The following is a 72,089-nucleotide window of genomic DNA, read 5'->3' on the forward strand; positions in this document are numbered from 1 at the left end:
TGCCTAAGGGCAGGTCCATATTCACCGCGCGGGTCGACGCGGTGAGTTCGACTTCTCGGAGTTCAAACTATCGCGTCTAATCAAGACGCGATAGTTCGAACTCCCCGCGCGCTCCAGTCGACTCCGGAACTCCACCACCGCGAACGGCGGTGGCGGAGTCGACCTTGGAGCCGCGGAGTTCGACCCCGTCGCGTCTGGACGGGTAAGTCAGTCGAACTAGGGTACTTTGAGTTCAGCTACGCTATTCGCGTAGCTGAACTTGCGTACCCTAGTTTGACCCCCGCCCTTAGTGTAGACCAGGCCTTAGAGTGCGGTGTGGAGAGGTAGCAGAAGTCTCTAGGAAGAATTCCAGTTGACTCTACCTCCCCCTGGGGGATTATTATATCACAGTGGCTGTTTTGCCACTGTGTCAAACAATGCAGCAAACTGTCCCCTCTGTACCCTGCTGGCTGGTGTGAGTAGGGATAATGCCATGCCCTCTCCTTACCTTTCCAACACCCAGGGAAGTACCAACAGGGAGTAGAGCCTGTGCTCCCCAGCAGGACTGTGTGTAGGGGAGAACAAGGGTAGTACTAGTCGAGAGGTGTGTTCAGGTCAGCCAGGAGACAAACTAATTTAGTGGATCCCCTGAGCAATATACAGTGCACTGAAGGGGTTCTTATGGAGCACTCTGTGGAAATGTATGAAGACAGCCCTTGACGGCTCCACTACCTATGCTGAATCCCTCTCATACCCTTCTCCCACTGGGATGTATTAAGCCAGGCTGGCAAAGAGATAAGTGGGAATCTGGTCCACTAAAGTGGATTGATATGAAGTGTTTACATGCAAAGGGAATTTCATACCAGAATGTGGATTGTTATCCTCTTAAAGAGTTTAGGTATATCCAGTGTATTTTGCAGAATTTAAGCTCTTATTTATGAAATTAAGTTGCTAACCCTTCTGGAAAATATGTCCTTGTAAATGAAAGCTGATGGAGTGCTAGGCTTCCTGGCACTGAGAAGAGGGACTGAAACAATAACAATAATAAAAGTGTAGACTGCTCCATTGGTCCAAATTCAAGGGCCATATTTCTAAAATGGGACATGCAACAGCCGTATGCTAGAATTCACACACACTTACTTCCTTAATTGTGGGTGCAATTACTGCCACTGAATAAGCAAATGAGGGGATTACACATGGACATTTATGTTTAGCTGCATAATTACCCATTTTCTCAGGACGGATATTATCTTTGGACCTCTGATTTTTAAAAATATGGCCCTAAAATGGCAACAGTGGTAACTATTTCTCTGCTGACTGCTTTAGTAAAAGCATCTAGCTAAAACACTTATCTAGAATGAATGGATTACAGTTGAAAGGCTGATCCATAGGAATAAAATTTTAAGACACAAATTATAGGATATTCTATCAAATATTTGGTTTTTTTTCTTCACTATAGGAATCTGGGAGAGAGAAGAGAATGTTTAGGTTGACTGGTAGATCTCTGGCCACAAGGGATCTCCGGGGAAGATTTCAAGGGAGGGAAGGAGGAATTTTATATCAATATAGGTACTGTAGAAAATAATTTACCATAAAGCTTCTTAGTATTTTCTGCAGTACGAAAGCTGATAAGTTAAACAGAGTTGTTGGGGTAACAGTATTCTTTAGTATTGTCTAAAAATAGTTAGTAAAGTTTCTGAAATTATTCGGTTTTTACATAATTTGACTAAATTACCTTTTTCTTCTTTTTGTGCAGCCATTTTCTCATATTTCATAATTAACCGAGCCATATTCAGCCAGGCTTTAAATGAAACTTGGAAAAAAAAAATTCCATTTGCCAATGTTTGTTCATCATGATGTTTGAAATTCATCCAAAGGTAGAGAAGGCTGTGCACAAGACCCTCCACATTACTTAAGCCCCAGGCTCGGTGAGCAAAGCAAATGAACAGTGGGCCTTTGTATGCTGCTCCAAATAAGCTGAGGTCAGAGTCCCTTGTGGGCGGGCTGGGAGACAGGGTGATGGGATTCAATCTTAATCAGATGCAGTGATCCTGAAACTCTCTCTAGGTCAGTAAAGTAGCCATGGAGGGACTTCACTGCAGCACTGTGGACTACCTGAAGGTTCAAGTGGGAGTGAGTTCAAGCCATCTTCTCAACCCTTGTGCGTTGCCCCTTGCCCTATTATTTGTTATGTGTGCAGGAAGGGTGAATTTGTTTTAGGAGATTATGTCCTGAATGAGGAAAGTATTTCTGTTCAGGAAAGAAAGTTCAGCTCATAGATAAAATAAATGGGACTTAAGTGTGTGCTTAAAGTTCAGCATCAGCTTAAGTTCTTTCCTGAGCAAGGGCCCTAATAGGGACTTATACCATAGGAATGAAAAGCAACTGATTGGCTGAATACTGCAAAACAGTGTATTCAAATATAGGGCTGTGGAAAGACGAGATCATATTTTTGGTAAATGGAGTGTTTTGTTCAAAGGGAAAGTGAAAATTATGTTTATTTATTATTTGTAAGAAATAATGCTGCATAATCAGACACTACACCCATTTGGAATCCTGTGACCAAACCACCTTGACCTATGCTTACCCAACTGTACTGAAGAAATTTGCATATGGAAGAGGTGGCTTGATTGGTGTCTGAGCTTGACTGGTGTCTAGGTTATCCAAACAATACTCTGTGCAGCTTGTGGAAATACACTTACTCAGAATATGTGGAGAATGTAAGCTTTTTGGGGCTGGGACTATTTTTCTTTCTTGTATGGCACATAGCTCAATTGCGCTTAGGTACTACCACAATACAATACAATACAATTCAATACTACTACTAACAATAATAATAATAGTGAATAAGTTGCTTACTTAAGTATTGTAATATCTGTGTCTTGGTTGTGGAAGGCTAATGTTTACTTATTATGTATGGATGCCCTCAACACACATTTCCTCCCTTTTGGAGTGACTTCAAGATCAGACCACTGGGGAGCAAATAAAAGTTACCACATGATGCTCACAAGCATCCAAGGGACAGGTCTGTCAGCATGCCTCTCATGGGTCCTGCCTTTTGAAGGCTATTACTCATTTAGTCCCTACATTATTCTACACAAATTCAGCATCTCTTCACTTTTATTGTTGAGCATTATTTATATCAGAAATAACGAATCATGGCCCATGTTATTGTCGCAATCCGATACGAAGTTATGGCTTTGAATGGCCAATTGTCGGTCCATGGCCATCTTGTCCTGTTAAAAGGACAAGGCAGCCTCCATCTTGGACCAGGTTCTTGTATATAGGAGAGGGCAGAGACTCAATCCTGCCCAGCAACACTGGCTGTGTATGCTCTCCTGGGTTTTTGTTTTTTTTCTCTCTCCTGCTGGGCCATCTAAAGGTCAGGCTAGTTCTGTGTGTGAAGGCCTGATTCTGCCCGACAACCTGTTTTTTTTGGGTCGGTCGTCTGGAGGTCAGGTTAATTCTGCCCAGCGACTCACTTTCCCGCTCTTTTTGGACCCAGTCATCTAAGGGTCAAGCTTGTTTACTTGTCAACTCCAGTGTGCCATGTGCAAATCCTGCTGACGTGGGGTGGCAACGGCTCGGAGCCTGGAGGGAGGAGGGACCAGGGAGCCAATCAGATACTGACACGAGGGAGTGAGACCTCTCAATAAAACTAGGTTTCCCCCCAAAATTTGTGTGGAGCATCCGTGTGTTAGCTGAAGGACCTGATCAACCTTTCGGCCAGGGTGTCCTCCCGGTATAGCTAGCTCGTGTCGTATTGTTTGGATTCGTTGTCGTTTGGAACCGATCCCTGTCAGCTCGTCATGCTTCTGGTGTCTGTTCTGCTGGTCAGCTGCGCCTGGAGTGCGGTATTTGCTTTTTAATATCTGACAGTTAGCTTATCTAGCCTCTTATTTTCCCCTCCCTAACTCGGTACCAAGTATCTACTCAGGATATCAGGATTGTATTAATGAGCTCAGAATTACACAATTGCTTAGCTAGTTTGTATAACTGTTCTATTTGTTAGTGAATTGTTAATTGAATTGTTAATTGCAAACTGTTTTATGTGTGTGAATCACTGCTCTGTCTTTGTCCGGAGTGAATGAATCTGGTAGCTGTCTCCACCTGGAGATTAGCTGACCAAGGGGTTCCCGTCCCCGTGGTCTGAGTGAGTGGAATCTGCCCAGCTGCAGCCGCACCACACTCTGGGTTACCCTTAGTGTGAAAGCAAGGGTGGCTGAAGCAGTGGCCCGTGGGTCTCTGTTCTGTGTTGCACCGGGTACCGCCCTGACGAACCCGATTCCTATCTTGTGTGATTGGTGTGTCTGCCTATTTGGTGTGGTGTGGTGTGGTGAGCAGTATAAAGTGTATTATTACTGTGTTTTGGGGTGTGTTTGTACTTTTGATACCATCCCAGCCAAAGTTGCCTGCTCCCCCGGCCCAAGTTGTAATTATCCCCCAAATAAACGCAGCCACTTCGCTTTTCACTGTTACTCTGGTCCCGCCTGTTTTTCCTCACTCAATACCAAGCTTTAATGGACCGCAATCTATTTCGGACAGTTATTTGTACTAAAAGAATGAATCTCACAGTATTTTTGGTTTCCTGTTTGAGTAATTATTTTGTGTCGCACATTTTGGATTTTTATTTGGGCCTTGGCAAGTGGAGAGATATGTTTGTCAAGAACCTTAATTCTGTGAACACTAGGCACTTCATTGTGCAGTAAACAAAGTGGGGAAAAAACCCACAGAAGCATTGCAAAAAAAACCCTTTGTTGGTTTGGGTTACAGATCTTAAAAACTTTTCAGCAGCTTTGAGCCATTGGAAAATTGCAATTTATCTGACAGTTTCTATAAGTGTGTCAGCTTGGTGTGATTTGAAAAAGCTGAAAAATTAACTTCCGAATGAGAGGATTATAATAATAAAAGCAACATAAGCATATCTTGTACTAGCAGCTCCTCTCTAGTTAACATCCTTATCTTTGTTTAGCTAGCTGATGGAAAAGATAACATTTTATTTGAAAATAATTCTCTCTATCTCTCTTCTCTTTATTCTCAGTGTTTGTGGTTTGCTCTTCATTTTCCTGCATTGCTAAAACTAAAAATGTCTGTTATGATCAGTGGCAAGCTTTACAATAATCTCGCTCCACTGGTCTAGATGAAAATTCAAAATGCTCCACAAGGCAGGAACCCATAGAGTTTGTAATATTTAAGGTAACGTTCAGAATAGGATCACTGCTTCACATATGTATGTATAGCATTGTTCTTCATACTGAGAATGCTTGTATGAAAAACATGTCTCTTAAGAGTTCATCTGGTCATCAACATGACTCTTTATTCCTCACCTGAATTGATCAACTGACTTTAGGACATCATCATCACTTCCACTGCAATCCAGTCGCCACAGCAAAATAAACAAAGGTTCTGTTTTCTGGCAAATATTTTTAAGTATTAAGAAAACTAGAAGAGAAATAAATAAGAGATGGAACAGAAGCAGCATTGTTTTTTCAGATAAAGTTTTGCAAAGTTTGCTCTGAGATGTCGGCAGCTCTTTAATTTTCAGAAGCCCTTCCTGACATTAGGAACTAAGTGCAATTTACACAGCAAACTTGTTCAAACTTTTCTTTAATATGATTTTATTATTCAATTATTTATTGAAAATAATGATATTTCCAAGGTCAGTAGATACAATAGAGCAAGTAGTCCCATAATAATAATAACAACAACAACACCACACATATTCATTTATTCAATTGTTATAAACACAAATTTGCATGCAGGTATGTTACTACATTTATTTAAAATAATTGCATAACTTTTTTTCATGTCTCTGTTTTTTAAAATGCCAAATAACTTACCTTTTAGCCTTTGCCTATGATTTATAGGTTCTACAGTACTTCTCATAAGCCCATTAGAGTGGAAGTATATGAATTGCTGTGAACATGTAAATGATACACTATTATGAACGTTAATAATGATATTCACTGGAAATAGGAGTCAGTGGTTGGAAGCAATATGAATAACAAGGTTCACAAAAGAGTTCAGTGAATTTTACAGCTAGAGTGTCAGACTTAAGTATTGTCCCTTTAGGTTTCCACAGATGGCAATGTGGATTAAGGAATAGCAGCCTATTTCTGGAAATCCTATTCCTTGCCATTTCTCTTTTCAAATATTCATGTAGCTGATGAATGTAGTATTACTCTCAGTCTTAGGGCTATTGTCAGATAAAAAGTAGAGGCAAAGAATATGCTAAAACAATGACTATGGGACTCAATGTAGTGGGATTTTCAGAGAGCTAAGCCTTCAACGAGGCTTATGAAAATAAAATGAAGTCTAAACTTTGATGATCCAGCACTTACATCTAATCACTGTAACATGAAGAAGTAGAAATAAAAGCTTATTTAGTCTCCTGCTCTGCTAATGTAGTTCTCAAACACAGTGCTAAAATGAAAGTTTATTGGAGAGTGTGAAACAGTCCCCTTCCCCCACCTCCTCCAAAGAGCAAACAAACTATTGGAGTGAGCAAACAACCTTAAATCTTGTCACTTTATTCTCAGCATTTGTGGTTTGCTCTTCATTGTCCTGCATTGCTAAAACTAAAAATGTCTGTTATGGTCAGTGGCAAGCTTCACAATAATATTTCTCCACTGGTCTAGCTGAAAATTCAAAATGCTCCACAAGGCAGGAACCCATAGAGTTTGTAATATTTACGGTAACATTCAGAATAGGATCACTGCTTCACATAATTGTTCTGAGAGTTCATCTGAGCCTGTGAATGGAGATTTTATTGGAAAGACAGCAAGAAAGAGGACAAGGCATAGGCTGAACACCAACTTGTTTATTTTGAATTATATTTTTGCCTACAGACATGGGTATGAGGACATGGAAAGCAAACTGAAAACATTACCTTAAACCATTTTAAATATTTTTTCTTTATTTCGAACACCTGAGATTGAGGGATGATTAGGGAGGATATGGACTGTGCGGAGTATTTTATATGACTATGTAGCACGTGTGAGTAATAGGTCACCCTCCACTTTGAAGGACAGATACAGCCACATTTTTCTGGTGCTTCAATTCTGAAAAGTGCTGAGCACTCTGGCTCAAATTCAGCAAAGTACAAAACCACATGCTTAACTTTAAGCATCTGAATAGTCCCATTGTGTTAAAATTGAGCATGCACTTAAGTGTTTTGCTAGAACAAACCACTTAGTGTCAGAGTGCTCAGCACCTCACAAGATTGAGTCAATGAGATGAAGGCGGCAGCTTAGTAGTAAACTTTGGTTTCCGATTATGTTTCCTGTTTGCATCTTAAAAATAAAAAAGCAGCTGTTAAATACAAAGACTCCTTGCTTCTTTGAGAAGATTAATACCTGGATGGAGGCACAAAACTGCACTTTAGTAAAGAACAAGATACCCACCTCATTTGGCTGTATGCAAATCCCCCCTTTCCCAACTAATCCCTTAATGACCTGTTAGCACACAGAACATTCAGGGTCTGTTTATTTGGCAATCAGAAGTCTTGTCTTTAAGAGTTGGCCTTTGCAGCTGGCTGAGTCAGTCATATTCTGCTCTGAGATGGAAAGTAATTAGATGAAGTTCCAGAGAAGGCTTGGGCTCATACCCAATGCTGGCACTATAGTACAAGTATTAAGAAGAATGTTTCCCTGTTAGAAATGCCTTCCTGTGACATATCTAAGGTTTCGTCTGCTCTTTTCTGGTAGTGGGACTGGGTAGAAGTTAAGGTCTACACTTTGAGAAGGCTGGCCTTCCTTTTGTGGATGCATTTTGTGTCAGATAAAAAAGATTTCTAGCCACAAATTGTGAGCAAATGTTAGCATTTGGATGGTTAGCTACTTGACATGCTTTATATCTAGGAAAAAAATGATGTTTAAAATGGAAACCGTGAGAGTGAAGAAGGGCTAGTTACAGTATTTTGACCACCCAGCTTGCCTAACTATGTCTGTGCAATTCTTGGTTCAGAAACATTAGAAACTACTATTTCTTAAACATGCACCGCACAATCTCCCTACTCTCACCATCCCCAAAAGATTCTAAAAGAAAAATTCTAAATCTAGCACCTAAACACAGTTAAGGAATGATAATAGGCTATTGTGTGACTAAATCAGAAACTAAAAGGCAGTTTAAGTGCTTTCTAATCTTGTTGTTTCCTACCTAGCTTTTAAGGGAGTTTGAAGGAGGTTGATGACAGTGGCAAAGCTGGTAAACTTTTTGAAAAGGAAATGGGGAAAAAAGGAAAAACAAACTGGACAAAACGGAAAGTCACCCCATGTAGTTTTTCCCTAAGCTTTAAGTGAGGTTGAAACAAACTACTTCTGGTGTTTAAGAAATCTCAGTATACTTTCAATTTAATTATTTTAATTATATATCTGTTCTTTTGGTGACATACTGAAGTACTATGAAATATGCAGTTCTAACTGGAAGTAGAAAGTGTTAGAAATCTTATGTGAAAACCTTTTCCTGCAAGATGTCTAATTATCCAGTCCCATCTTGCAGATGTAAGAGAGTCATATGAGTGCCTAAACCTTTAGTACGTATCCAAACATTCCAGAGGTTTGTTCATCAATAAAAAGAAGTTTGTTCACAAAAAACACATCCAGTTTTGCATGACTATAAGACTGCAGGAGCCCACCCCAAGTTAAAAATACATCCACTTCTATATCTAACCATCAAGTTGTGAAAAGAAATCTCAAATTATAAAAACAAAAGTTGCTGATTTTTTTTAGTCTATTTCTTTTTAAAAGCTGTGAAATGTCAAAGTCAACTGTAATAAAACCTAATGAACAGAATCAATTCTTTGTGTAACTTCATCATACACATACACTAGAGATAGGAAGTATGGTCTCATGGTTAAGGCACTAGACATATACTCAGGAAGCTTGGGTTCAGTCCCTAGCTGTGCCACAGACTGTAAGCAAGTCATTTAATCTTTCTGTGCCTCAGCTCTTCATCTGTAAAATGTGAATAATAATATTCCTTTTTTCCGTTGTCTGTCTTGTCTATTTAGATTGCAAAGGATTTTCTCTTCAAATGAACCTATACATTGCCTAGCACACATGGACCCTGATCTTGGTTAGGGCCTCTAGGTGCCACTATAACACAAATAAATAATAATGATAATTTGGGCCCCTTCAACCTAGAGAGTGGGTAAAGTTCTTAAAATATTAGTGCAACAGAAGGTTATTTCAGAGATAAGTCCTCAAAGAATTTATTAACAGAGTTTGGATGATCACTTGCGCATTTTATGCCTTCATATCTGGTTACTCAATGCTTAGTAATTGTGTGAACAATATAGTATGTCTGATATTTAAAACAATTCAGTGGCTGTCAAGCTCCTGAGATAAAGGTATAGTTGATCTGTATAAGATTTTTTTAAGTCAAATAAAGATGGAATTAGTAAACTGATTCTGATTAACTTGATCTGATTGCATGGGGGAAGTTATTTTAGAACATTTCCTTTATTTTTCTTACAAGGGGAGGCATAAAGGATCTTTTACAGGGATCTTTTTCTCTTTCTGTTTTTGCTTAGCTATCATCTGCTGCCAAAGGTGTTCACACAAGACTGAACTATGAGTTGTGGCACTATGGTAAACTACCTTATTTTGAAGATTTTTAGCAGCACTTCTTTGAAGATTTGGCCTTTAGCCTATGAGGGTCAAAATACATTTGGGAGCTTCTATTATTTGTCACCAGGGACAGTCTAGGGTAAACTTAGAAGCACATTTCACTTCAAAATCCACATGATTAAAATTAAAATAGCATGCCCATTATTTATACAGAAAAAAAATCATCTGGGTTTTCTTATGCATCTTGAAGCAGATATAGTAGGCAATAGTATGATTATCCATTTCTGAAACAATATACCATGTATGTATATCATATGTATATACAAGACTTCTGTGTCAGTATATAGCAGCCTAAATATGTCAGCATTATAGAACTCAGCAGTATACAGTTTGTTGACCTAGTTTAAATCACCTTCCAATTGTTCCTGGAACATGTGTAGTGAGGACAAATGCAGTAACATGAAATATTCTTATCACAGGATATTGTCATCAAACTGGAAATGAAATTCAGCACAGGTGGATATGAAAAAATGCACATGCATATTTGGATCTAAACTTTCCAAAGTTTCAGCAATTTGCTCTTCTGGTGGTTGGTTGAAGGAAATGCCTGATAACCAAGCAGAGGAAGATTGGGCTGGGAGATGATCTAGAGGATATTTTCCTTGTCTTCCTCCAAAGATGGAGAACCACTGCTCTATACCAATTCACAATTTTCAGCTTGCCTGCCAGTTAGTCTGTTTGGAAACTGCTCCCACAGCAATTACTTCTGTGGGATATTCAAATTCTTGAGAATGTTTAAATCCTCAAATACGAACATCCCTGTATCTCCTGGGAAATCACACAGTTCAAGATTATGCAGTATATTTAAACTTAGATTTCCATAGCATGAGGAAATCCCCAGGTGGCAAAGAATTGGTACTACCCCCAGGGTACAATGCATTCCTGGGTCACCACAGCACTTTTTGCACTCTGGCAATTCAGAGCATAGGGCCTGATTCTCCTCTACCTTGTACCGTGTGTACCATACACCAGTGAAAAAGTGAGTGCAAAGTGGGTGTAAAATTCTGCTAAATCAGATTAGTAGTGTTTTACATGCTCTTTGCTCAGGAATAAATGACTGTACAGAGCAGTTAATAAGTTGCTAGACTGGGACTCAGGAGGCCTTAGTTCTGTTCCTGGCTGTGCTACTAATCTGCCATGTACCTTTGAGGAAGTCACTTCAGGTTATGTACCTCTAATTCCCCCTCCTTTTGTCTGTCTTGTCTATTTAGAATATAAGCTCTTCAATTCTCTTACTATCTGTTTATTCAGTGCGTAGCATAAGGTCCTGATCTTGGTCGGGGCCTCAGAACACCCTTTAATATAAATAATAAAATAATAATAATAATAATAATAATAATAATTAATACACAGGTGGAAAAGCAGTGGAGAATCATTCCTGTTAACTTTCATGGAGTTACTCCTGATTTACACAGGTATGAGTCAGAGGAGAATAAAGTCTTTTATTTTCAAGTACTTTTGATAGTAGAGGTAAGAAACTGTATCTTAACAAGTAAACTTTTGTATAGCTGAATTAAACAAAAGTAGTCATGTTCTTTCATCTTTTTAAAAAAAAATCTGCTTTTTTTTTTAAAGTAGTACAAATAGTGATGTGGTTACACAGGGCAGAGACATAACTTACTCTGAGATTTGCAGAATGAATGACATTTTTGCCAGAGAAATTCCATAGTATCGACAAATTTGATGTAACATGGAGAATAAAAATGTAACATTTACTAACAATCAGCTTAATAAACTGATCACTGGAAATAGTTTTTCTTACAGAAAATAACAGAAACTGTAATATTGTCCACCACCACCCCTCTGTCTTTCTCCTCTCAGAGAAAGCAAGTCACAATTATACCTCTGGGAAAAAGGTCTAGTGTTCACACTTCATCAAAAGAGGATCAAACACTTTTAAGCTGTTCTTTTTTTAACTTAATAGTTTCCAGACCATCATTAGTCATTTCTTATTTTTAAGTGTGAAAAGTCAAGGTACTTAAAATTAAGGCCATATCCCAAGATCGTAACTACTAAAGAGAAACAACATAAACTTAAAGTTTGATCTGAAATATTTGATCTACATCCTACACTGGGGTTTAAAATTTCCTGATGAATGCAAACATTGGTATATTTGCTTCCTTTTGTATTCAAGACAAAGTTCTGTGATGCTTCTGTTGTTGTATTGCTATTACAGCCCATACTATGACGTAATATCTAGTGTGATATTTTTCTGTGCCTCAGTGTAGCTCAGTTGATTAGTGTCGCCCAGTCAGATTTTAAGAGACTATTGTACAGAGTTGTAAATGTGAGCAATTGAATGCTTAAGATTTATTGAGAAGTGGAGTCTTTTTATGGGTTTCTTCTATTCCATGATGTTGCCAAGGTGACCATACAGAGTTAAACCAGTTTAAAATATAAATAATGATACCCTGAACATTTCAAACTCAGAATCTCTACTAAGTAACATCTGAACTGTCAAGGTTTTACAAGTAATCCTACTTGAAAGATCCTACAGCTTTTAGTTACATATCTTTTTAAGGTTACAGCCTCACAGAAGACCATTCATTGAATTATATATTTCCTCCCATAAATTGTAATGCAGCAGTATGCTGCCATAAGAAGGGAACTGCTAAGGGAAAGCAAATTCCAGACAAGATGCAGCACTCCTGTAATATCACTTTCTGATCACAGATTCTGCCATGTTAGTGTCTAATCATTCTTAGAACATTTTGAAAACATTAAACATACAGTTTTCAGACAACTTCATCTGACCTTTGGAAACTAAACTAACTTGAAACATTGACTTTAGGACATTTTTAGCCAACTTTTCCATTTTGCAAATATAAAGCGTATCAAACCAAAATGCTTCTCAGACATATAGAAAAGATTTTAATCAGTCTATGGGAGTCAGACAGATTTCAGGGCTGGAAAGGGCATCCTAAATCATCTAATCCAGCCCTTCACATATTGTACTGTAAGTGCAGGAAGGAATACCTTGAATCTCGTATTTCAGTCAGTTGAAACAGAGAGTTTAGGCTTTCACAGAAAGGAGAGAATGTGCAGTTTTCAGAACGAAATTACTGTAGAACCTTTCTTAAAAGTTTTAGATATTTCATAATATTAGAACATAAATATTTTGGGTAAAATTTTCAGAAGTGCCTAAGGGCCAGATTGTTAATGGCATTTAGGTGTCTAATCAGACCGATAGATGCCTAATGGGATTTTCAAAAATGCCTAGTGGACTAACTCCAATTGGGAGTTAGGCACCTATCTGCATCTTTAGTACCTAAATACCTATAAAAATCAGAGCCTACATGACTTGGGAACCTAAGCCCTATTTTCAAAAGTGACTTAGATACTTAGAAGTCTAAGTCACATTGACTTTCAATAACTTAGGGTCCTAAATCCTTTCTGAAAATGGACCTTACATTCTAAATCATTTAGGCACTTTTGAAAATTTTACCCTAATTGTTCAGTTGTATTGTTTAGGTATAATCTAATCAGGAGGCAAGTACACAGCTACGTCACCCCAGGGAACCTTGAGATGAATTCCATTTAGTTTCCCAGCACACTGGCAGAATGCAGCATGCGCCATGATGAATTCCCAGCCAGCTCTGCTGGACAGTGTGTAGAAGACAGGGTCCTGGTCCTGCATCCATACCACTAAATATCCTTTGGGGATGTCTTGCAGACATCAGTCAACACAAGGAGTACAATAGTGTCCAATGCAGAGGCATAAGGAGGACTCCTTGCACCTTCCCACATTGTGCACCCACAGAGCAAAAGGGTACATTCTGTCCTTAAATCAGGGAATTCAAATAAAAATGCAATAAAAACCTATTTAAGTTTCCCTTCTGCACCATAAAAACAAGGAAAAGAAACTCCTCTTAGCTCTATAAACTGAGCAGATTTCCTAGTATTGGATTCCTTAGACATGTTCCTTGGGCTTTCCCTTTTCAGTGTCCTCTCTCCTACTGCTTCTTGGGTCACATCCTCCTTTCACACCCAATGCTTCCACAGTTCCACTTTTCTTCTTCTGTTTCCAGGATCGTTCTTCCTCAAGCCTGTGCACGCATGCACACAGAGTCCAGTCAGGCAACATACTTGTTAACCTCCATTTGAGCTATGCTGACACTGGCTTTTGGGCAGCCAGAAGTGTGAAGTGTAACTAGTGTGTACCATGCCCACACAAGAAGTGACAGTTGGTGATGAAAGCCATGGAAGCAAAGAAGTGGTATAGGAGTCTCTTATTAAACAACCCCATGCTGCGTTCACCTACTGTCTATATCACATAGCTGTCATCTGTTCTAACCACTGGAACCAATCCTTTCACAAGCCAGCCTTGGTGAGTAATATGATGGGGGCGGGTGAAGTCTATTCCCAGGGATAAATTAGGGGGAAGGAGAGGTGAGATGGGAATGAATGCCATGCCATTTCATAATATGGATATTTTAGAGCAGAAATTCACACCAAGAAGGTGCCTCAGCTGTACAGCAGTGGTCAAACTAACATTTTCATTCCACAGATTAGGTGTAAATAGCTGCAGATTCATTGAAGTCAATGTTGCTGCACCTACTGGGTCTGAATTTAGCTCACAGTAGGGCTTGTGTATTACGCTACTGATCGCTACGGCAACATACTGTTTTTCTGCATGACCTAGATGCATTCTCCACTCACACAAAGGAATGTTACAGCACTGAAACAATGTTGTTCTGATCTTGTTCACCAGGGAAACAGATGAACTTCAGAGGTGCCTAAGGCAGCTCTAGATTATACCTTTGGGGGGGTGGTTTTTTACTCGTGCATGGAAGGAGCACACAGTGCTCCCATTTTTGTTTGGCTTGCCTCCTTGCTGCTTATGCTCCTAAAGAGCACATTACTTGCAATGTGCTGCCCACCCTGTTCTAAGCAATGAGGCAGCATCATAATATGTGGGACATTTTTTAAAACTGTTGTTGCCCGTGGATACAGTTGCTGTTGTTTCATTATTTTTTTTCTACTGAAGTTTCAATTGAGATGAAAACTTTTTCATTGGTAAGATTTTGCAGAAAATGTTATGAAATGTAAAGCCCACTGAAATCAACCAGAGTTTTTCCATTTAAGTTCAATGGGTTTGGCGCATTGTGCACATAGGAACTGCAGAGCATAAAAGCAGTTCTCCTGCCCAAGAGTAACCAGCCAGCTAGCCCACCCCTTTTGCATATAGCTGGGATCTAGTCAGTCAATTCCTCTTGAATGGAAAGCCAAAGGGAAATCAAATGTCAGCCATGGGAGATAAGAATCCCCCTAGACAAACTTCTTTGGTCGAATAAAGATGGTTGAGGTAAAGCACACATAATAGGAAACCTACTTATGTGACTGTAGAGTTTTATCTGGATATAGAGGCCTTCGAATTATTTATTTATACAAAGCAATATCAAACACAATTTCCACTCTAGGGGGAACTCTTAAATAATCAAACAAAAGGTTGTAGCTTCCTTGCCAAGTTATTTGAGGCTTCAAAGTTTAAAAAAAGGAAAAAGAAGCTACAACATGAAGTAATTTGATACACTTTGGCTCTGTTCCTATGAATCTGTTTCTCTCCACCTTCCACACAACATATTGTTTAAGTCTTGGCTATTTTTTCTCGCCCTTCTGCCCTGATAAGAATAGAAAGAAAAACATAAAAGTGGACTTAAATTGTGCTTAACCTTTTTCAAAATGTATGTACAGTACAGGGGTAAGGGGGGGTGTATAACAGTCATCAGCACAGCCAACCCTTTCTTTAGTCCCATGCACACTGCAACACCTCAGAGGAACTTTGTCGAATCTCTCTTTAATACAGACCACCAGAAAAGGGTTCACATAGAATAAAAATAAAGCTAATCTAATAAATACAATCATACAATGGGAGAAAATAATCTCAACACAAAATTGAATAAAAGCTGCATCAAAAAGACAATGAAGTCATTTTTCTGTCTGATTAGTTAAGTAAACAGCTGACTAGAATTAATGTAGGTTACAGACAGATTACACAGTGGGTTAAATTCACCAGATTTTCAGCTCTGCTGATGTGAGTTCAAATTGTGGACAAAACCCTGGGGTTAATGATCTTCTCCTAGTCCCCATGTGTGCGTACCCTTAAACCACTTATAGTTTGGCAGCCTCTGCACAGGAAAGGGCCAGGACAGGGTAGCAAGACGTTTGCATGGGAGAAATAGGGCCACATATAAAAATAAAACCCTCACTACTAGCAAAACTAATGAAAAACCCATGGCCAGATGCAATACTGGGCCTCTTAGTTGGAAGATCACAAAATGCAGTTCAGGAAAGGAAGGCAGAAATGGCTTTATGCCATCTTTGTGTTCTGCTATTTCTGCTTGTCCAAGGGGCCAGAATGACCCTCAATATATGTTGATATATATTAGAATAGGCCCAGACGCTGCTCTGATTTATTGCAACCTTACACAGCTACTGAGGTTTGTTCTGTAGCCCAGAACAGCCAAAGCACAGGGTGCTTCAGTCACTCATCCTTTTTCCCACCCCAGCCCCACCTCAGCCTATTCCTATGCCGGGGACTACACAGGAGAGTAGTTCAGGGCTGCTTATGGCAGCCCTATACCACCACCATGCTTGGGGATGTAGGTGCTGGAACTAGGGGTGCTAGAGGTATGGCAGTGCCCCCAGCATGAAGTGATTTCCAACATACACAGGGTTTACAGTTTGGTTCAGAGTAGCAGCCATGTTAGTCTGTATTCGCAAAAAGAACAGGAGTACTTGTGGCACCTTAGAGACTAACAAATTTATTGTAGCATAAGCTTTCGTGGGCTACAGCGCCATACACATGCATCTGATGAAGTGGGCTGTAGCCCACGAAAGCTTATGCTACGATAAATTTGTTCTTTTTTTAGTTTGGTTCAATGACTCTTAGTGCTCCCACTATGCAAATTATTCCAGAGCCCCTGCGTGGGGATACAGATTTTCAGAAAAAGAAGTTTCTCTTCTGCATTCCAATATTGAGAAATTTGTTTTCATTCTGAATCAGAACAAGAAGTCTCAAAATTTCTCACAGAATGAAAATTCCAATAAATAAATAAATAAATAATTTGAGACCATTGAAATATTTTGTTTTGATAAGGTCTAATTGTTTCATTTTGATAAGTTAAAAAAGTTGCATTCTGACTTTATCATTCTGAGTTATTTGATTTTGTTTTCTATGTAATATTAAATGTATTAATACAATATAATACTAACATTAATATTTAATATGAAACAAGTCAAAACGAAACAGTCAAAATGATTTGTGTCAGCTTTTTCCCATAGAAAATTTTGTTGAAATCATAATATTCCTGCTAAATGTTTTGATTTAGAAGAAAGTACACTTTTTGACAGAAGAGTGTTGCATGGCAAAATTTTCCACCAGCACTACAACTTGGGGATTCCCTAGGGAACAATGTAAAGGGACCACAGCAGGTTTTTACCAATTTCACACAAAATTTTTACATTTTTAAAGTGAAAATGGGCCATGTTAAATTGAAGCAAGGCATGATTTTCAATATTGTATGTGTAAAATTTACATATGGCTCACATGTGAAAATGCCACCCATCACACATGCTGTCTCCACAAATTCAGATATATTTGAAGTTTTCTGCTTTGGATTTTAGAATTACTGGTAGTTTTGCATCTTCAAGGCAGAGTGGCATCAGCAGAGCTGTACTATTAGTTCCTCACTTGGTCCTCCTGCCTTAGTGCAGGAGGCTGGACTAGATGATTTTTTGAGGTCCCTTCCAGCTCTACATTTCTATGATTCTATGATGCTCTCATGTAATCAGGGATATGCTAAGATTTGGAGCACTGAAGACTCCACTGAGCAGGAATAACAAATGGGAAAGTAGGCTCCCAACATCCATCAGTGAGACAACTGGGTTCTGAATTCATCTTCATGGTAAAGAAGAGATACCTAAAGCTAGGTCTACATAGCCCATGGCTGGGAGGCCGAGTCGACAGAGAGCTGGGCTCATGCTAGAGCTCTAAAAATAACTGTAGGTAGAGCTTTAAAGTTGCGACTTGGGCTCTGAATACATTCTACCACCACCACCCCTCCTGGTCTCTGTAGGAGGGAAAGGGGTTGCAGCCAGGACTGGGAGACAGACCACTGGGTAAGTGAACTTTCACCTGCTGATCACATCCAGCAAAATTGAACTGGGGCAAAACACCAGTTTCTGTGTAAATTATTAGGACTTATTTTCACTATACCAGAAACAATAACACTGTGTGCTTCCTTTCTTACATAGCCAGACAGTTTCCTACTGCACTTGGTTTGCTTCATGGTATTGATGGTACTGAGAGAGCACAAAGCCCTCACACAGTGTAGACTCTCTCTCTCTCTCTCTCTCTCTCTCTCCTCAGGTTCATTGTATTTCTTTGTGTGATTTTTCCACTCTAAGTCAGGGGAAACTATTAGGAGAGAGACAGATTTCTCTAATGAGCCTAGAGGTAATGCAAAATTCATGTTCTTTCACCTCAGTTGGGTAAGGCATGATACAAAAATAGAAAAAGGGAGCCGCTGCTCTCTCTCTCTCTCTCTCTTTTTTTTTTTCAGAAGCAGGTACCCTAGTTGCTACTGGGCATCATGACCCACTTGTTCATTTTTAGGAAGAAGAGGATACTTTCAATGGGAGAAGCTCAAGCATTAGATTTGCTCCTTGGAGCATTAATAAAAGGGCTCAGTTAGCTTCATCTCATTATTTTACTATGAGTATTGACTTTGGCCTAGAGTCATGTATAGATAAAATGGTGCAAGGTCTTGTCCTAAGTGATTACTCAGAATTACAAATCATTTCACGTGTAACTGAATACTGCAGCCTAGCTGGCAACCTGCCCCTTGCTTTCCCCACCTCCAGCCCCCCTTCGCCTCTAATAAGAGTGTGAATCCAGCTTTGGCTGAAGAGGCAATTAATCTTATTCACTGAGATCTGAATTTTAATTCACCAGCATGAGAAGAACATACTTGCCTATCACATGGCATTATGCCAACAAAGATTTCAGAAAAATGGTTAATAAGTGCCTCAGTAGCAGGCAAGCAACAAGCAGCATATAGCTGTATATATGTCCTTTCTCTAACAGTGTAAATTCTATTAGACAGGACTGTTTTTTAGCGTTTGTAATTGGCTGATCACATCTGATCATGTATAAAGGTTACCCACTAAATGTATGTGTTTTAAAAGAAATGAGCAAGAAAGTGAGAAAAATAAATTTTAGTAGCACTGGGATTCTAAAAGCCCATTATTTTTAAGAGTACAGAGAGGATCAATAAAATAAAGGGACACATAAAAGCACTAGGTACTCTTGGTACATCCAAATAAAATAAAATTGAAAGCGTAAGGTTCAACTTGTAAAGCACTGGACAGGAGATGAACACATAGTCTGTTAGGGATATACCAGGTTTCCTGAGTGCATCTCCTGTGCTATATTTTAGCAATTTCCCCCTGAGCAAGACCCTAGCATTTTGTCCGAGGCTTCTTTCAAATCTAGACTTGGTGGGAAGGAAAAATAAAAATCTTGAAGCAGTTTCTTTGTGCAAGTACCTATGAGCAAGTATATGATTTAAGATATGTCCCTGCTTAGTCAGATATCAAATTCCTGTAAGGTCACAAAACAGATTTTCCCCTCTAGTTTAGTACTTCCCTAAACAGTATAAAATGCTTTCAGTCAGCCACTATACCAAGCCATCAAAGACATAAAAGTGCCTGCTCACAAATGAATCTTAGATTCAATAATAAAAAATATATAATATTTTATTTACTAAATATGATAAGATCTTTTATGGGAATATGGCATTGGCAACACTTTCGGATACAACCATTATTCCTACATTTTTAAAAAATGGATCAAAATATAGAAAGCAGTATGGTATTTACAGCAGTTATTTCATTTCTTTTGTAAAGATGATATTAGTATCTTAAAATAATACAATGTCATTTCATTGTTTAGAATATAACAGACTAAACAATATGGCCCCAATTCTGCAAGCAATTTAAGGACAGGGCTAGTCCACTGAAATCAGTGAGGCCTTGACCTTGCCAAATGGGGGCCTAAATTATTAACTATGAACTTTAGCGATATGTAATGGATCTAGCATTGCAATAATTGCTTTGTAGGAGCATATGTATTTTTGGAATTGACAGGGTAGCTGTTCATTTTTCTGTTCAAATGTATATGTGTTTTTAATGTTCTTTGAGAAACCTTTTCAGGTCTTTAAAATAGAAATAATTGTAATTTATACTCTAAGTTTTATCTAAAGGGTACCAGCTATTTAAAAATTTTCAACAATTGGGGAAATACTTCACAGACATAGTTTGAAATTTAGCCCCTTCTAGTTAAATTCTAAAGATTTATACAACATGCAGACCTGTGTTTAACCCCTTGGTGTGATTGGTTCCATTGCCTGTGCCACTGCTAAGTACTTAAGTATCAGGAAATAATGACTCTTGGAAAAAGGGGTTAATCTTGCAGTTTCTGGAGCTATTCTTAAGAGCTTTCTTGACAGAGTGTTGCATGGAATACATTTGGTTGTTATAATTATTATAACTAGCTGAGGGCCCATTATGTGATAGGGTGTACTCAATAAATCTTTTGCCAAGCTGTGGTCATTTTACATGTCAAGTCATATTTCTACTTTTTAGAGTTCAGATTGTCATAGAGAGTTTGCGTGTTTTTGTTCTACCTTTCCACTTCTTCAGTGACATCTCCTGGATTGTTATTCCTGGCTTATAATCATAGCATGAAAATTGCATTTTATCTGTTTCTACTTAAATAAAAAAACAGAAATAAAGAACCAATAGAAAGCTACACTTTCTAAACACCAGTTCACAACAGGGCTCTGCTATTCCACTTGTTCTTGGGCGCACTTCAGTGATGGGCAGCTGCACAAAACCTTAAAGCAGATAGGTGGATTGTGCAAAGTAAATCAACTGCCTTCTTAGAAAGGATTCCATATGACCTATAGATTGCACTAGTTCATCATCATTTGACTTATTTTAAGAATTAAAGCCAATTTGACATATACAGACCACGAGCTTTCTCATGATGTTTACCTGCACGCATGAGCTTGAAGACATGTACCGTTACCATAGTTGCATGTGCAAATTCAGTACCTGTTCCTGCACATGCCTCATTAGGCACCTAACTGGCAATGTATGCATATATTTACTAAAATTTGTATGCACAATGACTGTGGTTGAATTTGCTATCCAGAGCATGCTTTTGCAAGCTCATTTTTTGTACATATGGGCCACTAAAATCTCCATTTTTGAAAACATGATCCTAAATATCTAGTGATACATTATAAAGAACTGGTCAGTTTTAGGGCAGGAGAGGCTGATGTTAGTGATATATATAGTGATATATATATCCCAGAGATTTGACTCCTCCCTATGGGCCCACACAATCCACCATCAATGAGAAACTTGAACACCTGAATATTCAAATTACTCTAACAGCTGGGAGAGTTGCTACTTTTGACATACCATTTGACTGGCATTACAATGTTCTCTAAAGAAAAATAAAGTTATGAGGATCAAACTTGATTTCATGCAAAATAAGCTTAAAGTTTGCATCTGAGTTGGTGGTGCAGCCAAAAAGATAAGTGTCAATTGAGCAGAAATTCAGAGGAATGGGAACTCATTCCAAAGTATATTCACTGTTATTGATCAGATTCCCTAACACTCCTGACTATTAGAAAGGTGAAGGGACAATGACTTCTATTCACAATCCTAGAACTGGTCAAAATTTTGAAAATTAAAAAAAAAGTTGTTTTTTTTAAATTAATGAAATATGTGTGGGGTTTTTTTACTAGCTTATAGAATCACTGACATTTTTCAGAATTTAAAAATGATGATAAAATTTTTTGAAATTTTTTTTCTGGCATTTTTTACCAACTCTGCACCAACCATTCAGACCATCTCTGGGGAAGCAGAAGACACGTGAAATGAATTTATGAGTTAACATTTTTATTAAACACGGTGCTAAAAGACAGTTTCTGACACGTGATGTTTTAACATCCCTTAGTGAAGGAGATCTGGCACACTGACCATAGGATGGGCCAGCTTGGCAGGGGCTGCTCCATTGGGAGTAGAGAAAGGATGCTCTTGCCAGCTGTTAAGAAAATGAGGTGTTCACCTAGTAAAATGCCTAGTAATGATTCATATTAGTAAAATAGTTCCTTTGTGGCCATTAATTGAATTGTTTCTTGTGCAGTGCTCTTTCCTTTTTAACACAAATGACTGGATAGCATAGCTTTCACTGACCTCCAATGACATAGGGAGACGTGAAATCTGCTGAGCAACACTGGCAGGGGTGGCGCTGGGGTGTGAGGAGGTGCGGAGAGGGCAGATGTTTGATCAGAATCAAGCCCAGAGCCTTCTTCATTCCAACTCTGGATTTTATACTGACTTTTATATATTAATTTATTAACATTTATAAAACCTCGATTTCCAAGATACAGGCCTTGGTGGAACCATCTGGTGAGAAAGAATGCTTATCTGATGAAAGTCAAAATTTAGGGACAGATCTTCAACCTGTGTAAATCTGATTTATTCCAGATGAGTCTCTGGCCTTCTGAGTCCAACTATTTTCCTTCTTTTACAATGCCTTTTTGATTTAGGCTTGTGTACACATGTTCCATTACTGAATTATAGCATGTTATTCAGTATCTATTCATTAAACTTTAGGATCTCAATGCTAATGGAGATAGGAAAGGATTAAAAATGAATATGCACTGCAGAAAACAGTGGGCTTCTCTTATTTTTCTTCTATTTTGTAGGTGGGGAAAACAATTAAAGGACATTATGGGAGGAGGGGGGAAAACACAAGTGAAACCCTATCAGAGTTTTTTTATTGATCACAGAAAGCTGGCATTAAGCATTCTCCAGCCAAAACTCAAATGAATATCAGATTCATTTTAAAGAGTCTGCATCATGTTTCCCTGCATTGGGATTTTCTTACTTTATAGTGCATGGAACACAGAGGACAGATGATATAGCTTAGGTGTAGGTAATCCCCTACCCTGCGAGAGATTTGTAGACTCAGTGATCATGTAAATTATTAATTAAAAGTAGAGGAAAAAGAAAAGAGTAAACAGATTTGGTATGTGACCATGTTATTTGCTTTTAGCTTTGATAACCTCTCACATTTAATTACATGTAAAAGGCTTTCTTGTATCACTTGTCAAAATTACAAAAATAGATATTTTCGACTTCCTCTCTGGCACTTTTAGGTGTCCTATGAAAACCACAACAGGGTATTGAATGTATATGTTTGTCTGGGTGACTACTCTGCAAATCAAGATGGATGGGATTTTTTCCCTTTAATTAGTAAGCCCAGCTGGTCCCTGAGAAGGAGAGTGGGTTTGATTTTGTGGGACTTCTAGGCTATTGTACCACCAAAGTTTCAGTGATTCATTAGAGAACTGGCTTTCACTGGTTTAAGTCTCTCCAGCAGGGGATCACGACAATTTAGGCTGAGATCATGGATGGGGAGTGTTCTAACACAAATGCTAACATATTGTGTAGGGATTTATCATATAATGGGAGACGCATTTATTTTAGCTAGTTCTGACTCCTACAATCATCATAAAACGGTCAAAAGGATTTTCATACACTTCTAGCAGAATTCCCAAATCTTATCTCTTTTATTACCAGTTTTTTTCAGTGTTGACTCACTCCATCGTCCCCACCCGCAAAGAGACACTTCTTTTGAGATCAAGGCTTAAGGGCTATCCAGGCTGCACAAGTTTGGTTCTGGACTTTCATTTGCTATTTCAGTCTGAAGTCATCTCTTTCTAGAGGAGCTCAGATCTTTCCTTTTCATTCAGCAACTGTTTGTCAATCTGCCTTGCCTTGTGTGGGAGAGCTACAGCTCCATTCAACAGCCAAGAGAGGTTGCTACAAGCACAAAGCAGCTGGACCCTTATCTTAATGGAACCCCTCTGTATGTTAAAAGGCTTCCACTAGTCCAGGCACTACTGGTGACAAGCTGATTTCTAATTAAACCTGAAATTTCTATGTGGCAGCATATAATACTGCTACCAAGCCACCATCTTTTAAAATGTGATTTTCTACTAGGGTTTTGTATTTAGCAAGACTTTAGGGAGCTATATTTGCTGCTGGGGTTTTCTGCTGGTTTGCTAAATATACTGTAAGTAGCTCTGCACTCTGTTTTAAAACTTAATAAGTTTTTACAACTTATATCAATACCCCATAACTGAAAGTGTGTAATGATTCTTAGAGATGGGTGGTCCAATCCTGTTACAGATGGCCCATGTGCTGGTGTCATAAATGACCATTTTATAGATGGATAATGTACTAGAGTCATAATTCTTTATTGCTGATGGTTATTGCACTAGATCATGACCCTTGGATATTGAAAGTCAGTTTTTAATATCACAACCATTTAGGGAGGTTAATGGACTAGGTTTTGCAGTTTTTGACCTTTTGCTGCTGAGGGTTAGAAGGTTGCATTTGTGCACTAAACTACCAGAACATATCTGTTTATTTATCTTAGCTGTAATAGACATAGTTACTATTTTTCTCATGAAGCTAAGAGCAGTGTGACTTGCAAGAAGCTAAGTTGTCAGAGCTGCAGCTTGTGAGAAATGTGCAATATGAGATTATGCAATTCTTATTAATGAAATAGTGTTTGTTAACTTTTAATCCTTATGATGTTTTATGCACAAAAATATAGTTGATGTTAGACTTTATCTGGTAGAAAAAAAAATGAAATCAGTAGTCCTGATTAAAGAAATGTTTAAGGGGTCACGGAAGGTTATGTGGTTGGCTAAGCTACCTATTTGTGGCTGGTTCAGGTGATTTGTGTACCCATCTGAAATGGTCACAGGGGATTCATCACAAGGCTTACGCCTTGCTGTTTAAGTGCATGACTTCCCTTGCTTCAGAAACCATTTCTCCTGTGCTATAAAATGTCTGCAACATAAAGGCAGCCATTTTAGTGCTTCTCTGACAGTAAGCCTGGCATTAGGTCTGTGGCATCAATAATGATAGTGAGTACAGCACATAAACATAACAAAAAATTAAAAACCAGGTTTTCTTCCTTTTACTAGCCCAAACTAATTTGTTTTTATTTAGGAAGTAAAAGCTGTGGGGAGAGAAGGGAGGGCAAAGGAAAGATGCCTCTGAGCTTTACAGTAGTCAAACACATTGAGGGAGGAAACAGTCATTAAATCCTGGGTGTAAAGAAAAACAATATATTTTTAAAAAAGAAGTTTGTTTTTAAATATAAATGTGTGTTTTGATTTTTTTATCTTGTTTCCTAAAAGGGATCTAATGAAGAGAGACCTTGACAACAGAGCCAGAGAGATGGTGAAATCATGGGAGCAAGAAGTGGGGACGCTAAAGAAAAAAAGTCAAAACATAACAGCATCTCTAAAGATTGCCACCCAACCAAAGCTACTATGGCAAAAGCTGTAAGCCTAAAATTTCTGTATAGTTCTGGTTACATGTGCATGCTACATAAACCGGCATATTAAATCAATTCTCTTCAAAAAGTATATTTGCAGCCTTCTCAATCATTTCCAGTGTAAAAGCTGGATTTTTACTTAGTTATTTTAAAGGCTTTCCAAACAGCATTTGTTATTACTATTATTTCTTAATAAAGTTACTTATGTATTAATTCTACAGTACTATGCCTCTGTGGGGAGGTTTAGAGGCAAACAAAGCATGTTCCGACCTCAAAGAGTTTATAAAAGATTTCATTCAGACCTAACAGATCTGAATTTTTCATCCCTATTTATCCTTCTTCTGCTCATCCCCACCACCTTTTCTTTAACTGCTTCTTCTTGTCTATTTCAGAAGGGCAGGTGGGAGTGTGGCACTTTCACTTGTGAAGTCTGCAATGCTGAATGATTCCAATATAATCAAACTACACTTTTATAGTGTTCCTTTCTGCCATGCAGCCCAGAGTGCTAACAGACTAATAAAATTAGCAGCTCAGATAATGATGAGCAGGGCAGGTCAAACAAAACAATCTTTGAGCCTTGGAACTGAACCTGAAATGGTATTGGTCACAAACAGGCCAGAGACAGTGATGAGGGGTGGTGAGATAGGACTTAGCCAAATCCTGAAAATAGATATTTGGGGAGTATTTTTGATGCACTGGAAGATGGATCCTGTATGCTGCTGAGTACCTCCTGCAAGTTAACAGGAAGTCAAAGTAGACTAAATTAGTTTCAGTCAATAGGAACTGAGAGAACTCAGCACCTTGCAGAATCAGGCCCTAACACCCAACCTGTTTGTTTTTGTTTTGTTTTGGGTTTTGGGGTGGGTTTATTTTGTAATCACTTTCCAATCAGAATTGTGTTTTCTGAGTTATCTAGATGCAAGGGATATTTCTAACTCTAGCTCATCTGTAGTTGATTATCTCATTTTACCTTCAGCTTGACTCCATTTGCAATGAAAAAAAGATATCAGTTAACCAAATGTTGATGTGATGAAGTACTTCTGATGTGGATTTTTTCCCCCAGGAATGTTTGGGGAGATAAAAGTCAACAGTACATTTGCAGCTTGAGTTTATGGAAATTTCCTGAACTCAACCAAAAAGCTTACGGATTTCACTGCACGATAGGCAACGTTTCTTTATTATGGGGATCTAATCCAAAGCTGACAAAGCTGCCATATAAATTGGGGGGAGGGGGCGGGGAGAAGATATCTTTTGAGATTTACACTGGTGCAAGTTAGGTGCAAGTGCTTTTTTGCCTATCAAATGGGTGACCGTCCGATCAATTAACTACAGAATATAGTACTTAAAGTGATGAAGAAAGACATTGGATGGTCAAGTGATTAATGCCAAGCTCCCTTTCCCAGGTTAGAAATCCTAATTGTGTTTAGCACTGACCTCCATCCTCATTGCTATCAATATATGTACAAGATTTTAACTGAGACTGGAAAAAATAAATAATTCTCTCCAGCTTTTTCTAAAAAAAAATAAAAAATCTCTTTTTACAGAAACAAAACAAAAAGACATAGCATAGTTAAATGTATCATTCTTTTCCCTATCTGAAACGTGGCTCCTGAGGGATAATAGTGTTGAATTGCTCAGTTACATATTTTGTATTTCCTTCCTATTTTACTCTTTCTCTCCCCCTTCTCCTTTACTCATTGCTTACTCCTTTTTTGTTTGTACAATGTTCTTTTATTCTGAGCAATATAACATTTTAGTTCTTGTAATAAATGCCTTCATGTGAAGCAGTTCAGCTTAGAGAATGTTATTAGACTGTGCTCTCAGGCAGTGCACCTTCACACGATCAATACAAATCTGGGGTTCTGTTCATTCCTTCTTTGCTTAAATTCTCTGCAAATGTGCAAGAGAAGCAGCAGAGGGTGTCATCAATCATGGGCTACTGTGACATATGCTGAAACCTGACCAATGTTGAGATGTTTTAATAAGGCATCCATTAAAACCCTCAAATAAATTGCAATTTGAAAACAGAACATAATACCGGCCAAGTTTTCCTCATCCATCTTGTGGCATGTCATGTAATGTAATTGCACTGTTAATTTATCCAAGAACTTTCTCAGTACACTGTTTCATTGGCATTGCTTAATTTCCCTGAAGACTATTTGTGTATATGTGTGTGTGCACGTGTGTGTCTGCTTCTGCTTCAGGGGTAGAGTAATGTTTCTGCTTAGCATGGCATTAGCCAGAGAGCTAATCAAAGATTTGAAATGTTTGACATTTTGTCAATGGCTCCTCAGCTTTCTGATGTAGCCTCACCAGCTCTGGCCTAGAGCATGACCCCCTTCCTCCTCCTTGCCCAACTTGCCATTGGTTTATGCCCCTCAAGAGTGGGATCACTCACAGTGCCTGTGGATCCCATCAATAAATATTGACAAAAGGGTTTAGGGACCATTTAAGATCGCAAAGCAATGGCACTCAAAATAAGACAATACTGATTTCTGTTCCCTTGCTCAGGATGTGTGCATGGAGTTTTGACAAGGATGAGGAAAACGTGAAGCTGTAAATCAATAGGTAGGAATGAAAAAGTGTTTTTGTAGAATAATGTCAAAGTGATTACATTTAATATATTTTTTTAAAAAGGGGCTGGGAGGAAATATACAGGCAAGATCTCATATAGATTTCTTTGTCTTCCACGCATAAATCTAAAAATAAGCAATGCAATTCCTCATATAGAGCTGCATCAGCAGATTTTTTCACTTTTATTTATTCTTCTGGGTTTTTTTACTCAATTGTTTATCTCTTTTTGCTGTGAAAGAAACCATTGATAGGCATAACACAGGGCTGCCATGTACATTCAGTTAAAATCTAGTCTGCCACTCTAACTATAATACCAATCAGATATTGGTTTAAATCTATTAAATGTCTTCTCAAGGTCCTCCATTTTGAAGAATTAATGGGAGTAGACAAACAAAGGGTGCTGACTATTTTTTTTAACAAAATGAAATCACTGCTATATATCAAACGATAATAATAAATAGTTATCAAAATAAATAAACAAGGGCAATTACATGTATCTTCTACAACTGATATCTGTTAGGACAACATTCACTTTTTTAGTAGGGTTGGTCCAAATGTCAAATTTGGCTTCACTGATTTTAGATGTGCTGTAGGCATGTATCTAATCAAAAATTTTGGCCTTTAAGAGTCTGGTTTTCAGAAGTGCTCAGGATGACAGATATTGCAATCCCAATCATATATTTGGGGATCATTGTATTCAGTTTACGGTTTACATACCGAGGTTCAAACTGGATTTTCCAGAAACTAGGAGAAAAAAGAAAAAACTTGGGATATATAAATGCTGAGTTTAAACAGACTCAAGGCCTTCATTTTGAGTGAGCAATCGGACAGGACATTTTGCCTAACAGGAGGCCCTAATTCTACTGAAGAGTTGGAATGGCTGTGGCCTACGAGGGCCTAAAAGACTGAGGGGTGATTTCTGGTATGTTTATTAGTAAGCATGTAGGAACTTTTATTGTCTTTATGTGTTTTTTCTGTGGTATTTTGTCAAAAAAAAAATTCTTCTCAGAAAGCTGTGTGGGAACTTGTAAATCTTGTAACTGCAGGCACACACAGATCATTGTCCTTGGAGAAAAAGCAAAGCACAGGGGGTGGTGTTTAGACATACTGGCTTACTGGAGGTATCACAGTGTATGGCAGGAATATACAGCCTTTAATTACTGTCAGAAGGGAGTGGGCATGGGTCCCTGCCCAGAGACAGGTGATTGATAGAGTCCTGAAACCTGACTGGGCACTCCTGGAGTGGACACAAAGTCCAGGCACAGTTATCATAAAATGATGACACTCAACACCCCGAATTCCACTGGAAGTCATTGGGAATGGCAAGTACTCAGCACCTCTGAAAATCAGGCTCTGAATGTCCAGGGGTGAGTAGCGAGGGTATTAAGTGCATAACGGATTTTCAAGCCATTGTACTTCTAGAATCCAGCTCATCACTTTAAGTACTGTGAGATCATTTAAGAAAAAAAAAAAGCTCTATTTTCTACAAGCACCTGACGTTTCATTTTTTGTCATCAAATTTAGGCATCAAAATATAATGCATTTTAGCAAAGGCATATATACGAGGAAATCTTACTGCTGTCACTAACAAGGGTTTCCTTCCATGTATGGAGGGCAGTTGACAAAAGCAACAGAACAATAGATATTATCCATCAAAAAGCCTGAATTGTTAGGGCTCAAAGCATCATTTATATGGACTTCAGCTACAATTCTGCTAATAATCAACATTTTCAGAAAAGTAAGTGTGCATTTGTCTGCAGAAAAAAATGTGCATTTGCTCACTTAATTTTTCCATGCAATTACCATAATTTCACATCCAAATTAAGCAACTCTATGCACATACACTTCCTTGAAATTCAGGTCTTATCTGTAGCATACATGCCGTCCCTTTTTTATCCTTAAACATTTAAAATAATAAATTTAAAAGTGCTTTAAAAATTATTTCTGTTCAATCAGTCTTAAAAATCCTCATTGTGATTATCTAAGGGTGATTTTTTTAATCCATTATGCAGTGAACATCGGTGAAACCACCCAGTTTTGCCACTGATTACAATGACATATCATTAGTGCAATAATCATATTACTTACATTTTTTTATTTTCAATTTATGGAAAATTCAAATACCAGGGTAACATTATTTAGCTAAAACAGGACAAAGAAATATTTTTAAGGGTGACCATTGTCCTGTGTGTATGAACTACTGCTTTGGATTAAACTGACATTTCATTCCCACTCTTGAAATTCATGAGAGTAATGAAATGTCAATACATAGGGAACAGGAACTTCAACTCCTTCAATATAATTCAAGGAAAAGAAGTGAATATGAATATGAAGATATTGATTAATGTGAAAATGTGTGTTTGGTGAATAATTTAAATAAAGTTCCTGTGTTTGTTTTATACAATTTGAGCACGATTCTCACGTATACTAAAATTGCTTTACGCTGCTCGTTCTCATTGTGGTTGCTTTTACGTGGCCAGAGCAATGTAGAGCAGTCTTAGGGGCTAGTCTACACTGGAAACGTTAAAGTGCTGCCATGGCAATGCTTTAACGTGGCTTGTGTGGTAACGGCAGAGCGCTGGGAGAGAGCTTTCCCAGCACTCTAAAAAACCACCTCCACGAGGGGCGAAGCTCCCAGCGCTGGTGCACTGTCTACACTGGCACTTTACAGCGCTGAAACTTGCTGCACTCCGGGGTGTGTTTTTTCATACCGCCTGAGCAAGAAAGTTGCAGCGCATAAAGGGTACATCTACATGGCAAACAAAGGTGTGATTGCAGTATGGGTAGGCATATGTAGATGGCTCAGATAACAATGGTAGTGAGAAAGTGCCAATGTGGGCTTCGGTGCAGGCTAGCTATACCAGTACTAGCCTACCAGCATGGGCGGCAGGTTATATATTTGTGTGGGGCCCGGGCCCCAGCAATATTCAGGGCTGGGCGCCCTGCTCCAGCAATAGTTGGAGCTGGGTCTCTTCCCGCCGCCCCCCCCCCCCCCCGTCCTGCCTGGATCGGCCCCGGCCACCGCAGGTCTCCCCCCGCCGCCGCGACCCTGCCTGGAGCAGGTCCCAGCCCCCGCCTGCCACCCCCCCTCCGCGTGTTCCCCCCCCTCCGCCGCGTTGTGTTGCGTCCCTGCCTGACAGAACGCAGCGCGCCTCTCCCCTGCCTGCTGCCCGGAGGGCTCCCAGCAGATTTGCTGTCTGCTGCCGCAGGGTCCTAGTGCCTGCCCACCGCCAGTACTGGCAAGGCAGGCTGCCCTTACCCTGAGCCTCTCCAACCCCAAACCCTCAGCCCCAGCCAGAGCCCTCATTCCCCCCGCACCCTAATCCTCAGCCCCAGCCCTGAGCACCCCCACATCATGAACCCCTCATCCCCCTGCACCCTAATCCTCAGCCCCAGCCAGAGCCCTCATCCCCCCGCACCCTAATCCTCTGCCCCAGCCCTGAGCGCCCCCACATCATGAACCCCTCATCCACAGCCCTCACCCCACACTCCAAACCTCTGCCCTAGCCCTGAGCCCCCTCGCATCATGAACCCCTCATCCACAGCCCTCACCCCACAGCCCAACCCTCTTCCCTAGCCCTGAGCCCCCTCCTGCATCATGTACCCCTCATCCTCAGCCCCACAGTCCTCACCCTGCACTCCCTCCTATCCCCAAACTCCCTCCCCCTTCCCACACACCCCTTCCCAACCCCAAACTCCATCCCAAAGCCTGCACCCTTCACCTCCTCCTGCACACCCACCCCCTGCCCCAGCCCAGAGCCTGCACCCAGCACCCTTCCTGCACCCTAATCCCCAGCCCAGGATCTGCACCCCAGACCTCCCCCGCCGAGCCCCCTCCCAGAGCCTTAGGCAGGTGGGGGCGGAGTTGGGGGGGGCGGAGTTGGGGGCGGGTTCTGGGCCCCACCAAAATTTTTACAAACTTGCCACCCATGCCTACCAGGGATTCGGGATATGTACTTGGGTTACTGGCCCATGTTGGGGTCCATGCTACTGCATCTTCACTGCTATTATTATCCACACTATCTCAATTAAAGCTAGCATGGACATGTCTACCTGTGATGAAATCATACCTTCATTTGTGATGTAGACATACACTTAGTGTAAATGAGAATCAGGCTCGGAGTTTAAAATAAAAAGAAACAACAAAATAGAGTAAGCAGAGGCAAAGCACAAAGAACATACTCATGCATTTAAGATACAGACGTGCACCCTTTATAGAAATCAACGGAATGACTATTTAGTTTCTCAAAGAAGAAACACAGGGACATTTAAAGGATAAGGGTTTGACTATACCTGCCCCAGTTAACCCTGAGAGTTTTTTTTTAAATGAGTTGATTTGTTTTACTTTTTGATTTCCTTTCTATGAGCTCTTTCTTGAACTAATTTACAATTTTTGCATCTATTGCTCGCTTCAGCAATGTGTTCTATATTCACTCACCCTTTGTGTAATTAAATTCTGCTTGAATTGCTTATAGGCTTAAGCTCCCTCCTTAACTTCAATCTGTGACCTCTTGTTTCTGAGTTACTAAAATTATACTGAGCTTACCATATATAACCTTGTTTGACTACTAAAATACCTGTGTCTGAATTCAATTTGAAGTTCAGATCTATGGGCAAAAAACTATGTAAACTTACATTTTAATAGAAACCTTAATCCTTAAAAACCCCTAACATTGTTGTTGACATTTTAGAACCCTAGTGAGATAAAATTCTATTTTACATTATAAAAAAAAACCCAGCCACACACAAAAACCCCAACAATCAACAAGCAAGCAAACAAGAACATGCCCTTCACCCAGCTCTAACATTGCCTGCCCCCACAAAAAATATTAGTTTAAATATTTTTTACTCCAAACATGGATATGATTGAATGTTTTAAGCTCCCATTTGCTCTATTTATAATATGCATTTTTATGTACTTTCCTAATGCCCTTGTAGTTATGAGTTTCTTAAAGCAACAGCCTCCTTTTTAACTCCATTGATTTGAAAACAATCCTGGGAAAATGTGCCAGTAAACCAACATGACCACATGCAATGATATTTTCAAGACAACCTCAAGAGAAAACCATTTAAATTTCATAGCATAAATCTGCGTTCCTGCCCAACCTTCTGTTAGCAAGTTGCTTGCAGAACTCTCATGCTAATTCTCCACCAAACCTCCAGTTTTATGAAAGCTATATTTTACCTGTTTGGTTATTTGCAGCCACAGGAGAGTTGAAAAAGGAATATTAGCACCACTCACATTTTATACTGGGAGTCACAGTACTTGGTTGACCCCTTTTTCAGGTCCTATTGAATTTCCTATACAAAGGAAATGAAAATGTTTTATATTTAATACAGCAACACATAACAAGAGGTTTAGTTATTATGTGTAGTGCTGCAATTTTCAGCTTTGGTTTCAATGCTTTGAATAGAAGTGAAAGTGAATTTTTCTGCTTTTGTTATTTATCCCTAATCAGCTTTGATATAGCATATATATGATAACGAGAGATATATATATTTTAGTGGTTTTTACTTCCATTTTACAGCTATGAGCGAATTAGTGAAATGACTTGACCCAAGTCAAAAGCAACTCACACTGGATTAGACCTCATCCACCTACTAATTCCATCCTCCAAAGCCGTTGTTCTAACTACTAGACCATGAAGTCAATATTATGATTTTATTTAGATTGTTCAAATCCTTTCATTACTAAATAGAATACAGAAAATACATGGTGCCCCTACTGAAGTCAGTGGGGGCAAGTACAAGCTGGGTAATAAGAAATGGCTAATTGCAACTGAAATAATGTCCTGAAATCTAAAAAATCATAGGATGGCAAAATTTACTCACTACTGAAATTATAACATTTTTTAAAAATGAAGTATTTGAGGTTCATTCATGAACAATCATACTTTTTATTTTTCTTCTATCCCCAAATAAAATAGGTGTTCAAGTAGCCCACAAAATTTAGAAGGTAAGACTGTCAAATGTAGTTTGTACAAACCAATTACAGGGAACCCTGGGGGTTTTACAACCACTCAACACATACTTTGCACATTTTAAAAAAAAATCATACAAGAAGCTTCTTATTAAGAACGGTCATACTGCATCAGACCAATGGTCCATCTAGCCCAGTATCCTGTCTTCTGACGGTGGCCAATGCCAGGTACTTCGGAAGGAATGAACAGGGTGATTATTGAGTGATCTAGCCCCTGTCACCCAGTCCCAGTTTCTGGTAGTTAGAGGCTTAGGACGCCCTAACTATCACCCTAATAGCCAGTGATGGACCTGTCCTCCATGAACTTATCTAATTCTTTTTTTGGACCCAGTTACAGTTTTGGCCTTCACAACATCCCATGGCAACAAGTTCCACAGATTGGCTGTGCATTGTGTGAAGTTGTATATCCTTTTGTTTGTTTTCAGCTTACTGCCTATTAATTTCATTGGGTGATTCCTGGTTCTTGTGTTATGAGAAGGGGTAGATAACACTTCCTTATTTACTTTCTCCACACCAGTCATGATCTTATAGAAATCTATCAGATCCCCTTCCCTCTGCCATCTCTTTTCCAAGGTGAACAGTCCCAGTCTTTTTAATCTCTCCTCATTTGGAGGCTGTTCCTCCCCCCTAATCATTTTTGTTGTCCTTCTCTGTATCTTTTCCAATTCTAATCTATCTTTTTTTAAGTGGAGAAACCAGAACTGAACACAATATTCAAGGTATGAGCATACTGTGGATTTATATATAGTGGAATTATTATATTTTCTGTCTCATTATCTATCCCTCTCCTAATGGTTCCTAATATTCTGTTTGCTTTTTTGACTACTGCTGCACATTGAGCAGATGTTTTCAGAAAACTATCCACAATGAGTCCAAAATCTTTTTCTTGAGTGGTAACAGCTAATTTATTCATAGATTCTAGGACTGGAAGAGACGTCGAGAGGTCATTGAGTCCAGTCCCCTGCCCTCATAGCAGGACCAAATACTGTCTAGCGAAGACCATCCCTGATAGATATTTATCTAACCTACTCTTAAATATCTCCAGAGATGGAGATTCCACAACCTCCCTAGGCAATTTATTCCAGTGTTTAACCACCCTGATAGTTAGGAACTTTTTCCTAATTTAGACCCCATCCTTTTGTATGTATAGTTAGGATTATGTTTTTCAATGTGCATTAATCAGCACTGAATTTCAATCTGCCATTTTTTGCCCCTTCACTCAGTTTTGTGAGATCCCTGTGTAGCTCTTTGCAGTCTGCGTTAGACTTAACTATCTTGAGTAATTTTCTATCATCCACAAATTTTGCCACCTCACTGTTTACCCCTTTTTTCAGATCGCTTATGAATATATTGAACAGCACAGATCCATGGGGGACACTGCTATTCACTGGAACGATTTTCTCAAAGTAAATGGTGAAACTCAACTACATGAAGAAAGTAAGATATAGAGCAAAAGGGATAAACATAGTGATGTGATTTTTACATAAGAATGGCGAGAGAAACAGAATTACTTAAAGAATATTTTTTAAAAAAACCCTAAAGCTGATTTGACTAATTCGTCTTGGCATTTTCTTCCAAGTTCTAATACTTCTTGGCATTTTCTTCCAAGTTCTAAACTAATTTAGTGCAGGAAAATACAGTACAGTTAGCATTCAACTTTAATTGCAATGAGGTGACAACATACTGAGTAACTCATTATGAGTTGTAGATGTGTTTACAATGAGTTGACAATGTGTTGGATAAAGTGTTCTTCTAAAGTTGTAGATCTATTTACAGTGAGCAGTGGGGGAATGTTCATTAGTTGTCGATTTGTTTGTTTACATTGTTTTCGATTTGCAATTGCGATAAAACAAATTGCAGACTGATGAAGGATGATTGTTTGTGTGCTTTAATGATTTACTGTAGTAGCTTGTCTGAAAACGTACTTAACTCTCCTTCATCTGTCAGTTTCCATTGCAAAAGCTTCCAGTCATAATAGTTTTATTAGCACAGCATGGGCCATTTCTAAGAACATTATGCATCTAAAAAATCTTGGTGCTTTCCTGTTCAGTCTGTTGTATTTTGGCGGGGTGTGCTGAACAGAATTCTTTCTGCTTCGTACAAGCTTATACCTTTTAAGGTTGCAACTTGAGCAGAAATTAATGAGCTCCAAGATGTACACATCTAAAGCTGGACACAGTCTTTTTCTGAAAATTCTTTTCTAATTGCTGCCAGTCAATGATGTCAGGTGTTTAAAATCCTACTGCTGTCTGCTACTACTACCTAATCCAAAAGGACTATTTAAAAATTACCATCAGGTTATGCTGGGTTATATGACACAATGAAATCCAATATACACTGGAGAGCACTGAAAAGCTCCTTGTTACAGTGCCTCTTTCAATAGTTTGCAGTAATTTGGTATAATCTACATATAATATACTGTGTTGTCACAGTAACTGTATTCTCTTTCATAACTTCTGTCCAAAATAAAGTACAGACAAAAAATAATTTTGTTGATTGTATTGTTTCCACATCTCATTACACATATTTTCCATCACCATTCCCTGTTGCCCAGGAACAGGTGGGTTTCACAAGTTCTCTGTCTTTCTGAATTATTTTCAAAGAGCATCATATTACATATTCAACTCTCCTTTCTCTCACCACCCTCCACTGTACCCACTGGTAAATGATGCAAAGACTCATCATCTTGCAATGATTAGAATGGGATATTCATGCAGCCTGATTTGAGTTTCCCACCTAAACTGATGGAACATGGAAGCATGCAAATCCCCATTATAAATAAGGAAAGCCACAGTTTGCACAGATGGAGTTTCAGTTAGGGGTAAATAGCAGTATTGCCAACCTCAAATGTTCAAAAATCATGAGTCAGGCTCACCCAAAATCATGAGATTGGTTTTAAAATCATGAGATTATGTAAAAATAATAGATTTGGTGGTATTTTTATTTGCCTTACTTTTTGAGCCTTAAGGGTATGTTGGGGTCACATTTTGAAGCTTTCTCCACAGCCACGTGGGCTAGAAACTTACTTTTTCTTTAAGAATGAAGACTGAAATCATCACATCTCCACTTGACTCCAGGAGCTGGGGCTTTAAGGAAAACAATAATTATCATGAGGCTCGTGACAAAATCATGAGAGTTGGCAACCCTGACTAGAGCTGCATCCATTTATAGCTGCACAGAATTTGTTCCAGTAAATGCAAAGTATAGATACAATTGTGCCCTAAAGAAGTCAGTAGAAGTTTGTCATTGATTTCAGTGTGGCACGAATGAGTCCCAAATCAGAAGTATGTGCTGCCATATCCAACTCCACCCTCCAAAATCCTGCTTTCTAATACTAACTGCTAAAGAGAAAGGTAAGATGAGCTCAACACTGGATCACTATGAGAAAATTCTCATGACTGGTGAAAAATCACATATTTCAAAATGAATGGGTGAAAAGGTATTCCTTCTTTCCTCACTTTTTTCCCCTCAAAAATGAAAAGTAGTCTGTGCAGGCAAAAAAACTACCATTTCTGCCTCTGAAAGCAAACACTGGTACTTGTTTTGTATGAGTGTATTCCACATCATATCTGTGTTTTTATATGGGTGCTGCCAATTTTTCAGCCACATTCTATTCTCAGATGCTTGCATAGACTTCCTTGTAATGGTTAGTAAGGGTTTCCAATAGATATCCGAGGGAAGAATTTGTTCCTAAAAGCTGATATACTACATATAGCACCAGCTCTAGCTGGTCTAAATTAACAGAGCCCCACTGAAGTGAAGGGAGTTGTCAATTCAGGGAAGTTGAGGATCTGGACCACAATGTCCTGAAAATACGCAAGTTGTCCTCATCAATTTCTCTTAGCTTTTAGAGACATCAGCAATACCTGTAAGCCAGAAGTGTTAACACAGATTTACTAATGTTAAAACAAAACAAAAACAAAAACCCTAACGATAGTTGCTTGCTCTAAGTTTCATGATTTTCCATCTTTGTTCTTTGCACCTTTTCCTTACTATGCCATTATACAATTCATGTAATGAACACAAGTTTAAGTTTTCAGTCTATTGATCCTTATTATGCACATAAATTATGGACACTTTGCACCCACATCAGTTATACACAAAGGAAGGGGCTTGCACCTGTAGAAAGGAGTTCAGCCTCTATGGCCTATCCCTCCCTTCGAGGGCATGGGACCTAGGCAGGCTGGGGGCAAGAAGGGGCTACTGAAGGAGCTGGGTAGGCTCCCCCCGTAATTGTATCGCACAAAATTGTGGGAAGAAGCAAAAAAGTATCTTAATACATCCACTGGCTTGTCACTACATACTGTTTAGGGGCTCCAGGGATATCAAGGGGGGAAGTTTATCCACTGTGGTACTGTAGAGCTAAAAGTGCTGCAAGGCCGTAATGCAGTCACAGGTCTCCACATGGATGCCTCTTTTTCACTGCAGAACCCAGAGATCAGCAGGTTTTCTGATCTGAATCCCTTGCTTCTTCTGTGGGAAAGGAACAGGAAGAGAGAGGAAACCACACCCCCAATGGAAGAATTCCTAGGACACTTCTATAAATGAAACTCTCTCCTCTCTATGCATTATTCCTACATAGGAGAGAATGATGCTCTATGGTAATGCAATGGAAAGGCTGTGATTTTTATTGCCTTAATGAGTAATGCTTTGATAGCACTTTGAAGATAAAAAGCACTCTAAGAGCACTAAGTATTATTTGATGTTGACATAGCAGCACAATGAGGACAAATGCATGCATGAAATTAAGCAGAAAGCCATAACTTTTATTAAACTTTTACACAGGGAGGGGTGCTACCAGCCCATTGCCCATACTCTCCTATATCAGGCATTTCATTGGTTCCAGTGCATGGGTTGCAGGGCTACTTACCATATAATCCACAACTGGTGCTAGGGTTACAGAGCTTCCATACCATATATGCAAGGTAGGCTCTTCTCAGCCTATCCCCCAAGAATAAGCTCTCTCTGAGTGCTACTACCTTCCCCCCGGCTGAGGGGAACAGAGGGTGCAAAAGGGTGGGAATATCATCCCACGAGAAACACAAGGTCTGACTTCAGCCCACAAAGGCCACAAGCTCTGACCCTATCACATGAACTCAAGACGCCGTACCAAAGTCCCAAGTCTTTTGCCTCTAGGAACTGTTCATTTTATTCTCCTAACCACACAGGAAACCAGCCACAAGTTGCACCACAGAAACAACTCCACTCTATTATCTCAGTTAGGCAGTAAGTGCATACCTACTCAACCCACTGCGGCTTGAAGGTGCTGTGAGGAAGGCACAAAAATTCTCTGGTCCTCTGCCAAGTGGCCCATGGAAAAAAAATTCCTCCCTGATCCCCTAAATAGGAATTGGCTAGACCTGCAACATCTGTCAGCCCTAGATCCCATTCCTACTTTGGGTGGGTAGGGTGGGGCTGCTGGAACAGAGCTAAAAGAGGCTCCACATGGCTGCTGAACTGGACTAAATTCTGGGAGCTGGGGAACTCTGGTCAATCAGCACCCTTCTCTCCCCCAGCTGGTCAATGAATGCCAGAGACTCGCTGGGGGTGGAGCTTCCTATTGTCCCTTGATTAGTGTCTCCCTTTCACCGCTGGTCCCATCAAGATCTCCCAAGATCTCTGATGTGGGTGGATGGCATTTATATTATTATCATCATGATGTTATTCATCACCAACAAAATTCAGAGTATATATTCCCTCTGACTTTATATATTCCCACTGACACACACTTAGCAAAACTTTATGATAACATGCTCATATTCTATAATAAATAATAATAGTTAATATCTGATTAGTGCATTTTTCTAGCAAATCAGAGGAAACGAATTGTAGCATGTGAAAAAGACACACACACACGAGTCTTCATACATGATATAGCAAGCTATTACAAACCACTTTGAACTGGAGTACAAAAAGGTGGAGGTTTTTTTAGATAGCTCAGGTATAGTACAACACATTTTATGTAGCAGCCTGTATGTTACCTTAATTTCAAATATTACCCACTCCCTTGTTATGTAATGCTGTTTCTGGCATTGTAAAACTCCTTGCTCTTTCTATTTTCTTCACATATTAGGAGGTGGTAATTCTAATTATACCAGATGGAAAACACTGCTGCAGAACCAGCTGCAAAGGCTGTGAAGCCAATCTCAGGTTCATGCCCCACCATCAGGAATGTTCTTTATATGCAACAGTTACTGTTCATTTTAGTAAAAAATAAATAAAACAGATTTTTATGATAAGACAGTAGAGGGTTAATGTTCTAAAGGATAAGTGGGAGACACTCATAGAAAGCCCATTAACAAATAATTGGAGTTATGGGCATGCATCCACCCACACTGCATGGAAAACTGACTAATTTTCATACACACTGAAACTTTGCGGCTGATTCTGTACCATCCACTGAGTCATTGGCCTCAGCTGGGAATACAGCTATGCACATGTTCTTCCACTAGGAATTAAGATAGAGATTTTATTCACTAATTATTAAACACTGGAAAACTTTTATAAGAATTGAATATTATGTACAAACTCGCTGATTCTAAAGCTCAATTGGTAGCAGAGAACTATAGAAAAGATCAAGGGGAAACTGCTGCTCATGTCATTTTCACAATATCTTACCTACATATTAATGTTCCAAGAGGACAGCTGCTGCTGAAGCTCATGCTCATCTCTGCAAGTGAAAATTGATGAAATTTAAACCAGCTTTTTACCTGGACATTTTTTAATGGCAGAATGTTTCAGCAATCTAGGAATGGTAGACACCTATAAATGTATAATGTGATGGATTAGATTGTAATGTAGTCTTGATGCATATGAAGGTGGTGTTTGCCCTTCAGTGCAAATCCATTTTTATGTCAAAAGGAATCCACTGGAATTAATAGTGTTTTGTCCAGTCAATAAGAAACACAGTACAGTATAGTAGTACTTTCCTTAAAAGAGAGTCTTATTCCGAATAATGTAAAGAATTAATAAAGAAATCAAAGTTTCATAGGTCTGATGTGATGTGGATTTGTGATTTGTGAACTACAAACGTGAACTTACAAAAAGTTGGTAAGGAAACCTTCATCTCCATGTCCATCTCAGTAAGTGGCATCAACTGTGAACCTGCAATAGTTCATGTATCCATTCTGTGAAGGATGTACTCTTTTATGTGAACTCAGGGCATGTCTACATGAGGACACTCTGGAAAGTTAACTAAGGGTGCGAATTTTAAGGGCATTAGTTAAAATGCATTAACACCTGTGTGAATGTTTTCATTTAGAAGTAAAGTGGCCTTAGTTTGCTTTAGCACCAAAGCCATTTCTGAATGAGGACATCCACTCAGGGTTTCTTGTGCTTTAATCAATACCCTTAAAATGCACACCTTTAACTCGGCTTAACTTTTCTGAGGGCAGGCCAACACTACAGAGAAAATTTTCATACCCTGTGTGATGTAATTAAGCCAGCCTAAGCCCCGGTGTAGACACTGCTAGGTTGACAGAAGAATTCTTCCATTGACCTAGCTACTGCCCCTCAACAAGGTGGATTTACTACAGCAATGAAAGAACCCCTTCTGTTGCTGAAGTAAGTGTCTACACTATAACTCTGCAGCTATAGTGTTTCTAGTGCAGACATTTCGACTGTCCCCAAGTAGTCATACCCTCAGTTTCAACAGTACATTCACATTGGCATTTACAGTGTATCCAAAGTAGAGCCACTCAGCATAGCTTTGTGGTCATGTAGCTCAGATAAGGCCCAGTACAGCAAAAGACTTAAACATGTGCCTTTAATGGAACTATTCACATGCTTAAAGTTAGGAATATGCTTAAATGCTTTGCTGAATCAGGGCCTAAGAGCTGTTCATAAGAGACCCTATAATATACATGGATAAGGAGCTAGGTATTAGAGAATACTCTGGGGGCATTATTTGAAAATTGCTATAATGGGCCCAGAGTGTAGTGTCTTCAGTTGGATTTGTATGGATGCAGCTGCTGCATAAATGGGCCCATTGTGGATATTAATCCCAAAAATTAGTACCTGTTAAATCAAGGACAGAAAAGGAATTCGGCAACATTCTGCTTTGCAGAAGCAACCCTATTTCCTTTCCATTATCCTAGCATTATGTAAAATATCATTTTTTAGGAATAGTATCTGCTGGAATGGTGTGAAATTGCCAGAAACTCGTATTTCCAATATCTTAATTTTTGTGTCCCAGATTAATTCAAATACCACTGTCACCTTCATTTTTTTAACATTGATTTTTTTTTAAAATTTAGTTTTCTGATATAGCACTTTTTGTAGTATGGCCTACCTTTTTAATTCATGTAAATTATGTATTTCTCCCTTGTTGATGTTTAGAAGGATCTTTTCAGCAGGCCTCAGAGCTACACACCCAAACACGCTCAAACCAAGTCCTCCTCCACCACTTCCTGCTTGTGCACCTGCCTCCCAGCATATGTTCAGTTTCAGGTCCACAGATGCTGTTAGTGGTCAGCATCCTCCTGGGATGCCTTGAGGGAGAGTGTGGATGCGGATTCTTTTCCCCAGTGCAATTTAGGAGAGTGATGTCATCATGCTAATGCAAGGGAAAGGAAGCATCAATGGCCATTAACAAAAAAGTGTAACTAAGGCCATGTCTACACTACCACTTATGTCGGCAAAACTTATGTTGCTAAGGGGTGTGAAAAAGCACACCCCTGAGTGACATAAATTTTGCCAGCATAAGTGGCAGTGTGCACAGCGCTATGCTAGCAGGAGAGCTTGTCCCGCCAATATAGCTACTGCTACTCATTGGGGTGGTTTTATTATGTTGACGGGAGACTCTCTCCCGTTGGCATAGAGCAGCTACACAACTGATCTTACAGCAGTGTAGCTGCATTGGTACAGATGTGCTGCTGTAAGCTCACTAGTGTAGACATCAGCATTGTGAACCCTAAATGTTTGATTCGAAGCCCTAGAAAAATCACAAGAATGGTTTAAAATCATGAGATTTTAAAAAAATAATAAATTCCACGTCATATTATTTGCCTTCTGTTTTTTCAGCCTTTAAGATTCATGTTTTCAAGCTTTTCCCCACAACCAAAGTGGCCAGAAACCTTTTTTTTTTTTAATGGAAGCTAAGATTGTCATGTGACTACATGTCTCAAAGAGCTGGGCTTTTAGAAATACACCAAGTCTTGTGAGGTTTGTAAACACAGCAAGTCACAATTGCACAAAGAAAACAAACAAACATTAGAGAAAAACATGTCTTTTTTTTCTCATTATCCCTGTAATACCAGGTACAATTTTTTCATCTGGAAATGAGTTGTGTCACTTAATGGTATTGCTTTAACACACTGGAGTTCAGTATTAGCATTGAGCATTGATATTCAGCAGATTTATTGAACAGACCAGGCATGGCTCAGCCCCTACTTGCAACTAATTATACCTCCCAAAGATTCTTGTACCAGCATACTTTGGTGTTCATGTAATACCTGAGATGGATTCTCTGGGGAGTCCCTTTCTGTCACTTGTCCTCAATTTCTGGTCAGTGATATGGAAAGCCCCCTTGATATTACTGTAATGTCATTTCTGAACTGCCATTCTTTGTTCCATCCATGGGTAGTATTTCTAAGAGTACCATTGAGAGACTGGCTGCTAAGAAGGCATTTTCAGATGGAGCAAGAACCAGGTAATATCTGATAATGCATGTTTTAAATCCTTCTGTCTCAAATTCTCAAATGTAAAAGGCTGCATTCTCACTGATACTCCATTTAGTTGCTGTGGATTTTTTGAAAACGTGAAAGCCTTCAAAATGCAACTTAATTCAAGCTGCCCATCAAATATCACTTACTGTGGAAGCCAACAAGATATTTTTTCATCTCTAATTGGGCAACACCACTAATTACTGTTGTCTGTGGAACCATGTTTGATTAGTAGCTTGAATGTAAATAGGAACCATAATTTTAGATGATATTATATCAGTATTTGAAATAGAGGTGTGCAAAAAATGAAACATCAACCAAAGGGAACTTATTCATGGGTAATGAAAGTTACCTGCATTTTAAGGCTATCCGATCTATGGTAACAATTATGTTAAAAAATATGGATTACTGTCAAATGCCCACAGTACTTTACTCTCCCAAAATGTTTCTGGCACAGATTTAATCGGAAAAACAGGAAATGCATTAGAAATTATTCATAAAACATGAATGCCACATGTCAAAGTAAGTGGTCTTTGGGTGAAATTTAAAGGGTTTCTATTATTATTTCTTTAAATGTTGAAGAAACAGAAAAATACCCAATAATATAACACAAAGGAACCAGGAATTGGACTTAAAATATTGGGTGACATACAAACCAATTTTAAAAATACTACAGGTGGTTTATTGAACAGATCTGGCTTCGTAAGTACTATCAAGATGTCAAATTTCCCATGGTTGCCCTCCAGAACTGTCATTGCTGGTTTTCCTCAGTTTTTCCTGACCTGGCCATGGTCCATCTTGAAAAAAAAGAGGATGATAAATCAGTGTGTTCCACAGCTACTGTCAAAGGGGCAGGTATCTGGAACTGAAAGGGAAGGAGACTGATTCTTTTGATATTTTTCATACACTATCCAGTGCATGCAAGAAAGAAGGGTGAAGCTAGATGTCAGACTGGTGCAGAGGGTGTGGAGTAAAGTTGAGGTTCTGGCCAAAAGGTACAGTTAGTGGAAGGGTGCTACACAGTTCCCTTCATCTTTCTTTTATCTATCCTTACACCAAGAGTTCACAGCTCTTACTATTGCTAGACATATTCATTTGGTTTACCTGCTAATTTCCTGTCTGCGAGATAAGTCTCACAATTCATAGATTCATAGATTCCAAGGCCAGAATGGAGCACTATGATCATAGTCTGAACTCCTGTATCACATAGGGCAAAGAACTCCCCAAAATAATTCCTACAGCATGACTTTCAGAAAAACATCCAATCTTGATTTAAAAATGGTCAGTGATGGAGAATCTACCATGACCCTTGGTAAATTGTTCCAATGGTTAATTATTTTCACAGTTAAACATTTACAGTTACCATCTGTCATTTTAGGACATGAAAGAAAGTATTTCTAACTGGTCAGATGGGCCTCTCCATTCCTGGATCCTCTGGTTTTACACTGGATTTTCTGTGTAAGCTATGGAAGTCATCATCTGGGAGTTGTTTTCTATTTCCATATCTTGCTAGAGGAATCAGGGATGTCAGAGATTTCCTGATGTTTTCACCTAGCAAAGGCTTTGAGGGGAGATCCTTGGCTCATGTAGTGCTTTGTTGGAGGTTCTATGAAACTGCATATGTGGGAGGACTCATGTAGCACTCACACACATAGAAACTAGAGCTGGTCAAAACTCAGCATTTCCATTTTGTGGGAAATTCTAAGATTTAGAAAATTGGCTTTGTTCCAGATTGGGACAATTTTTTTTTATAATTTCCTAACAAATAAAATTTTTGAAAAAAACATTATTTTGGGCCAGTTGAAATGTTCTGTTTCAATACAATGTTAATATTTCATTCCAATATTATCTTTTTAAAAAATGTTATATTATAATATAAAATAAATTTTAAACCAAAAACTAATTTCTGAAATGAAAACTCGAAAGTTTCCATTCCAATAAGTACAAAACAGAGTGTTTTAAACTTATAGAAAAGCTTTTTTTCAATTTTTTTAAATTAAAGTTTGTCAAAACTGACATTCCCATGGAAAGTTTAAATTTAAATGAAACAGCATTTTCTGATGGACAAATATTCCATCAGAAAATTTTCAGCCCACTCTAATTGACAGTAAAGTTGCAGTATTGGATTGTGATTGCTAAACAAATGGAAGGAGGGTGGAGAAGAAACCTGCCTGTCTAATTACACCCATCAGAAAACTCCAGGTGGTATCTGACTCTGTTGTTAGAGCCATGAAGTAGCCAGTTCTGAAAGCCCCATGTATTTGCTAGGAGGGCTTATCTTGCAGAGCCAAGAAACGCCATGCTTTCTTTCAACTTCCTGCCGCAGTCAGTGAGCTCCTGAGCTCAAGGCTGCTAGGCACTACCTGCTGAGACGCAACATTCTAGGAATAAAAGCTATCCCCACTGTGCTCCACAATGCAGAACAGGAGGGAGTGCCACAGCATGCAGTTGTAATCCTTTAGGGGGCAAGCTTGGCGTGTAGGGGCTCCTGGTTGTGACATATTTGAGAGATGAAAAGACTCAGACAACCTCACACTGACTTACATCCTGTGCTGTCCCATTAAATCAATGTTTGACTAGTTATGTTTAGGCAGAATAGCTTTTCTGTTTGATCTCAAGTTCTCGATTTATTCACAAAGTATTGAATCCCTCACTGAATAATTTTTCCTGGCCTGTTGTGCATGTTTCTGATTTGTCACACAGTTAGGCCTAAACTGGAATAAAAATGTAAGCACAACTGCAGCAATTTTATGTGCAGCTGACCAATTATACATCTAATAGGTCATCTATATGTACAAGAGATGCAACTGCACATGCAATCATGGTAACTGCATATGAAAATTAAACACGTATTGACATACACACTTGTACACATGCAATTGTATAATTGTGCACAATGCAGGCCATAACTTTATTATTTTTGACACAGTTTCAATATATTTAACTATTTTATGTAAGGTTTGTGAGATTTTGTTCCTGAACAATTAAAATGCAAGGGGATACATTTAGCTGCTGATTTTTTCCTTTGGGATAGCAGAGTGTTTGAACTATTTTTTTTTTGACTGCATATTTTTGATCTGGGGTAATAATACAGATACACAGAAAAACCAAACTGATTTTTTTAAAGAACAAACATTACATTATGTGATGAATCAGCTGAGCAATCATAGTTAAGCAGAGGGTAGGCAGGCTGATTAATCTGTCTGAGTGAATCTGTTGCTCTTCTCTTTCCTGAATGGAAGCTGATATGTCATCAGGAGGGAGAATGTCCTGGCAGATGGAAATGATTTGGAACAGCCTGCTCGCCAGAGTCATGTGGGGTGTATTGGGCATAAGGACAATGCAAAAAGGCCACCAAGAAGACATTCTGCAGGACTGAAAAGCTGATGAGCAGACCCATAGGATAAGTAATATGTATAGCAGGGATTCTCAAACTGGGGGTTGGGTCCCCTCAGGGGGTCGTGAGGTTATTACATGGGGGTCGCGAGCTGTCAGGCTCCACCCCAAACCCTGCTTTGCCGCCAGCATTTGTGATGGTGTTAAATATATAAAAAAGTGTTTTTAATGTATAAGGGGGGTCGCACTCAGAGGCTTGGTATGTGAAAGGGGTCCCCATTACATAAGTCTGAGAACCCGTGATGTATAGTCTAAAAGGGGGCATTCTGGTACTAGGCCTGTGGAACCCTAATCTTCATTGTTGATGTTCAGTATGAAATCCATCATTCTCTGCAATCTTCCAGGAGTACTACAGAGTCCACAAGATGCAACAATAAACTCAAAGAGGCCCATTTATAAGAGTGAATACTGTCTCCTGCCGGTCACTAGAATGGACCTCTACTTGCTAGCAGCCCCAGGCCCTGTCTGGGGATAAGTTTAGAGACTATTGTGTGTAAACAAGTCCTTTGAAAAATGCATATCCCGAAAGAAAATCAAAATCTGATTTTTCAGAAAGTATGATTAATCGTTATATTACAATAGACAATCACAGTCCTTTAGGTTAACAGCTGAAGGGCCAAATTTCTGTAGTCCTGCCACAAAGAGACTCTCATTGTTTTCATTAGCATTAGATAGCAAAAAGGATACAGGATCAAGCATGTAGTTTACTAATACTTCAAATTATACTTGCTGTCACCAACATGACCTCAGTTAACTCACAGATTAATTTTTATTTTAGATATGTTTCGTATTCAGATATTTTGCTTTCTTATTGGCTCAGACTGTGGAATAGATAACGTTCATATTTACTACAAAATAATCTTCAAGGTAAACACTTGAGAATTGTATTGCATTTCCTAGTGGGAACTCTCTCTCTCTCTTTGTCTTGAGGCACCTGAGAACTTTTTTTCCCCATTGATAATAATACAGATGAGATTGGCGCTGACTTTCTTTGTGAAATAGCAAAGGCCATATGGAGAGGCAACGTGACATCATATTACTCAGCGTAATAAATATCAACTACAAGGTGAACTGACTAGGACTGACACTATAATAAATAAAAGATGGAAAATTTAGTGAACCTCACACTGTATGAAAGGGGAAATCTTGAGAACGCAAAGCTAGACCTTGTTACCAGACAAGCAGACTCAAGGGCTGATGAATGCATACAAATGTAAGCTATACTACTATGGGAATAGGCCAAGTTGCATGCTTGTGAATTTATTAGCTGATAAACATCAATCTTCAACAATGCTGTCTATTAACAATAGCTGAAGAGAAATTAAACCTCATACCACCATGACTGCAGAGATCTTTGTGCACTTTTTAAAATCTTCAATTCATTGGAAATAAAAGATTTAGTCAGACTCAAGCATTCTTTATTTTACATTTTCTGCATGCTCTTCCACTTCCATTTTATCAAAGGAACAGGATTTTTTTGAGGAGGGATAATCCCATAATATAAAAAGAACACATTTGGAAACCTTTTTTGATTTACCATCCGGGAGGACTCCTGGAACAGTCAATTTCTCAATAGCCGCACAATTATTTCTTCCCCCATTTACAAAAAACAAACACAACATACAATAACATTTAAAGAAGATAACCTAATGGAAACTATTTGACTATATTTTAAAAAGACATTGTGAAGATAGGTAATGCTAGACAGTTTTCCTATTTGTTAAACTCATAATTCTTTACTATTTTTAAAGCAAAACAAAAATGAAAATTTCAGTGCTCTTTTTTCTTAATATAATAATAATAAATGCCGGCAGCTGTGCACACCAGTAACCCTAAAACAACCACTTAATATTTAGACAGAATGGAAGGGAAAACAACATTATTTAAGGAGACAGACTTTATTTCCATCTTCCAGATCATATTGTATGATTTTGTTTCCTGATTGGTTGAACGTATTTCTTTGAATCAGGTTTCTGGTGTGACTATTTGCCACAGTAAATCTGAAATTCACTTCATTTTTCAATATTTGCTTACAACTTGCTGTTTCAGGTAACATTCCTGTCAGGAAACTCGTTCACTGGAATATTCACAGAAGTTAACAGAAAGGAGGAAAGAATACTTGATTATGGTCTATAATTACCAACACAGGGAGAACACATCCGATACTATAAGGCTCTTTAATCTAGCAGACAAAGGCATAACAAGATCCAGTAGCTGGAAGCTGAAGTCAGCAAACTTCAAACTGGAAATAAGATGTAAATTTTTAACAGTGAAGGCAATTAACCATTGGAACAGATTATCAAGGAATGTGGTAAATTCTCCATCACGGGAATCTTTAATTCAAAAACGGACATGTTTCTGAAAGATTTTTTCTACTTCAACCATAAATTGTTGGGCTTGTTCCTAGAATCTCTGGCCTTTGCTGAACAGAGGGGTGAGACTAGATAATCTTAATGGTCGCTTTGTGCCTTAAAATCTATGCATCTATTAATATATTCAAGAGAATTCACTTAAAAAGCTGAACTGATATTGGTGGATATTTTTTGCAGTATTCAGTGCCACAGCATGCAAACCCATCAATTTCTTTGCTGTAATCACTCCGACATAGAGTGAGTTTTCCGCCTCCCCTCTTGTCACTTCATCAGCCACAGGTAATTTGTAAATAACAGTGACCTGCAAAGCTGATGCTTGTCCTTGTAACAAAGATAAGCCAGCTGAGAAAAGAAAGGGAAAAAATACCTCGGCATCACCCTATGACAGTTTGGGGATATATCTACGTCAAATTTGAATTCCATTTTGTATTGTAAATGTCATTTGTGATTGTAACCTTCATTGAGAATTATAGCATCCATCTTGTAGCGGAGGCTTCACACTTAATGGAAAGACCATGTCTGAAAAACTGTGAGAGAGCAATCGAGGGACAACAGTTTCCTACAGGAACAATGGGTTTTCTATCAGTGGACCATTGACTTTGAACATCTTTCTACACAGAAGCAGACAGGGCTGGAGTATGGCTGGAGCTTGCACCTCCTCTCAGCTTGCAGCACCTGGGGACACTGGGGACAGAGTCACTTTTTAAAAGGGGTGCTTCTCTAAGAAAGAGAGGCTGACCAATGCCAGAAACAAGGAGACCAGACTAAGCAGGCTGGAATAGCTGTGTGGCCTAAGGACTCATATCAAATGTAGGATTACAGGACTGGTGAGATCAGACCGTGAGGATTGTGTTCAGCAGTTTGTTGTTTACCATAGATCTGTAACACTCTTGTGTTTTTAAAAGAGTAAAGTGTGTGTGTATAAGAAATTCCTTTGCTAAGCTTGTGTTCCTTGCTTGGCCTGGCACATGGTCCACAAAAGGTGTAACTAGGAAACCAGAGCTCCCACAGCCAGGTGGACTCTTGGGAGAATGTGTCTAAGCAACTTGGGCGATAGCCACATCATGGAGCAGTATCAGAGCACTTAGTTATAAAAATACTGGACAGGTTGTCTGCTTGCAAAGAAAATAAAGGCTGGTCATATATCTCAAGCTGGAGAGTCCCCTGCTGGCTCTGAAGGTTTCTTCCCTGCAATCCCAGTTGCAGGGGGTATGTTGAAGGTGGAGGGGAAGAGAGGATTGCATAAAGGTGCATTTTGGAGCAATCCTTAGCATGTTCTTCTAGCCTGTGCCTGAGACTAGGCTGAGAAGCAGGGAGCTCTAACAAGCTCCCTGATATGCACCCCCGCTCCCCTCCAGTGTGTCCAGCAGAATCTGGATGCAGCAGAGAATCTAACTCACTGTATTCTGTGATTGAGTATTGCCCAGTTTCATCCAGTGAAGCTCAAGGATTTTTATGGCTTCTCTTTGTGAAAACAAGATGCCAATTGCTGTTAACCAGGAGGTGGTAAAGCCTCTCCTCAAAGAAGCCACTTTTTATGTTAACCATCTTGCCAGTTATTGGCCTTCTGTGACTCATCATCTTGTGTAGGGACTGTTATGTGAGACAATGACACAGGAACAATCTAATTGCATCGTGGCATACTCAGCCCTACCAGTCTGGATTTAAACATCGTTTTAGTGAAGTGAAGGTATGATTTATGATTGCTGATCTCATCCTGCTAATGCACTGAGCTACAGTATCTGTGCTGGTTTTGATTAGTCTTTTGTCACTGTTTGGTATCAATCACCATGAGATATCATGGAAGCTGGGGAGCTAACATGGTTGACTTAATTTCTTCTCTGGGTGGTCTCACAGGATGGGGGCCTCACATGCAGGGTTTCTTAGTGTTCCATCCTCGTATCTCTCCTGTTTAACATTTATGTATGGGCACTTGGAGATAGTGAGATATTATGCCTGACAGTATCATCTGCACCAGTATGCAAATGGCAATCAGAACTATATCTCATTTTGTATTAACCCAGATACCATGATGTCTGTGCACTACCAGGAAAGGAAATGAATGTGAATAAACTGTCTTACGATGAAAAAAGCAGTGAGGTTGGAAATGAAGCTCCGAGGGAGATGTGTCTGGAGGAAAAGGGTGTGGGGATGGCTGTGGGTGCACTTTCTATTGTATACCAATATGTTTTGCAAGCTGGAGTTCATGTAGTTCCATTACTAATCCTGGACTCTCAGAAATCATCTGTAGCAAATGGTACCTTTTTCCATCTGAGACAGCCCTTCTCTAATACAGATCGCACCACAGTGAACCAGGACTGTACTATGTGAAGACAAAGTTTGGCTACTTTTATTAATAAAAATTGATGACACAGTTTTATATTTTTTTCTGAAAAATCATGTGACAGTTACTAGTTACAGTTACTACTACTAACCAAAATAAAACACTTTATAATGGTAGGATTGTGTCAGAATCCCTTCCCTAATGTCATGAAATTACCTTCTTTCAACTTCTTTCCTCCACTGCACTACACTGCCCCAAATTCATCCCTGATATATTACCACTTAAATCAACAGAGTTACACCAGGGATGTATTGAGCTCATTGGCTTTACAAACAACACCGCGTTTTGACATTTTAAAAGCTCATTTACAAACTGTTTCTCCTCTCTCTAGTTTCTCAGCAATGTTCCCTCTGAGATCTGAGCATACTCGGGGGGGGGGGGGGGGCAGGGGGTGTTTGCAGGCTAAAGAATCAGAAGAAAATAAACTCTCTTCTTTGGATCAACAGTCCCAGCTGATGAATCCTTCCACTCAGAAACCAACCGGCTAGAATAATTAATACTTCACTGGCTTAGCCACTTCCCTTTAACAAGATGACAACTTCTTTTATTCTGCAAATGAATTAGACACATTTAGACCTATATTGAAAAAGATATAGAAAAAGTTAAAAATCCATTGAAAAATCAGCTTCCTCCAGCCCCATGACTGCATTTTTTCTACTTGTGTTTTCCCTTCAGTTGTTTATTCTGAAAACCACTGTGAACATAGAGTCACTCAGTGCTGGATAATAATAGGGGATATGGTTTGCATTTCTGGGTATTTTTTTCCAGGCTTACATTTTACTTACATCCTGAAGTAATGCAAATGTACAAATGGTTTATTTCTGCCATCCTACCTTCTGTTTAAAATCTAGTTATGGAACCATGCTAGTTGCAACAAGCTATTGACCTGGATGTGGCCTTCCATCTTTTCTGTGGGTAAAGTAGCAAGTTGGATTATTATTATTATTTGATTGTTTTTATTACTCTAATGACTACAAGCCCCAACTGAGATTGGGGCCCCACTGAGCTTTTCTCACTTAGTAAGAGGTAGTCCCTGTCCTGATGAGCTTATAATTTAAATAGACAAGACCAAAAATTGGAAAGACAAAAGAAGTGCTGTTAAGATTGGAAACTGCTTTCCTAAATGACTGAGGTTTTTTGGTTGTATTCTGGAGAGTTCAAATAATTCCTTCTGAAGTATATACTGGTTTGAAGTTAAACCTTCTCTCTCGTGCCTCACTTTTTTTTTGTACGTCTTTTACAGCAAAACTAGCAGTCATACACCCACACAGCTCCAGATACCCAGCTTTTAAAATCCAAACTCCTTTTTTTCCTGGAAAGTTTGATGTTTCCTAAAATAATAAAAAAATAATCTAGAACTGGTATTTAACTGAAAAGAAAAATGCCCCTCAAAGCCCAGCATTTTTCTTGAATGGCAACCCACTACTTGGATCACAGGAAGCTGACATAGGAGCAGAGCCTCCCTGTTGAAACACTTCAACCTCTCTGGCCATTCAGTAACAGATTTAAAGGTGACAATTTTGCAACAGAAAAGCTCAGAAACAGACTCCAATGAGAAACTGCTGAACTTGAACTGATAGGCAAACTAGATACTATCAATTTAGGGTTAAATAGAGACTGGGAATGACTGAGCCATTACACACATTGAATCTATTTCCCCCATGTTAAGTATCCTCACAGCTTCTTGTCAAACTGTCTTAAATGGGCTATCTTGATTATCACTACAAAAGTTTTTTTTCACCTGCTGACAACAGTTCATCTTAATTAATTAGCCTCTCAGAGTTGGTTGGGCAACTATTCATGTTCTCTGTATGTATAAATATCTCCTCACTATATGTTCCATTTTATGCATCCGATGAAGTGGGCTGTAGCCCACGAAAGCTTATGCTCAAATAAATTTGTTAGTCTCTAAGGTGCTACAAGTACTCCTGTTCTTTTTGCGGATACAGACTAACACGGCTGCTACTCTGAAACCTATTGAAACGGCTTCAGCTCACAGGCTCCTTTCCCTGTGCCCCATCTTCCACTGGGAAGGGCAGAGAGATGGAGGAGACTTCTCTCAGGGGTTGTCTCAGGACTCCAGAAGTCAGCAACAGATTCCACAGCCAGTGGTCTACACCACACATTACATTTATTTAGCTTGCCCTATAACCTTAACTGAGACTCCATAGTTCTCCCATAACTATATAATAAAACATTGCACATGCAGCCAGTGTACATATGGCAATACTAAATATAAGTTACAATTTTGTGTTACAGTGTGAGCTGGATTCATGTTTTGTAAACAGCAAGTTTCTTTATTTGCTTATGATAGAAGACAGTACCTTGTGGAGATATGGAGTCTGTCAATGAGAGTGGCTAAGGTACTGTTAAGAGGTGTCTTTTCACTTGGCATATCCTTGCTTGAATGGTTTGCACTGGCTGGCTATGGAATTTAAATAGTAATTTTACTACTCTTTTGTTTGCGATGGGGTTTATGATTACATGGATGGTCAGATATACCTAAAATACATAGTATAGGTCTCACTTCAATTAATGCTATTACTTATTATTTATTTGTACTGAAGTAGCGCCTAGGAGCCCCAGTCATAGAGTGTGACCTCATTGTGCTAGACACTGTAAAATACAGAATATTGAAAACCATCAGACGAAAGGAAACCAGCTGTATAAATAAGAAACATAAAAAAGATGCCTTTTTTAATTCCCCACCAATGTGTTGTTCCTTCTTCTAGTAATTAGCTTTCCCACAAATTTCATTTCCTTACTAGCTTTTAAGAGTTTCTCCAAAAGCCTTCATTCTTCTGAGAAATCTTTCCTTTGACTGCTATCCTATAACAATTAGCAAAGTTTAGTTTTATGAGCAAGACTTGTAATGCACAAGCTTTCCTCTCTCATAGCATCTATTCAAGTCTCACTTACCATTCTCGTTATCTGTCTAGATCTAGATTGTCTACTTCGCTTCAAAGTTAGTTACCCAAGAGCTAAAACAAGACTAATAAAATAACTTGATTATAATGTACCACACCTTGTGTGAAGGTATAGAAAATGTTGATTCAAGCTTCATAATTAGCTGTGACCTTGACTAATTGGCCAAATTATACATTACTATCCAAACATCCCTAAACTTTGAGAAAGTTTTGATTCAAATAAGCTTAGGACTATTTCTTCTGCAAATGTTTTCTTCTTTAGTAAAATCTATCTGCAACCTAGCTTTCCATGGCCTAGATTATTGATGTACAATAATCACATATTGGGTTGACAAAAATGTGTGTCTTTATGTAAATGTTTTTCAACCACTGCTTGACTGAAATGACATGTGAATAGACTTAGAATTCACTTCATATGTTCTGAAGCTATAATATTCTAACATATTAGTTCAGTTAAATTCTAAATGGTTCACCAGACTTCATTTTCCAGTGACTCAATGTTTATGGCTTGTGCTCAATTGTTTGAAAGCATGACTAAACAGTGTAAAACTGGTCTATGAAATCATGAGTCCAGAAGAATTCTTTCCTCTGTTGAATTGAATAAGCTGCATGTATATTTATTTTCTAGGTCTATTATTCTTTTAACCTTTTGAATGTTTTAGAATTGTAGGGCTGGAAGAAGTAGTTATTCAGAAATGCCAGTTTTCAGTCTGGAAACTTTATAGAACAGAAACATCTTTTTTTCATGAGAATGTGGAATTCTACAGTAATTACAGCTTTATAAAGCAGTTGACAGCAAAATTATACCAACTTCTCCAAAACCAAAAAGAGACAGAGGGAGGATATATATGTGTGTATTCTATGTAGTGCAGTGGGGGAGAACAAATAGAGAACAGAAGGGAAAATTGCAGCAGCAGCTTGGCTCCTAAAGCTAACAATGACACTGGGGGCCTATCTCAGAGCCATAGCAAGCATAACCCCCCACCCCCATTGTCTTCACTGGGCAGGAAACTCAAAAGGGCCCTTAGCTTGCTAAATCATGGGAGCACAAGTCTTCATCCCTTGATGTAAATGTTTCCTCAAAGAAACAAATAATTTGTTTTGCTTGATGATAGGAGAGGTGATACAGGAGATAAAACCTTTAAGAAGTGCATACAGATGCTTATTGCTGTTTGCAATGAATTGTATTTACCATTTCTTTTGATTTCTCTTGTCCAATCTCCAGCCCTCCAAGTTCTTTCTGTTGTGACAGTGAGTCCTGCTGGTCACTGGGGTAACACACAGAGTGAGAGCAAGTGGGATGTGGCAAGTTCTCTTTTAGCTTTGATATTCAGCTCCCCCCCCTCCACTGTGAGACACACATTATAATTTCAAGAAAAGAAAAGCATTTTCGTTTTCTGCAAAAACTGTCTTTCACTTGTATTAAAACTGTCAAAGCTGCCCAAAGGGAAAAGAGTACATCTCCCAACCACCACCATTATAGAAAAATGTGAAGCAGCATATCTTGTCAGTTTCAGTGTAGGTGCGGAATATTCAGGATAGTTTCACACAGCTCTGCTAAACATCACCCTTCTGTGGCATCTAAGATTCCACAGATGGCAGCTTTGAAAGAAATGGCTAAGGATTTAATTAAAAGTGCAAGAGTTAGCAAACTAAAATGCTACAGAATCACATGAAAAATCCTTGAAAATAGTTATTTAGAATATTTAGGAAGCTGAAATTGTCCCTTTAAATTTTCCTTTCATTTCAGCACAACAGGTTTATTGTAGAATAAAGATATGGTATCCTACATTAAAAAATATACATTTTAGTGAGCTGAACCTACAGCATAACAAAGCAAAATATATTTGACTGCACAATATTGATTTTACATGAGAGCACATCAGTTAGTGAAATGCAAAAACCAATAAAGCATCACCCATGGCTAGGCTGGATATCTCCAGACACAATTTATTTTTACATTTAAACCAATTACTGGGCTTGTTGCATTTAAAAATGCATACCATATATCCTTACAAGGACTTTTGTATTCAATCAAATCAATTGCATTGATCTCCATATTCTATATTAAACACCAACCTTAAATTAAAGCTGACACATTTTGAAGGCCACTATTCAAGTATCTAAGCAGAAATAAATTCTATGAGGCTTTCTACATGGGTTTTGCTGCCCAGACATGAATACAAGTATTGATTATATTTTAACACGCAATTTACAGGCTATTTCAATGCTGACTTTTTCCCCCAAGATTTGTTCAATAATAATAGAAAGTTATTGAAATAAAATGCTGCTCAAATAGCTTCCTATTGAGTCAGAGTGACAATGCCTTTCATTAATAATGGAATAATCCCACAAAAAAGAGATCTTTCTTTAAACATAATAATGTTGATGTACACTCTTGCTTAAAGAAAGCATTTTCAAAACGTATTTATGTATAAGGCTTGTTTTCATTGTATTCATTATTCAAAAAAGTTGCAACCACTATGAGCCTGAACAAGTTGTTTAAATTCCCACTGGAATCACAAGGCAGCTACAAAGGAAGGCTCAGACCCCACAAACTCAGAGGAACTCCTCCTGTGGGCAAAGCTTAGCATGCAAGCATTTGCAGCATCAAGGCTAATGCTCTCTAGTTGAAATCCTGGCCCAATTGAAGACAATGGCAGAGCTCCTATTGAGTTCAGTGGGGCCAGGATTTTACCTCTCTATCTTTATTCATCCTGACCCACCCTGGTCTTTACCGTATCACTTGGCCATTCTTGGTACAAAAACCTTCTCCCCTGCAGGCTCCACTGTTGCCTGGAACTGCCTTCTTCTCTCTCTCTCTCTCTCTTTCTACCTCATTCATTTCTCAGCTTTTTTTAAAACTCAGATAAGATTGTTTGTACTCCTTAATTTCTCTCTTCTGCTAAATTTGATTTAGCTCTGGATTGTATTATTCAACTCTGTGGAGCTTTCTGGGATAGAGTTTTTATAAAAGATGCTATTCAAAGTAAAATGGAAGAGTCAAGATTTTGGCAACATTTTCAAACGTTTAAAAAAGCCAGGTCCTCTTAAGCCATCTCCATCTCAGTTCATCTCTGTGTGCATATCTTGCAGCCATCAGATGAACAGCATAAGAACTGAGGAGGGAATTTCTCAAATACGCCAAATAGCTGCACATCACTACAGATTATGACTGCCTGGATTTAAGGAACATTTTTTGGCTGAAGAAACATTCCAATGGGATAGATTAATCTATGTAAACCACACAGCTCAGCTGAAACTGCTGTTCAGCATTCTAAATTGCCAGCTTCCTCTTCTTTCAGCACAAAAATGCACATTTCTTCCTATAATAAAGATATTTTATAATAGCAATAAGGCAGCTCCAGGGTGTGTGGTTATCTCAAGATAATCATACCCTAGAGGGATTACAGATACTTGGCTGTGGCTCATAACACCCCATGTGTGTGTTTATCTCATGATAACCCTACTCTCTTTTGTATCTTATTGCCTAATTATCCTCTGCTAATGCAAAATACTAATTTTTTGTCTGAAACAATATGTGCAAGAATGCATTGCTAACAGTCACTGGAGGACATTGATAAACAATGCTGCCATTACTTTATACTCACTCAGTAAAGAAATTTACATACACAAGGAGCAAAAACTCAGATTTTTTTAAAATTAATTCAAATCCTTCTTTGCTTATGTTTCAGTATCATAACTAACATATTTCAAGTAGAGCTGAGTAAATAGCTTAAAAAAATAAAATGTCCACAACTATTCTCAGAGTCTTTCACATTCTTATTTTACTTGTTTATTCCCATTCATGTTTGCATTCTACCAAAATCCTAATGAACAAGGCCCTGTGCAGGGGCAGACAGTGGCACAGACTCAGGGGTCCAGCCATACAGCACTCGTTGCAGGATCTAGGCCATTATATATTGCCAGGAATGTTAGCAGTAACAGTTACCTTTTAACTAACATCAGGGATTTTTCACAGGGGGTAAAATTATGATCCTCCTTGAATCAATGGGAGATTTGTTTTTCCAATAAGTGAACAGAAACATACTATGTTATTCATGTATCCAACTGAAATTTATCAGTATAGCCCAAATTTTAATATTTGGGTAATGAATATTTGAAACAAACTTCTCATGATCAATCTACAGATGAAGACTAATGCCAGTGAATAATTTCCCATAATGAATAAACTTGAGAAAATCACGAACTATTCACTGACAAATCACAAAAAAGGCTAACCGTAAAGTTAACCCAAATGAATTATTCACTCATCCACAATTTAAAGTGTTAATATGATAAAACACTGTAACAACTTTACACTAATATATCAAAATCATCTGCGTAATACTTGCCTTTCCTTGTTTTAGGAAGTTATTTTATACAATTGGGAAAGGGATCTTGGTCAGATGATATTCTGATATATTAAGAAAATAACATATATTCCCAAAATGTAACCTCACATTAAAGTTCCAAATAAATATTAATAATAATAATAATAATACTTCATGATTCAATCATAGTAATATCACTTTGCACTTGTGCTGCATTTTTCATTTGAGCATCTCAAAACATTTTACAAACATTAATTAGCTGAAAATGTTTTAGCATGTATATTAAAAAATATAATATGCACAAAAAGTAATCATTGGAATATCCACCAAAAATGACAATACAAATCTAAATATAACAGAAGAAAATAAGGGAGTGGGGAAATACAATTAAACTACAGATTAATAAATTACATGGGAAAACTACATTTAATGCAATGGTAAAGTTGGAAGCTTAAATAAAAGTCAGGAATTTGATATATAAAATTTTCATTACAGCATTATCTCATCCACATTGCACATGCTAGACACAATTCTACCCTTAGTTGCACCTGTGCAACCCATCAGAATTTGGCCCATTAACTATGTTGTCATCCCCGCTTAATGAGAGCAAGCTCTTGCCTTTTTTTAGAATATCCACTTATATACACCCTTTCTGTGTAAAATGCGTTCATGTTTCCCATCCTCCCACTCAGCCCAGCTTTTCTGAAGACCGTGCATGTTTATCTCTCTTAACATCTAATTTTTGAGTCCCTTGATTATTTTAGTTGCCCTTTTCTGAATTACCTTAATACAGTTCTCCTTAGAAGTTCCTAATTCTGCTGCCAGCAAAGCTGCTTGCTCCCCCCGGCATTCTTGGCTGTGCTTGCTACTGTAGGTTCTTGAGAAGTCGATCAAGAGGCATATTCTCAGTAATCCTATCCCAAAAATATATTTTAAAAAATATAGTCAATAAATTATGGTGCTGATACAAAAGGCCACTAAACACACCAACTACTCTTCTGTACTTGAGGTATGAATTGGCACTTTGTTTTTTAAAACAAAAAGACCAAATAATCTATAGATACTGTGGCATTCAGGCAGAGGTTCAGAGGGCAATCTACATGTACTCTAAATACCAAGATATTTCCCTGCATTAGCCACAAAACACCCATGTCTTGAAGGAAAAATAAAAAAAAAACAAATCCTGGAATATGCTGTGAATGAGATGCTACTCCATTAATGGTTATCTAGAAACATCTTTGCTGGCAAAGAACAGTTGATTAGCCAATCATTCATTTCATTCCTTAGATTTCACTGGCATTCTGTCCCTTGCTCGCTGCCTCAAATTCAACCTAACCTTCAAACCTTACACAAACTTTCCACAACCAGTGGGCATCACTCGCCAATGAGGTAGTATAGGTAGGAGGACTAGTGAATGCATGCTTGAGCACATGCTTTGAAGCTCCCCTGTGTAAACAAACTATTGCTCTCCCCCAGTACAGGAGCAGTAGCAGAAATACAGCCTCCTCTGTCCTGCCAGGAGAGTGAGATTTTTGCACCCTCCTGTGCTAAGGGGGAATCTTGGATGAAATTTCCAGACAAAATTTGCTGTTTTAATAGTAAATGCAATTCTTCGCTGACTTGTTTTTAATAGTTTCTATAATGTTGCAGTGAGGAAGCATGTGAATGATGCATCCTGACAGAGCTAATCATCATATTGAGTGAAAAATAGTTTTCTCAAAATCAGTGTCTAATAGGTCAGGTTATTCGATTCCACATGAATGAATTATAAGTACTAGACATGGTTTCAAAGGAGGCTGGTAAGTCGAACCTATTAATTGTGACAAAACAAAAAATAATGAAAAGTGATGGATTTTTTCATAAGAAATCTTGGCCACTTTACTTCACAGGTCCCTGCCCTGATAGCAGTTCCAGTGGCTGTGGTAGATGCAAATATAAGGCCATGTCTACACTTACCGGGGATCGACACTGCTACAATTGATGCAGCGGGGGTCGATTGAGCGGGTCTAGTGAAGACCCGCTCAATTGACCGCATAGCGCTCTACAGTTAACTCCGGTACTTCACCAGAATGAGAAGGTTAAGGTAAGTTGACGTGAGAGAGTAGACACCGCAGTAAGTCAATCTAAGCTACGTTGATTCCAGCTATGTTATTCATGTAGCTAGAGCAGTGTAACTTAGGTCAACTTACCTCGGTAGCGTAGACAAGACCTAAGTGAAAAAGAAGCATAGAGAGAATTTTTGTAGGTTTAACAGCAACCTCATTCATTAAGGAGAGGCAAACTCTTCCCAGGGGTGCTGGTGTAAGTCTTCTCTTTTGTCTGACTCCAAACACTGGTAGGCTTCAATTATCAGCAGTCAGATTTTCACATGTGCTACTTGCAACTCTCTGAAACTCCTGGCTTGTCTAGTAACTATTGGGTACTGATTGTGCCCCATCTCCTACTGACAGAATGGGGAAGCAGTTCTTCCTCTAACCCTTTACCTGCCAATATTTACCTTTGGGTCTCAGTTGGCATTAGACTGCCACTTAAAAAAATATAAACAATTTTTTTTTAGCTCTACTGAGTTCCACACTGAATGTTTATTTTCTTGTCTATGACAGTGGGCTCCTAATAAGGGTTATAGTTATAACTTAGATGATATAGGAAACCATTTTGATGCTTATGAATCAGTGTCCTAACGCATAAAGCACGTGATGGGGTATTAGCTGGGATCTGCTACAGACTACCAAATCAAATTACCGTATTTATCGGCGTATAACACGCACTTTTTTCCCCTGAAAATAGGGGGCAAATGATGTGTGCGTGTTATACGCCGATATAACCTTGGGAGCTATGACAGTAACCTCCAATAGGGTCCCCGGGTCCCCGCCCGACCCTCAGCGGCCTCCCTGGCCGCGTCCTTCCCCCCCCCCCCCCCGCGGTCCCGGCCCCGCGTTCGCGGCCCTGCCCGGCCCCCCCCCCCGGCCCCGGGTCCCCGCCCGACCCTCAGCGGCCTCCCTGGCCGCGTTCCCCCCCCCCCTCCCCGCGTTCCCGGCCCCGCGTTCGTGGCCCTGCCCGGCCCCCCCCCCGGCCCCGGGTCCCCGCCCGACCCTCAGCGGCCTCCCTGGCCGCGTCCCCCCCCCCCCCCCGGCCCCGGCCGCGGCCCTGCCCGGCCCGTCCCCGGGTCCCGACTCCCCGCCCGACCCTCCCTGGCCGCGTCCCCCCCCCCCCCCGCGTTCCCGGCCCCCCGTTCGCGGCCCTGCCCGGCCCGGCCCCGGGGCCCGACCCTCAGCGGCCTCCCTGGCCGCGTCCCCCCCCCCCCCGCGCCCGGCCGCGGCCCGGCCCGGCCCGTCCCCGGGGCCGGACTCCCCGCCCGACCCTCCCGGGCGGCGTCCCCCCCCCCCCGCGTTCCCGGCCCCGCGTTCGCGGCCCTGCCCGGCCCGGCCCCGGGTCCCCGCCCGACCCTCAGCGGCCTCCCTGGCCGCGTCCCCCCCCCCCCCCGCGTTCCCGGCCGCGGCCCTGCCCGGCCCGTCCCCGGGTCCCGACTCCCCGCCCGACCCTCCCTGGCCGCGTCCCCCCCCCCGCGTTCCCGGCCCCGGGGTCGCGGCCCTGCCCCCCCCCCCGTCCCGGTCCCCGCCCGACCCTCACCGGCTGCGGCACGGCCCCGCGTCCCCGACCCCCCCCCCCCAACCCCTCCCCGGCCGCCCGGCTCCGGCCGCACCCCCCCCCCCGGCCCTGCCGTGCCCCCACCTACCGGGATGCTCGGCTCCAGCTCTGGCCGCAGCCCTCCCTGGCTCCACCCGGCCAGCCACCTGGCTCCGGCCGCTGGGCTCCCGCTGCATCCTCCGGCCGCGTGACTCCTGTCCTGGCCCGGCCACGTCCAGGCAGCGCGGTAAGGGGGCAGGGAGGGGGTGTTGGAGAGAGGGTAGGGGAGTTCAAAGTCCTTTATTTGAAATTTAAGTTTTTGTCCTGAAATTTCCCCCTTAAAATGAAGGTGCGTGTTATACGCCTGTGCGTGTTATACGCCGATAAATACGGGTAGGTAACAGAATGATCAGCTCTTTATGCACATGTCTATAATATGTGAGGGGAAAAAGCTTCATGATCACAGGGGACTTCAAATTGGGTGACATATACTGGAGGTCTCATGTTGCTAGTACTAAAACATCCTTGGAATTTCTAAACATTATATGTGACAATTTCTAAACTCAGAAAGTGTTGCAGTCAACACAGGGAGATTCCATATTAGCCCTCAGTTTGAAATATAAGGAAGAATCAAAGAACTACCATTTAATGGTAACTTAGGTACAAGTGATCAGCTGAACATGAGCTCCTAGTGAGATGCTGTGGCCAAATGCACTAATGTAATCCTTGGATGCATAAACAGGGAAATCTAGGTAGGAGCAGAGAGGTTATTTTGTCTAAATATGGATGAACTTGTAGGGGCCTGTCACCTAAAAGACATGCCCATAGAGACACTGAAAGCATGAGTGGCTACAGGTGCAGTTCACCCCTGAACTGTAACTTCTTTATCCAAAAACTACAGTGCAGAATTGAAGAGATAGAGACTGCTTCAACACCATTGGGATAGTGATTGTCTAATGCCCACATACAAGAGACAAGGTAGGTGAGTTAATATCTTTTCTTGGACCAACTTCTGTTGGTGGAAGGTACAAGCTTTTGAGCCTCACAAAGCTCTTCATCAGCTCTGGTGAAGGAAACTGGAGAGTTTGAGCTAAATACGAGTTGGGAGAGATGATTAAGCATAAAGGGTTAACACACATAGTAGGAGACCACTTAAAATTAAGTTGGTAACTGAGGGTTAGCAGGCAGTGCAATATGTTACATATTGTAGTAATGAGTCATAAAACCAGTTTGGCCCTATTGAGTCCATGGTTTTTAGTGTCTAGCAGAGTTATGGATTTAATTTCCCAGACTTGCTGTGGCACTAGCAGACCAGGTGCCCACTCATGATGAAGCCCCAGGCCAATTCACTTGTGTATTGGTATAGATCAGTGGTTCTCAACCTATTTACCATTGTGGGCTGCATATGCAGCTCTCTATATGTTATATGGGTCACATCCACACAATATATATATATATATACTATGGCTCTGAGGATGTCACATGGGCCACAGTTGTGTGCTGATTGGGCCACGAGTGGCCTGCGGACTGCAGGTTGAGAACCACAGGTATAGATCAAAGTTATTATTAAATGTATAAGAGTGTATTTGGTATTTAAACCTCAGGAAAACTAATGGGATATTACGTACATTGTGTTACTTATCTGTATCCTGTTTTAATGGAATGGCAAAATTTACATTGTGTGTACCCCTGTAACTAAATAACCCATCAAATGAGGGAGAAGCCTTTTAAGTGCCAATTTCAAAGCAAGTGCTCATTGTGTGTAATGATCAGAGGTCAAAGACTCTAAATGAATTTCTCACTCTCTGCCATCAAAGGAAAAGTCCATGTGGGTAATGACACAGTCAGCTTGTTTTCTGTGAGAAGAAGCTATAAGAACAGATTCAAGGAAAGATCCTTCATCTCTGGACTGTTTGATCTCTTAAAGGGAAGTGTGCCAGATGCAAAGCGGAGATCCTCAGACACAATCTGGGTATACCCTGAAAAGACTTTGGGGAAACTGACAGTTTATTACCTCACTGCCACTATTTGGAATTACAAACTGTGACTCACCTGTGCACATATTTTGCCTGCTTTAACCTCTCAATAACTCTCATTTCCTTTTCTTAGCTAATAAACCTTTAGTTAGTTTACTATAGGACTGGCTACCAGCATTGTTTCTGGTGTAAGATCTGGCGTACCAATTAATCTGGGGTAAGTGAATGGTCTCTTGGGACTGGGAGCAACCTGCTGTGCTGTGAGTTTTGGCTTAAGTGACCTTCTATCACAAAGACCAGCTTGTCAGAGTGGTAAGGCCATGGTAAGACTGATGTAGTGACCCAGGAGTTCACATTTGTTACTGGGTTGGTGAAATCTAATTATAGACCATCACCAATTTGGGGTGTCTGCCCTGTTTTCTGACAGTCTGCCCTGAGACAGTTGTTAGCCACTCCAGACAGCGTGACACTTGCATTTGAAAGATGTTGTGCAGGTTTCCTTTGAGAACGATTACTGACGGGTCAGATATGGAGTGATCACTTAGTTAAAAGTATTCACCTACAAGTGATATGATGTTTTTGTTTTTTATCATTTTTCAGTGAGTTAATCAGAGAGTGTAATGACGGTGTGGTTTCACCCACATAGTTGTTGTTGGGGCATATGATGCACTGGATTAAGTATAACCACATGTTGTGATAGGCATATATAGGACTGATGAATCTTGAGATATGTCTGCAGGTTTTGCATGCGTTCTTTGGGGAAGGATTTGATGGTATTTTTAAATACTTGTGAATAGTGGTGTAGGGTCTTCTTTGAGTTTTTTTAAGTAGGTGGTGTCAGAGTGTTGTCTGTTGGCCTAGTTCATGCAGTCATCATGATTGAAGACTATGATGGTGCCCCCTTTGTCTCCTGGTTTGATATTTAGTAGTTTCATATCACAGACTGTATAGCTATCCTCTAGGTGGCAGAGAGATTGTGGTATATGTAGTGTATGTTGAGGATTTCACAGTCTATTTTTTTCCTGAAGCAATCAAGGTAATGACCAAGTGTATGATTTTGTCTCCTGCAGGGTGTTCATTCAGATTATTCTTTTTTCTCAAGACTGTTGGTAGGGATGTGGTAGTTCTGGGTGGAGTCGTCTTTGTAGCGAAATAATTTCTTGAGGTGGAGTTGGCAGATGGATTCATCTCGTTCCCCTCATGTTAGTATGGTATCAGGTTCTGTGGTGATGCAGACGTATGCCCACATCTCATTCCAAACACTGACTTTCAATTCGGGATCATGGCATAAGTCCAACACTGGATAGAGGCAGAGAACATCACATATCTATCGACACCATAAACAACCACCTTTCTGCCTGGCAATAAAAGACTTAGCACTGGGACTTCATAGATATACTTCAGAATGAGCACTGGTCTCACTCCAATCTGGAGGGATACACCACTGTGCAACCAGCCAAATAATGCTGATTGAACTCTCAGATGTGAAAGCAAAATTGTCAGCAGAATAATGACTAGCAGGGATACCTGCATGCTGTTTTGCTCAACCTAGTGTTGGAACTTCATAAGTAAAAACATGGGCATGGTGGCCACTCCAAGCCTGAATTGTGTTAATACAGTCAACTTGGAGAAGGCATTTCTTCTATTCTTAACATGCAGGAAGGTAATTATAATAGAAAGGAGATAGAATCTAGATTTTAAAAGCAAGGCTGCATTTTACTTGTCATCTAGTGGAAGGTGGCAGACTCAGTGGGGACCATTTTAAATATATGGATCATTTGTCAATCACCCAGTCTCAAAAGACAGATAAATGAGGGACTAATTGCATGATATAAGCATTGACAGATTCATTGTGAGAACCCCCTGGTGGGGTAGACCAGCTGCTGCAATTTACTGGGGTTTACAAAGTGGTCATAAATGCCTAGACTTCTCAAACTTGGGTAGCCCTGTTTTTTAGGTTAATGTTACATCAGAGAGGTGATATCTCACAGTCGATAGCAGCAATGGTCATCTTTAAACCGAGCAAGAAGGGGTACAAAAGGCCTGACCAGGTTCCTGTTTCAAAAAAATGCTCTTCAGCTTTATCTCCACTTCTCCATCATGAGGCATGTGACCACTTGACTACACTGAGCATTTTAGATAGGAGGGGAGTAGAAAAGTAATTAAATAAACAAAACAAATTAGTGTTTGGAATGTTGGTATTGATAGCTTCTTTGTCAAAAGTTCTAGGTATTATTTTTATTATTGGAGGGAAATAATGTCATTTTTCTCACTAGACTTCTAGGGAGATTTTTATACTCTATGGACTAGATTGCAACTTGGACTACATGAAACCTTTATCCCAATGCATGGCCACCTGAACCTTGGGTCCGGACAGGAAGGGGTAAGCAGATGTGCAGCAGAAAATGGATGAGGAAGGATTGGGTAGTTTTAGTTCCATCCCCCACATACAATGGCCAGCAAAACTGAGGCAGCCAGGGGGGATGCCATAATTTGCTGTTGGCCTATATTGGCAGCAAATTATTTCCCTTCTCTCACTCCTCCCTCCAGAGGAAGGGGGAAGCTGGGAGGAAATTGAGCCTCAGAAGGGTGTGTCTGAGGCACACCTGCTAGTGCTCCTTCAGAATAGGTACAGCTTATGCTCCAATGCTTGCTCCTGGGAGATGTGCCATAAAGGCACAGCTTAGTCCCAAATGTTACCAAATCACACATATCTAATTTTCTTGCTTTGTTTATGTGAAGGTAATCGCTCACTCTTTCTTTTCTTGCTTTGCAGAAATAAGATAGGACTTTGGAATTTGGTTCTTTGAATCTAAGGAAACCAGAACTCTTGAATATTTCTGTAATAGGAAGCCTGCTGCTGTAGGCTTGATTTGGGACTTTAATATCTGGTCTTAAAGTTTTTCATACATATTTTCTTATGATGCTTTATAGTATTGAATTATTTATTTGACAAAATGTAACATCTTGTTTTCAAATCGCCCACTAGCAAATTCTGATTTTTTTCAATTGTATTCATTATTTAGAAATATTCATCAAATAATGAGTATAGTTAATTCTTGGTCTGGAAATTACTCATGGGAAATTTATTGCAAGTGACTTTCCAAGTTTTTGGAACTCAAACATTTTATGCCTCTCGGCCTCTTTAAAATAAGACGTAGCTCTGCTGGAGGCAATGGAAATACACTAATATAAAGGTGGTGTAAGTTAAAGGAGACTCAAATCCCTATGGCTACATTGTTCTGTATGAAAGATAAGTATCTTCTATTGCCTCTGTTTGTTTTCCAGAAGCAATATACACACACACACACACACACATACACACACACAACACTAAGAATGTTTTCCTTTGTTGGATACACTCACTTTATTTTATTTAACAAGCAACCTAGCTTTATTTCCATAGACTTGTGTAGGCTTAATAATGATCTACCTCCCTTTCACTGTGTGGCTTGAAAGCTTGTCTCTCTCATCAACAAAAGTTGGTCCAATAAAAGATATTACCTCACCCATCTTGTCTTTCACTAAGAGAGCTATTGAAAATGCCTATCAGTAATAACAGCATTGCGATCCCATTTGTTTTAAGCAGCCAAAGTGAACTAGACCAGGGTCAAAGCCACAAGAGGCAAGATTTCATGCAACACAGGAGTCATTATCATAAAGGCTAGAGAAACCAGATCAGAGCAGATTATTCACAAGTAAATTAGTTATAGTGTCCAACTGAAAAAACTCCTGTCATGGTGAGAGATTATTCAGACTGTGCATTACTGAAAAGACTTCAGCTAAATAGTTTATTCTTGTGTCTACGCCTGAAGAGTAATATTTTTAGGCCTCATTCAACTCTCCAGTCTGCCCACATAAATTCCCTCTTCAAAGAAGATGGGACTGCTCCTCAGCCATCTTCTCTCCAATCTACGGTTCAGCTGTTTCAATTCTTGGAGTTCACTTTAAAAAAATGATGGGCGCTGGGCTTCCAAGGCAAGCAGGATATAACCATGCCCTCTACGTGCTGATTAGAAGCATTTAATAAGATGACTGATATCTCAGTTGTAATTGGAGACTACCTAGGCCGGTCAAACACTACCAGTCTCAAATCCAGCTTTATGGGGTTGTCGAACAAGAGCCTTATCTACTTCATCATCAGGCCACACAAGGAAACTATAGCTGATGCTCTGCAAACAGGGGCTATATCCATTGACTCAGCAGGATCAGTTGACTAGCAGCAGACTGCTGATTGGACAACTCTTAGCATAAAGCTTCCTGTTCTGGCACACACATTGTCTGAGCAACTAGTCGCTAGACCTGCTGCTGACCAAACTTCTGAAACCAAGTTCCTGCTTCCTTGTCTGGTTCCTGCCCCTTGTTCCTGCTCTCTCACCCAACTCTATTTTCTGACTTTGGTTTGATCCTTGTTGTAGCTTCTAACTGACTCGGACTTTGACCCTTAGTCTGACTTCTGGCTCCGGCTGTGACTCTTGGCAGGACCCTGACCGTGACCCTTTCTCCACTCTGAGCTCTGACCATGAGATCAGACCATCAACACTACAGGTCCTGACAATGCCTGACTGCCAATAGGGAGACTACAGAAATTCACAGAACTCATAGCTTCTGATACCATGAGGCTAGCTCTGATATGTGGAATAGTCTCAGTATTAAAACAGAGATGTTGAGGGTTGTGTCACTCTACAGGATAGATCTGAATATCCAAATCAACTCCAGAGATTAAACTGAATACATATTAAACTCTGTGAGAGTGCCCCTTAACTTTCTGGTAGAATGTAGAGTGACTACCATTTCTAGGAAGATAAATGCTGGCCATCTAAACTAATATTGGCATGCATGTCGAAATACCTGAGGACAATAATCTATGAGGACTCCAATAGTTGTTTCTCCATCTTAGAGATCTCAGTTATGAAATCCACTTTAACTCTTATGACTTATGCACTAGAAGAACCATAAACCGAAATCCAGTCCCTGGGCATAAAAAGTGACTAAATGCATTATTAAACCCTTCTTTTTGGTGGGCCTCCTCATGCAACTCAAGAAGGTTGCAACAATCACAGCCTCTCATCATGTCATTCTTCATGAGACTAACTGAATGCTAAGTACCCAACCAGAACCAGCTGGGTAAAAACTGGGCTTGCACCATCATTCCATCAGGTCTTAGTGATTCGTGCCATAGTGTGGTGATGTTCCATAATGGAATCTAAATGGTGGTGGCTTTATTTTCAATAAACCTGACATTACCCAATGAGTATCTCATCCAAGAATTCAAGCTATCTGTTCCATCTCACATTTATAAATTAAAGCTTTTGTTTCCATGCAGTCTTGGCTTTCTTCAAAGATCTGTCTGTGCTTTGCTCCCAGAACATATTTCACATTCAGATATTCTGTTGCCTTGTTTCCAGATTTTAATGCCTCTGGCTTTGTTGTTTTGTTAATGGTCACATAAAAGAATTCACTGTGTAAATTCTGATGATTCAGTGGATGATTTAGAGGCACTGAAGAATGTAGTTGATTTGTGTCACCTTAACCTGTCACTAGTTATCAGTAATTATTTAATGTAGTTATTAGGCAAAAAACTTTTATGGACTTGTAGGGATTTAAAAAGCCAAATAAAAAAAGATTTTTATAAAATTCAGATTTGCAATCAAAACAGTTATTCTGCTTCAAGAAGGGGATAATGTGCAAGTTAAAAGAAAAGTATTGTAGTCAGAAGTCATTTCTGGGCATATAAAAATTTCACACTTCCTTGCTTTATTGTGATACAGGAATTAACCCCTGTTACCCAAGTTCCTTCATAGTGATCTGTCTAAGCATCAGTTTATTCTCTTTGATGCCATTACAGAATCATAGGAACTAGCAAATGTGTGGTGCTCACTGGTAAAATTATGATATTATCCATAATTTCTTATTATTCTGTAAAAATACTAATTCCGGGTCAAACCTCTCTGGAACAAATTATTGCTAGTTTTTCGGCCCAAGAGGAAAACAGGTTAAGAGAAGCTCAGCAGCCCTGGGAATCCTTTCCAGGTTGCGTCTTACATTCCTAAAATATCATGCTTCAGAGCTTCAGCCAGTCATCTGTAGGAGTCAAGAAGAGATTTTTTTCCCCCCGATGTATTGTGTTGTCCCTTTCCACTGAACTTTCAGAGATAGCCACAGCTGGAGATGGGACCAGCACTGAGATGGTAATCAGAATTTTCTCTTGCAGGTTCTTGGCTGGCTGGTTCTTGTTCTCATGCTTAGGTCTAACTGAGCACCATATTCATAATTGGGAAGGAATTTCCCTCCAGGTCAGGTTGGAAGTGAATTTGGAGGGATTTTGCCTTCCTCTGCAGTTTGGGATGCAGGTCACTTGCTTGGAAAATATATATATAGCGTTCAATTTTCTGCAGTTGCAGAGGCTTCAGGCATTGGTGCACCTCGGCTCCTCCTGTTCTTTACCTGTGGTCCATAGTTTAGTCTCCTGAGGACTGTAATACACTAGTTGTTGGGCTTAGTGTAAAGATGTCAGGATGGCGTTGGTGGCCTGTATTATACAGAAGATCAGACTGGTTGATCTGGTTGTCCTTCTGATCTTAAACCCTGTGACCAAGAGATGGAAAGGAACAAAAATCTCAAATGACTGTAAATAAAGAATATTAACTGATTTCTGCACAAAACAATCTAGGCACATTGACGTAATCAATAACACTGATAGCAAACCATATCAAACAACAATCCTGCTATTGAAAAACTTGGTTTAACTATGGAGAATTACACCAGGAATTTTAATATTATTGGTTAATTATTATTTTTTATCTTTAATCTTAATGGATGCAATGCTATGTGTATGTGTGTCACTAATGACATCTCTACTTACTTGTTTTTCCTCTCTTCTTATGTAATGAATATCAGACTGCTGTATTGGTTTGAATTATAATTTTAATAATATGTAACATAGTTTGAGATCAGTCCATGGAGTGCTAATCTGATAGTATCCTTTCACCACTAGGATACTAGTCCAAATCTGGATCAGGTTTATATTGACCAGAATTATTACCATCTGCAGGGTGTTTCATGAGCTATTTTAAAATGGTTTTGTGGTTACAATACAGTTACCACTGGACAAGTGTCCAAATAAAAAACTAAAATAAACCGCATTGGTTCCACAAAGAACAATAGTTGGCTCTTCTGTTGGCAGTCTCAGCAAAGAAGCCTAATGTCTCGAGATAAAAAATGGGCCCAGATAATGAACAACCCTTTCATCCGTAGTGATGGCTCTTTCAGTACAAAGTTGAGGAACATCATTGGGCAGGTGCAGAAAGCTGTTACTGCTGCTTGTTGTGCTGCACATGTTCTGTGGAGAAATGATTTCAGTCTGCAGAGATGTCAGTTCAGCAACTTTCAAGAGCTTCACACAAAATGCATTTTAATAAAAGCAATAGCAATGGATTAAAATAACAATTTAATACTCTTCAGTGTGCTATTGAATGTTTCATGTTGAAACTTTCTAGCTTTTCATCTGTAAAATGCAGCACTTGTTATTGCTACAGAGATTATTTTTAAATGTTTTATTGGGGTTGGTAGAAAAAGTCTTACAACAGTAAACACATTTGTTTAAAAAAAGGATAGTTCTATAGACTTGCTTAGTTACCTGCCCACGTCTCGAAACGATCTTTCAGTTCATTAGAGGCCTGGGATGAAATCCTGGCCCCACTGAAGTCCCTGGGCGTTTTGCCATTAACTTCAGGGATTAAATTGATTGGGCCACCCTCATGATCAATAGGAACGTATGATGGCCCTGATTCAGCAAAGCACCCAAGCACACACTTATTTTTAAGCATGTGCTTAAGTCCATCCCTCTCCAG

General features: G+C 39.6%; 1 long non-coding RNA gene across 1 annotated transcript; it reads left to right on the forward strand.

Moving 5' to 3' along the window:
- Positions 1–14,385: 14,385 nt before the first annotated feature.
- Positions 14,386–35,478, forward strand: LOC123368585. Its single transcript, XR_006578826.1, has 4 exons — positions 14,386–14,624; positions 24,905–25,051; positions 27,556–27,612; positions 34,933–35,478. It is a non-coding gene; the product is annotated as an uncharacterized LOC123368585 (long non-coding RNA).
- The last annotated feature ends 36,611 nt before the right edge of the window (positions 35,479–72,089 follow it).

This window comes from Mauremys mutica, chromosome 4, assembly GCF_020497125.1.
Source record: "Mauremys mutica isolate MM-2020 ecotype Southern chromosome 4, ASM2049712v1, whole genome shotgun sequence".
Classification (NCBI taxonomy): domain Eukaryota; kingdom Metazoa; phylum Chordata; order Testudines; family Geoemydidae; genus Mauremys; species Mauremys mutica.